Raw genomic sequence first — 72,089 nt, forward strand, 5'->3', positions numbered from 1 at the left:
AGAAAATAAAACAAACAAAGCACATAAGCAAGTATGAATAATTGGAATGTATGTAGAGCTTAATATGCATTGTCCCACCAGGGAATCTATGAAGAAGGACACCAATACTATCCTCATAGTTCTGTACAGTAAAGTGATTTCACAAAAGCTATTATTCTTCTGCTCTTTCAGGTAGAACTATTCAAAACTATATTTTCATGCTCACTCCTTTAACCTATTATATATGTTGAACTATATTTCTAAGTAATAACATATACTATATAAACTGAATATATAATAGTAATATAGTAATATCACAGTAATATAGTAAATATGGCAATAACTTATACTATATATACTGTATTTATTTTATATCTTCTGTTTGGATGCAGGATTTGTTTCTTATCTATGTGACCAGCAGAGGATGCTATGCTACCTGTTTCACTAATATAGTACATATAACAATCATAATATTTGTGGAAGGAACAGTTTTTCAGTCTCATATTTTGCATTTTGTCTTATGGTAACATTTTATGACATTCATGATCAGTTGGCAGATTTTTCCCATTCTCTAATTTGCTCTGACCTCAGAAATAAAAACCCATACAAGTAACATAAGCAGAGAAATTAATTTCAAAAATATAAACCTGTTGGTATTATTGTCCTACAGTATATGACTACACTATACAAGTTATAAAAGTTCTTTCTTTAGGTCATATAATTTATCACCGGCATAACATGCACAAATATTATGCTATATAATAAATTGTAACTTTTAGAGGGCTTTATGGATTACACATTATAAACAAGTAACTTTTAATATCTCAAATTTATGGAGAGATAGAGAGAGAGGTAGAGATGCCAGAATCACTTTGGATAGTGAGATGGGCCATACATACATACATACATACATACATGCTAGAACTAGATATAGAGATATAAGACAATAAGACAAAGGGTGGCTCAATAAAAAATGCTCCAGTACTGACATTAATATAAACAATCAAAGCCATAATCTCCACAATGATGTGCTTGTCACATACCACAAACACAGCACCATTTAGATGAGGTATCTAATCCGGACTGAGTACCTGGAGAGGATTAGGATGAAGAACAATCATTTCCCTCAACAGAAATATACTCCTGCTGACAGATATACTTTTCTTTTTACTAGTGTATCCACCAAGAACTGCCAAATATCTAGTGAAAATCAGAGCTGCTAACAGATGAATTATGCTCTATTCAGATCCCACCCAAAAGGTCAGAGTTAAGAAAAGTCCTGTGAAGTCCTTATATCATCAGAAAAACTATGAGTATCCTAGAGTAAGCTAAATCTAAAACCACTAGAGAATTCCAGAATGAAGCTTGGAATTCAGACAAATCAGCCATCAACAGACTCATAGAAATAAACCATACAGGTAGTCCTGAATTTATGATCACAATGGAGCTGAAATTTTATGTTGCTAAGTGAGACATTTGTTAAGTGAGTTTGCCCCATTTTACGACCTTTCTTACCACAGTTGTTAAGTAAATCAGTGCAATTGTTTAAGTTAGTAACATGATTGTTAATCTTGGGAATCTTTTGCCCATTGATTTTGCTCGTCAGAAGGTTGGAAAAGTTGATCATATAAGCCCAAGACACCGCAACGATCATAAATATGAATCAATTGCCAAACATCTGAATTTTGATCAAGTGACCATGGGGATGCTACAACGGTCATAAGTGTGAAAAACAGTCATGTCACTTTTTTCAGTGCCGTTGTAACATTGTAACTTTGAACAAACTGTTGTAAGTCGAGGACTACCTGTATTTACTCACCACCCACTACTCAAGAAACAACAACAAAAGCTAAGACAAAAACAAAAAGAATAGAACAGAGCACATCCTCTCTAGCAGCCAACTCCCAGATAAGCAGGGATTAACATCAGAAAAACAATCAAGCAGAAAACAATATCCTAATCAAGGAACTACTAAAGAGAAAATAACACTCCCACCAAAACTGGCAGAGCAAACCACTGTTTCTCAACAGGAAGCAATCCCCACATCATTTACACAGATGCTTTTCCTAGTTGGGTAATGAAATGTCAGCAAGCAAACAATCAAGCTCAGAGAGCACTAAGGATTCCACAATTCAACCCTGAGCTACATATTTACATATCTACAGTTAAGACTCTAGAAAGTGCAGAGAAGAGCAACAAAGATTATTAGGGAACTGGAGGCTAAAACATATAAAGAACGATTGCTGGAACTGGGTATGTCTGGTTTAATGAAAAGAAGGACTAGGGATGATATGATAGCAGTGTTCCAATATCTCAGGGGCTGCCACAAAGAAGACAGAGTCAACCTCTTCTCCAATGGACCTGAAGGCAGGACAAGAAGCAGTGGATGGAAAGTAATCAAGGAGAGAACCAACCTAGAATTAAGGAGAAATTTCCTGACAGTTAGAACAATTAATCAGTGGAACAACTTGTTTCCAGAAGTTGTTGATGTTCTGAATTTTTAACAAGAGACTGGACAACCATTTGTCTGAAATGGTATAGGGTTTTCTGCCTGAGCAGGGGGTTGGACTAGAAGACCTCTAAGGTCCCTTCCAACTCTGTTATTCTGTTATAAATTGTTTTTATTAAGCAAAATCCAAAATAATTTTCATTCATCAAATCAAGGCGGGTGTCTCCAAGAAATATTTTCCTAATTCCTTCTTATTTTTGAGCCACTCTGAAATGATTGGAGTTGTAGGAGGATATACATATCAGAAATATGAGCTGGAAGTATATCAGCTGGCAATAGCCACTTTAGCCCCCTAATGCTGTACCCAAATATTCTAAGCATGGACAAGTTAAAAATATGATTAGTAAACAGTACATTTAAAGGATGAGAGATTGCTAAAAACAAAATTAAACTGTGGAAACTTCATCAAGGCTATCAGTATCTGGACCATACCTGTAATATGATATACTGCCAGAATTATTACCTGGACAGTTTTGACTGAAAAACAAGAACATTGATGATTATTCACTATGTATTACATTCCCACAGTCATTTTGACAGATTATTCCTGCCCTGCAGAAATAGAGGCAGAGGTTTAAATCTAAGAAATTGTTAAAGAACAAAAACAGGGATTGGCTGATTATGTAAAAGACAGCCTAGAACAGACATTGATGCAAGTTCAAAATTGTAACTTACTGAGTGTACATAAAGCAAAACATTAATATTGAAACACTGCAATAAAAACATGAACAGAATGCTGGCAAGGAGAAGCATTACATGGTCAATGGCTCATAACTGGAGACTTGATTTTAGATGCTCAAAAGCCAGCTATTCAAATTAATGCAATTGAGGCCAGAACTGAAAAATCATAATATGATTCAAAGTATAGATTGTGCAAAGAAGCAGATGAAATAGATCATATACTCTGCTTGTGCAAGAAGATTACACAAACCGATAATAAACTAAAATATAACACAGTTGCCAAAATAATTCACTGGAACATCTGTAAAAATTATCATGTGATGTAATTTCATTATCGGTAATGAAAAATTGGTAAGAACATGTAGTTGAAAAAGAAATTGAAAATAAACAAGTTAAAATATTGAAAAGTTTCTAAACCAATAAAGTCTTGGCATATAACACACTAGATTTAACTTTGAAAAGGAAGGATGGTTAATTGAGGTAGAAATATCAGGGGATAGTAGAATAGAAGATAAAGAATTGGAGAAGATCACAAAATATCAAGATCTGAAAATCAAACTTGAAAGATTATGGTGTAAACAATCCATGGTAGTCCCCAAAATATTCAGCATACTGGATGGTGTATGAAAGCATCTTGGACAGCACTTAGAAAATCTGCCCATTGACAAAATTTCCACAAATTACTAAAGGCCCCACTGCTTAGATTCACATATATGCTATGTCGATGTATTATGAAATCCTAGCTCTTAGGAAAAATCTGAACACATGGAAACTAATATCAGCTAAAGAACTGGCAGCTGTGATTTCAAATTGTTATGTAAATAATAACAATAATAAAAAATACCCAAAATAAAGCACATTTAAATATTAATAATATCATTCTGAACTATGAGATTCTTGGTTTGTATGACTTGTCCTACTGTTTGTTGTTTGAACACAAGATTCTAACATATACTGAGCCTAATTGTTGACTGTTTTATTGATCTTTAACCTAAGGTCTCTGGCATAAAGTTATCTTATTACTAGGCAGCTCTTGCTCACGCTACCAAATCAGATCATATTCACAGCAGAAAGAAATTAGCAGACATAGTTTCACATATTTAAAAACTATAAAGTGTGGAAATGCCTGCAAGCAAACTGCATAATTTATACCTGAGCTACATATATTCTTTTTCTATTAAAAATACCAAAGGCATTCTTTAAAATGGTTCCAGGACAGATCAAAGTATAGCAGAGATCTTGTTCTTCATTCTGGTTTGTATTCCATACATACTTAAGTATCTAGGTTTGCTGGAATACAACTAAACATGGTCCTAGAGGCCAGTTGTGCCTTTTTCAAAGTAGACCTGAAACATCACAAAAGCTAAAAACTATATCTACAGAGATTATGGTGGACACAGAACCCAAAAAAAATGATTTAATATTGACATGGTGACTCTACAGCAGATCTTGGCCTTTTATGGCCCAGGTAAAATGGACCACATCCTGCCCTTTGGCTGTCCCGGTCTAGCTCACATTGATTGCTTTTATTTTGAAGGCAACTGCTATATATTTTTTTCAATTTATGTATGTGAATGCATGCCTGCCTGCCTGCCTGCACACCTTCACAGCTCTATTGATTCGGGGTTCCACAACAGTCCCAATTTCTCTGTAGCAGCTCAGTGGTTAGAATACAGTACTGCAAGCTAATTCTGCCAACTGCCAGGGGTTCGATCCTGACTGGCTTAAGGTTGACTCAGACTTCTATCTTTCTGAGGTGAAATGAGGACCCAGATTGTTGGGGGTAATATGCTGACTCTGTAAACCACTTAGAGAGGGATGTAAAGCACTGTGAAGTGGTATATAAGTCTAAGTGCTATTGCTATTGCTATTCTCATGTGGACACTTGAGAAAATTAATTGTCCATCCGCTCTACAGTGTCATTTGCCACCCTATCATTCTTGCATTGATATTTCATTTTCTTGCCAATTTACTATGATTTCCTCTACAGAGCTTCGGTGTATCTCCACTCAGCCAACCCTGACTACACTTGTCCATTCCCTGCCTTCCAATCTTCTCAAGACAAATACCCAAGCTCTCTATTCTATTTTCTTTCCTCACCTCCTGTGTTCTCATGCCAACTTGAGACTCATCAGCTCATTGAACTGATGACATCTAGTAAGTGTGCAGATGTTCCTGTTGGGATGATTTGCATGCGAATAGGGCTTCAAATGTCACTTTGGGAAACCATGAAAAGGTTTCACTTAAAAGTCCTCCTGCTATTTCTGAGGCAACATGTGAGCAGTATTTCTTTAGACCATTATACTTTCACTTTTTTATTTATAATCGTTCATTCAATGAATTCTTTAAGTAATAAAGATACTTGTACAAAGCTAAGGATTAGGAAATGTTTATTTGAAAACATTCTTCTGCTTAAAGTTAAAACTTTAATACAGGAAAAGGTCAATCTGTACTATAATAGCAACTCTGATATTCAGATTTCCATACTTATATAGAAAAATATTATTATTCCCATAGAAAAATAAGAGAGGTCCAATACTCACTTCCTGGCATAGCTCAATGATGAGTGAACATAATCAGTTATTGCAGTATGCCAACTGATAGTTGAAGCTGAATACTAAGATTAGAATACTAAGATAAGAAAAGGAAACCTGAGTGTTTATAGAGGTAGTCCTCAATGTATGACCAGTTGCTTACTGACCATTTGAAGTTACAATGGAACCCTGAAAATCTATTTACAATCTGACTCTGAAGTTCCAATGGCCAACCCTGTCTCCCAGTCATGTGATTGCATTTTGGGCATTTGACAATCAGCCCACATTGTGATTTACAAGGTTTTTGCCAGAAATCAGCATTTACTTCCAGTTTCTGGCAAAAAAAAAAAATGACCCTTAGAAACATCAGTCAATGATGTCTCACATTAAAACTGCCACATCTTACAGTTCTAGTTGCCAGGTTCGATTATGGATATACGTTCAGGCTATCTGTAATTCTGAACTGGGGAAAACTCTATATTGTAACACTCTGTTGTACTTCCAATTGCTTTGTTTCCATTCATATTTTCTCATATGAAAACTGGGAACATTTTATGATCTTGGTATTTTGATCTTAAATATGCATGTATCTGCAAGCAGTCAATGAAAAAGATTCTGGATTTTTTTCTGCAGAAAGAGCAATTTATTTTCACATCCAATTAGACAATTTGATAGACAATTCCCTGGAAACTTCTTAATAAACTCTTGCATGGGGTGGAAAGTCAATGAATATTAGTCATTAGATGAGCAGGACACAGAGATCTGTTTTGACAAAAAAAAAAACCAACAACAACAACAACAACAATGTGTGACACTTTCCATTCATTAGAGGGCAGGCAGGATTGTAGCATTTTTCAAATCTGAAGATGACAAGTCTAATATAAAGCATGGCATTCTTCCTTATCTCCTGTCCGTAATCTTGAGTCTGCATGACCCGAATGTAAGAATGAAACAGAGGGCTCTTTCAGGTGGGGTGTGCAAACAAGTGCAAAAGTCTCTCATGGGAGAGTCAACCAAAGGCATGCTTGCATTTTAACCAGGTGTATGATTTACGGTGTATGTTTGCATGTCAGCTTCCCTGAGTGTGCTTGTCATAGAAAGCTGGGACAGAAAAGCTAAATAAAATTAATGAAGCCTCACTGCCATAGGAAAGTGATTCTTCATCATTCATAATATCATGCTGCGCCGGTTGGAAGACCTGGGGATGGGGGGCACCGTTCTGCAGTGGTTCTCTTCCTTTCTCTCTGACCAGTCGCAGTCTGTGTTGGCAGGGGGGCAGAGGTCGACTCCGAGGCACTTTGTGTGTGGGGTGCCACAAGGGTCAGTCCTCTCGCCCCTTCTGTTCAACATTTATCTGAAGCCGCTGAGTGAGATCATCCGTGGTTTCGGGGTGAAGTACCATCAGTACGCTGATGATACTCAGCTGTACATCTCCACCCCAGGCCACCCCAATGATGCCCTTGAAGTGATGTCCCGGTGCCTGGAGGCCGTGCGGATCTGGATGGGGAGAAACAGACTCAGGCTCAACCCATCTAAGACCGAGTGGCTGTGGTTTCCGGCATCCCTATATAGCCAGTTGACGCCATCGCTGGCTATTGGGGGCGAGTCGTTGGCCCCCACGGAGAGGGCTCGCAACTTGGGTGTCCTCCTGGATACACTGCTGTCCTTAGAAGAACATCTGACGGCTGTGGCCAGGGGGACTTTTTATCAGGTTTGCCTGATTCACCAGTTGCGTCCCTTTCTAGATCGGGATTCCTTATGCACAGTCACTCATGCCCTCATCACTTCCCGCCTGGACTACTGTAATGCTCTCTACATGGGGCTCCCCTTGAGGAGTACCTGGAGGCTCCAGATGGTCCAGAATGCAGCCGCGCGGGTGGTTATGGGAGCGACATGGCGCTCCCACGTAACACCTCTCCTGCACGAGCTGCACTGGTTCCCAGTGGTCTTCCGGGTGCACTTCAAGGTATTGGTTACCACCTTTAGAGCGCTCCATGGCTCAGGACCTGGTTATTTACGAGACCGCCTTCTGGCACCAGTAGTCTCTCACCGGCCAGTACGCTCCCACAGAGAGGGGCTTCTCAGGGTGCCCTCAGCCAAACAGTGTCAACTGGTGGCCCCCAGGGGGAGAGCCTTCTTTGTGGGGCACCTGCCCTTTGGAACAAGCTCCCCCCAGAGATACGGAGGATCCCGGATTTGCGCACTTTCCGCCGTGCCCTCAAGACCTTTTTATTCCAGCAAGCGGGGCTGGCCTAACCTTTTTAATTGTTTAATTTTAATTCGAATCTGTTCTTAAAAATAGGGGTGTTTTAATTAGTGGGCCAAATCTATTTAATATGTTTTTTTTAACTGTTTTTAAATTTTATATTATATTTGTTTTATTTATGGCTGTTCACCGTCCTGAGTCCTTTGGGAGTAGGGCAGTATTTAAATCTAATAAAAGATAAAAGATAAAGATCATTTCTGTCCTTGAGCTTTAACCTAAAACATAGAAACTCAACAGTTACTTCCAGCCCACAAAATGTAATGCTGTAGTAAATGGATTCCCTCTTAAAACGCCATCAATTTTCATGTAATTAATTCTGAACTAATACTGCTGCCTCTTTAGGAACTGTATATAAGACAACCCCAAATGTATTCTTGGAGCTTGGAAATTGGCCTCATTGAAGAATTGTATTGCTTTTTGAAAACCCAGAAGCCAAGTAAACGGCTTCTGCAAAAGTAACAAAGAATCTTGTAGCAACTTAAAGATTAACCAACCAATTATGCATAATTTTTCATAGTCTAACATGCAGAACATCAAATAATGTTTTAAAAACAAAGAAACTCTGCTCTCTGGGTCCATTGAATTAAATTAAACTATTCATTTTCATCCCTCAAACTCAAATCAAACAAGAACAATAATACACAAGACCTTAATTCAAATTGTCATCAGACATCCTGAAAGACTTACTACAGACATGTCAAGAAATCTAGGCATTTAAACAGCCAAGCATGCATATTTTTAAAATTCAGTGGACATTACATACACACACACACACACACACACACAGACACACACACACACACACAGAGAGAGAGAGAGAGAGAGAGAGAGAGAGAGAGAGAGAGAGAGAGAGAGAGAGAGAGAGAGATTTGATGACTAAATGTTTGCACAAAGCAAAATTATTTCCTCTAACGTAGTCAGTAAACTGACTGTACATTGATGGGAATTGCATCAGAGTAAACAGCAGAGAATATACCACTTCTTACTTTGCTGTAAAAAGGAAGATAGACTGACAGTTTTAATATCACGGTCAACATTACATTAGACAGCATATCTACACACACACACACACACACACACACACACACACACACACACACACACATAAAATATATTTTCCCTTTGTCAAAACAAACAGAAAGCATAGACATATTGAATAGCAGTAGAATACTTGTGCAGAAGACAGAATTTAACAGGCAGCAAGGCATTCAGTGATATGACCCTACCATAATTGAACAATTACACAGAGTGAGCTTAGGGGAACATCTGCTTTTGCAGGACTCCAATTCACAATTGATCTGCATCCAGATGAACCTTAATTGTGTGTGTTTACTATGTCTGTGAACATATCTCTGTATAAACATATAAAGTATGAGGATGATTTGAAAGCATTGAAAAAAATGCAAAATGGCATTTACAAGCATGGCAGACAATTGTATTGTAGTTTACATCACATATAAGTTTATAAATGTGATAATCTGATAGAACAGCTACCCTAATGAATATCAAGTAGATAGATTTTACATGGTTAACTCCAACCATGCTTCTTTTCTTCCTACTTTGTTCTTCTTAATAGTTGGGTTTCTTTAGCTGGTTTCCAGGTTATTGCTCTTTTGTCTTGTCATAAACTGTGAAATCATCTTGTTCTTCTGTCCGTGTTTCCTCAGATCATTTAACATACTTGACTGTATAAGATTTTTGTGTACATTTTGTGTATGTATGTGCATAGAGGAATTGAACTATGAAAAAATGTAATGGCAAATTACTAGCTAAGCTCACTTACATACCCCATTTTTTTCAAAGATATTGGCGTTATAAATATAATTATTTTAGATTGTACTTCTTTTGGTATTCTAACATGTTATTTAGTTATAATGTGTAAGAAAGACAAATTGCTTAAGGTACTTTGCTGTACCTGTGAACTATTTAAATCAAAAACACAAATGCTGCAAATATTCAAGGAATTGAAATAACAAGCAGTGACCTCTGTGTGAAAAGTTTAAAAAAGCCATGACAGTCATTGTGGCAGGATTACTGAAGCCTGTCCCTTTGTACATGTGCACAATGTCAGTGCACATATAAAGGGGCAGGGCTTTGATTGCCCTAACACAACTTCCATTTTGACACTCATGAAAACACTGGTGATGATAAGACTTTTTCACATGTTGGGAAACAATGGTGTGGTAGTGATTTAGAATAGAACAGAATAGAATAGAATAGAATAGAATAGAATAGAATAGAATAGAATAGAATAGAATAGAATAGAATAGAATAGAATAGAATAGAATAGAATAGAATAGAATTCTTTATTGGCCAAGTGTGATTGGACACACAAGGAATTTGTCTTGGTGCATATGCTCTCAGTGTACATAAAAGAAAAGATACATTCATCAAGAATCATAAGGTACAACATTTAATGATAGTCATAGGGAACAAATAAACAATCAAATCATATTAGGAAACAGTCAATATACATCATAAGGATACCAGCAACAAGGTTACAGTCATACAGTCGTAAGTGGGAGGAGATGGGTGATAGGATGAGAAGATTAATAGTAATGCAGACTTAGTAACTAGTTTGACAGTGTTGAGGGAATTATTTGTTTAGCAGAGTGATGACGTTCGGGAAAAAACTGTTCTTGTGTCTAGTTGTTCTGGTGTGCAGTGCTCTATAGTGTCGTTTTGAGGGTAGGAGTTGAAACAGTTTATGTCCAGAATGCGAGAGGTCTGTAAATATTTTCATAGCCCTTTTTTTGACTCATGCAGTATACAGGTCCTCAATGGAAGGCAGATTGGTAGTAATTGTTTTTTCTGCAGTTCTAATTATCCTCTGAAGTCTGTGTCTGTCTTGTTGGGTTGCAGAACAAACCAGACAGTTATAGAGGTGCAGATGAAGACTCAATAATTGCTCTGTAGAACTGTATCAGCAGTTCCTTGGGCAGTTTGAGCTTTCTGAGTTGGCGCAGAACTAAATTGTCAGACTGCAACCAAGGAGACCAAGACACTACCTAATTCAGATATGGAACTTACTGGGTCAATTGCTTTTTCTCAAGATTGTAGTTGTGATGCTAAAATGAGGAATGTACACTTCCTTGAGCTGCCTGGAAGAAAGGTAGATTATGAATATGAATATAAATATAAATAAATGATATATTAAAATTATCATGTCTTACAACCTCTAACTGGGCAAAATAGTGCATCATAGGACAATAATCTTTGAACCAAAATCCTTAAATGGGCTAATTACAGAATACATCCAAAATCTAGGACCAATGATTTCAGTGGTATTGAAATTTGGGAAATTTATGATCATTTCTATGCTGCTAGGCTGCTGCTGAAGTCCATACATCTTCAAATTGCCAACGCTAAGAAACACTGATATAGATCTTTCCAATTTGATAACCTATAGAGATGTGAGATTATAACTCCCAGGCAATTATTATTAAGAATAGTAATCAAATTACCCTGGAGGGCACCCAATTAGGAAAACCAGAACTAACCAATTCTTTAAAGCATGATCATCAGCTAGGAAAAGGTTGCCAGGCCACAGCTTACTCATAATCTTGTTCCAATATTACAAAATAATATAAGAAAGTGAGTACAGGATTTAATTTAATGTTTCATTTATTATTTTAGATGCCACCAAATCCAGAACAACTCTGAGCAGCTTTCAATATAAGAAACAAAGTAAAATAAAGTTATTAGTTACGAAAGAAGATAGAGAACAAGATAAAAAATAGAGAACAAAATGGCAAATTCAGCCAGCAACCGAGAAAACACATACAGACACACCTTACTCAGTCACACTAGATCAGAGCCCGGAAGAATTAAGGCTTCAACAGCAATGTCTGCATTTATTTACCCCAAAATAGATCTCATCTGCGTTTCCTACAACTTGCTATCTTGTAACTGTAATCAAAATTGCATAATCAATAATTGGAGTTGGGCAATGAGGAGAAATTTAATTAGTGAAGCTGGATATGAATGTTATGTTTGTTTAATTTGGATGCATAGGTGTCTGTGTCTGTTTCACTATAATACAGAATGAAAACAACATCGGATTTAAAAATCTAATTTAATGAAGGCAGTTTCTTATTTTTTATGTGAATTAAAGAGTTCTGGGAGCTCCTGGGAGAAGCCCCAAACTAGGAAAAAAGGAAATAATTTCTATATATATATATTAAGGTAAAAAGTTCAATTTCCTGACAACTTCAGTTAAGCAACTTTATTACCCATTTAGCAGCAGTGCCAGTGCCAGTATGGCGATTTGGTCTAGAAACTAGAAGACTGTGAGCTCTAGTCCTGGGTTAGCCATGAAAGCCGGTTGGGTGACTTTGGGCCAGTCACTTTCCCTCATCTCAACCCACCTCATAGAGTTGTTGTTGTGGGAAAAATAAATAGAGGAAAGAGTAGTAGGTATGTTTGTTGCCTTACGTTGCATATAAAAATAATGAAGGTGGAATAAAAATATAAAAATAAATAAATGCTGGAAAGTCATCATTAATTAGAATAAATATGATGGCTAAGAGTCATGGTGGTGAAGGGGTTAGAATGTAGTATTGCATGCTAATTCTGATGACTGCCAAGATTTCAATCTTCACCCAACTCAAGACTGACTCAGCCTTCCATCCTTCCAAGGTCAATAAAATGAGGACCAAGATTGTTGGGGGCAATATGCTGACTCTGTAAACTGCTTAGAGAGGGCTGTAAAGCACTATGAAGTGGTATATAAGTCTAAATGTTGTTGCTAAATAGATACAAATCTGCTAATGATATAAGCTTCATATTCTGCATATTTATTCATTCCTTAAATATACTATAATCCTGTGCATGTCTTTCCAATAAGCCTTATTTCCAGAAATGCCTATTTATATTTGGGGCCAGATAGGACTTGACCACAATTAAACAACTTCCAATTCCATTACCTCATGCAGAAGAAATACTTTTTTCATGATTGTAGATAGAGTTCACAATCTTCATACTACATCCAAGTCAGGTACGGTTCCACATGTTTAAGTATAGTAAATTGGCAGGATAAGTTTTTGAAAGCTTCCAGACTTTATCTTAAATTTAAAGAAGTCCACTGGCTCATTCACAATAATAATAAAAAATTCACATAAAGAATCCCAGCAATGATGGCCACAGTGATGGCCAGCAATGTACATGGTGCATTTTAGGAAATGTTACTGGCTGTGTCTGAATGAAGAACCTCCAAAACTTCACTTTGTCCAGGGAGAAGATTGAACTTCTCTAGAGACGCCAAAGCCCTGAGAAATATTTTACAAAATCTTTATTCACCCTTAAAATATATTCCCACATGACCCTCACAACACTGAGCAGCCTGAGAGACCTTCATGCAACTTTTTAAAGAGTTAAAGCAAAAAGCTGCTCTGAGTTCCCCTTGCACTCTACCTGGACATAAATTTATGAGTGGGAAAAGCACAGTATCCAAACTGTGAGCATGCTCTTTATTCTGTTTTCACTCCCACGCATATCTTTTATTTATTTATTTTTTATTTGTCTGTGTTGAACACGTATCTGGGGTCTTCAGAAGCCAGGCATTCATTTCATGTTTTTTCTATTAGCTTAATAAAATTTCCCCCAGGTACCACTAGAAGATGACAACCAGGGAATATTTGATTGATTTTTAATTTAAAAAAAGGGTTTATCCTCTGTTGATCTGGGAAATCATTGCTCCATTTGAGATTCTAAAGAAAAATCTTATTACATCTATGAGCTAAGGAACATTATTGGCTGCATGTGATCAGTTACTATTTATCATGCTTGGGTGAATTTATCTTGCTCTGTGCACTTGATGCCATTGTACATGTAGTTCTGAATGGAAAAGGATTTATTATATTTATTTATCCGTGAACCAAAGAACTCTCTACTATTTACTGAAGAATTTGACAAAGCAACTTTAAGGTCTATGGTACTGTTTTCAGACTGCAGTGCTTTCTCTTTCTTCTCTTTCTTGAGTTTATTTTAAGATTTTAAATTTTTATTTTTTAAAGGATTTAAAAGTTTTTAATGTTTTGATCCTAGATGTGCCTGGTTTTTTCCCTGTTTAGTATAGAGTACCATTTAAAGGCTAACTTCATGGTGCCCAAGAGCAGGATTAACTTGAAAGTCCATAACCAAATGTGCTCAATACATTGCTATTGATAAGATGGTCATCGAAGAACAAGATTTTTTTCCCAAACTATTTAAGATATTGAAGGTTACAATTAGCATTTTAAATTGGACACACAAAACTACAGCCACTGTTTCAGGTACATACAGGAACAATATTCTTCCCTTATCAATTATTTATCTGAATTCTGCTCTAGTTGAAATTTCCAAAGGATATTTATTGGAAACAACATGTAGGATATATTACATTCCAATATCAACAGAGCATCTGTAGCACTACAAAAAATGCAAGGACAAATAAGCATTATTTTAAGAAATCCTGTATCTTCTATATATTTAATATTAAAAGTTTTGGAATATCATAAGATAGCAATAGCACTTAAACTTACATAGCACTTCATAGTGTTTTACAGCCCTCTCTAAGCAGTTTACAGAGTCAGCATATTGCCCCAATAATCTGGGTCCTCATTTTACCAACCTCAGAAGGATGGAAGGCTGAGTTAATCTTGGGCTGGTGAGAATCAAACTGCCAAACTTCTGGCAGTTGGCAGTCATCAGAATTAGCCTGCAAGACTGCATTCTAACTACTGCACACCACAGCTCTTAGATAGCACAAATATCTTGGGATGCATTCAAGATATCATCTAAATTAAATGTCCATTTACAAAATCTGCACCAACATAGTGCTTAGAACCCCACTAATAGAAACTTGCTAAACCCATTCTTACTGTCATATCAGCATGTGTATATTCATGGAAGCTTGCAACTTCCCTTGACATATGGCATTTGTAACAATCACACCTGGAAAAATGGGGTGCCAACCAGGAACTTTTATTCCTGAACTCACATTATTTATTTTTATTTTGTATTTTTCGTCAAGCATGTATTTTATGATAGATACAAGTATAAACATAATTATAAATACATGAAAAGGCTACAAATAAAAGAAACATTAGACAGGGACAGTAGGCATACTGATGCGCTTATGCACGCCCCTTAAAGACCTCTTAGGAATGGGATAAGGTCTACAGTAGACAATCTAAGGTTAAAAATTTTGGGGTTTGAGGAAGAAACCACAGAGTCAGGTAGTGCATTCCAGGTGTTGACAACTCTGTTACCGAAGTCGTATTTTCTGCAGTCTAGTTTGGATCGGTTTACCATGAGTTTGTATCTATTGTGTGCTTTTGTATTGTTTTAGTTGAAGCTGAAGTATTCATTGGCTGGTAGGACATTGCAGCAGATTATTTTATGTACTATGCTTAGGTCAGACCGAAGACAGTGAAGTTCTAAGATGTCTAAGCCCAAAATTTCAAGTCTGGTGGCATAAAGTATTTTGTTACGAGCAGAGGAGTGGAGGATTCTTCTTGTGAAATATCTCTGGACTCATTCAATTGTATTAATGTCCGATATGCAGTGTGGGTTCTAGAAAGATGAGCTGTATTCAAGAATTGGTCTGGTAAAAGTTTTGTATGCCCTAGTTTGCAGTTCAATATTACCGGAGAAGAAGCTACGCAAGATTAGGTTAACAACTCTTAATGCTATTTTAGCAATGCTGTTATAGTGAGCTCTGGCACTTAGATCATTTGAGATGAGTACTCCAAGGTCTTTGACAGAGTGAGAGTCGTCTGTTAGGTCGTATCTGTCCAGTTTGTATTTTGTGTTCTGATTTATTTATTTTTTTTGCCAGTGTGTAAGACAGAACATTTGTTGATTGAGATTTGGAGTTGCCAATTGTTTGGCCATTCTGACACATAGTCAAGGTCTTTTTGTAGAGTAGCAGCATTGTCAGTGGTGTTGAATAGTTTTACATCATCAGCGAAGAGAACTCAGTTAATTAAGAATAAAAATTACCAAGGAATTAATGGGAAGATAATAAGGCCAATCAATGACAGTCTATATTAACCTTCCCTATCTCATAGCCCTACAGCTGTTATTGCAATTCACAGTCAGCACAGGCAACTGTCATTAAAGTTAACAAAAGTAGAACAATAGAATTGTTGGAACCGATTCCAGTCAGGAATACTATATAAGAAAAGCCACATCTAAATAATTTAGTCCCTTGTGGCTATCTCTTCAACTATTCTCAACAAGCCGCTTTATATACCATGTTGTAGCATACAATTCCTAGGCATAACAATACTTTAACAAAAGTATTTGGTCTTGTCCATGTTTTATGAATTATATTTTTACAAATTCTTCTGAAAAATGTGTCCTTAGCTGTGTGTTTGACTAAAGGATGCATTCTTTTTTATTAAAAAAAAGGGGTCACAGTTGACTAGAATTTACTGTCTGTGTATTTGTATTAGTCACATTTTTAATGCATTGAATAGGCTGATTCCAATTAAGTTAATTGCACTTAGGTCCCTCTGAAAGCAACATGTAAAGTTGGTAATGACTTGAGGTTTCTTTATTTCAGTAGGAATAAAGTGCAACTTAATGAGCAGAGTAATTGTAATTGTCATCAGGGGGGTGATGAGGCAGTTCTTCCAGCCAGGGCAAAAGGTACAGGAAAATCCTTCCTTTTTTTTTTCTTAATGGAATGAGGATATCAGTGCAGATGATTTGGGGCTTTGATCTACCAATGCGAATAACCAGTATAATGTCCCTACCTGTAAAATTGGAGTCCTGTTTTTGAAAGAAAAATATTGCATCAAACTTAATCCACAGAGTAAACATATCTATAACACACAATACCAATAATTTAATATACTATTATCATTGATAATTGCAATAGTAAAGAGGGAAAGATGTGAAAAATTGTATTTTAAAGAGAACTATGTTGCTCAAACCTTTTCCTTGCCCCTTTGTCAAAACCAGGAAAACCCTATTCAAATATTGACAAACAGTACATATTAATAATCTATTTCAGAAAATTAGGATCTATTTTTAGTGCTGAATATTTCTTTTCAAACGAAGAAAATATATGTATCTCAGAATTGAACTATGGAGTCCTTGGTGCTCTTTGAGCTTGGTTGTTTTCTTACAGATGTTCCATTATTCAAAATAACATCAATTTGATTCAGCATGGGTTTTGTTCCCTGTTTTTGTATAGTTGCTTGCCCTCCCAGTTTTGGTTTTCTCCTTGGTAGTTCCTTCATTAGGGTACTGTTTTCCTCTTGTTTGATTGGAATCAATCCCTGCTTATCTGACTAGTGGCTGCTGGAGAAGATATGGTGTAGTCTTTTTGTTTTCTTCTTAGCTTTTTATTGTCTCTTTTAAACAATGTGTAAGTATGGTTTATTTCTATGTGTTTATTAATGACTGATTTGTCTAAATGCCAACCTTCCAAGAATTCCCTAGTATTTTTGGATTTTGCTTAGTTTAGGATTCTCACAGTTTCTCAGCTGAAAACTATGGTTGAGTCTGTCCATGTTTTGCAAAATTAATTTTCAATCTGTCTTCTGATTGCTTGTTGGTGTTCATGGATGTGCTCTACTAGGCTTCTCCCTGTCTATCCTACTCACTGGCTGTTACACTGTTGTGGAGGACTCCTGTTTTTTTCTTCCTGGTTCTTTCACTTAAGTCATGTTTTGAAGGGCTTTAGTTCATTTGTGTGCTACAGTAATGTCATATAATTGAAAGTGTTGGTTGTTTCTGAGATGCTTTTGAAGTATGGTACCTGTTATCCTTTCATAGCTTTGCATACTTTTGATGTAGTAGGTTGAATAGTCGGTACTTTTTGCATGGGTATCTAGTGTTTTGGGAGATGTTGTACAGTATTGGAAGACTGTTTCCTTGTGTCTTTGCAGTTTCCTTGGCAAAATTTCAGAATTGGTTTACCATTGCCTAATTCTTCCTTGGGCTGAGAGAGAGAGAGAGAGAGAGAGAGAGAGAGAGAGAATGGTTCAAAGGCACTCAACTGGCTCTGTGCCTAAGGCAAGATTAGAACTCACAGTCTCCCAGTTTCTAGCATGATGCCTTAATCACAATACCAAACTGTCTTTCTGACTCTCTTCTCCTACCTAAAATAATGGCTAGTTTGGAGGTCACTGTTTATTCCTGCAAAAACCTTTCACCACCAATCCTATCAGGAACAAAGAACAAATGTCTGAGTTAAATACATTGCCAAGAAATCATCTGGGATCAATAGAATCTAATTCTTAATTTTGCAAGTTAAAAAATTATGTGCCTCAGAATTGAATTGATCCAAACTAATAATAGCATGAGAGATCCTGCTTTTCCAGAAATGGAGTCTTCATATTTGTAGCTGCTAGCAGGAGAACTCTGCAGAGACATTTCCATTTGATTGCTGGAGATGTAATTTCAGCAGGAGCCCTTGTTAGAGGATGTGCTCTAGAACACAAGCAGGGTGCTATAAGATACTGAGCAATTAGGTAGCAGAATGTCCTGTTCAAAGCTAAATGGTTTAATATAGTTGTTTTGGATTTTTGAGTATGTGTTTAGCCTGCTACAGTATCAAAGAATCTTAGTAGAAATTCATTGTATTCTAAACAAAAACTTCAAATATATTGTAGGAGGGGAGTTATATTAATTAGGAATATAATACCGGTAGTACATTTTCTAACTAACAAATTTTATTAGGGGTCCTTGGTGCTCTCTGAGCTTGCTTGTTTTCCTGCAGACATTTCATTACCCTAACTAGGTAACATCATCAGTGCTAGTAAGGAGGGCTGTTTGCTGTCAGTTTATATTTTGGTGATTTGCTTCTCTGTGTGGTGATCTTAGATATTCTTTGGTTGGGATGTTTACTGGTGGCTCTTTGGTAATTTCTTGATTGGGGTGTTGTTTACTTGATTGTTAGTCTGAAGTTAACCTTGGAGTTAAACTATGCTGATCTGGTTGCTGATTACTGGTGGAGAGGTGCTGGAGTCTTTTCTCTTTGGGGCTGGTTGATTGTCTCTTTTGCATAGTCTATAGATGTTGTTAACATCTATGTGTCTATTGATGGCTGATTTGTCAGAGTGCAAATTTTATTAAAAGGCTTAAGCTTTCATTTTTCTAAAGCTGATGTATTATAAAATCTGTTACTATGGTCCTTATTTAACAAAGAGGAGACAATCTCCAAGACACTCTTCAATCAGTCATCATGACTGACATATAATCTGTAATTCCCAGTCCCTGTAAACCAGGGATATCAAACTCACATCGTCACGGCGGTGTCATGTCACTATCTGAATCTTTTTCCCTTCACTAAACAGGGTGTGGGTGTGGCCAGCACATGACGTATCTGGCCCGTGGGTCGCGAGTTTGACAGCCCTGTTGTATGTAGTCCAGTAAGACTGCTAAGGCAACCCAAAGGTCCAAATCATTTAAGGTGGAGTAAATTACTCCTATCTACGTCCCAACAAAGGTCATCAAACAAATAGATCAATCCTGTTTCTGAGTGCAATACTAATCCACTCTTACTGTCTCAACAATTTTCCCTAAAAAAGGAAAGTTGGAGTCAAGAAAGTACTTGTCCAAAATCCTATATTCCAACAGAACTGCACCACAGCTTCCATCAAGGCTGCCAGAAACTGCCCTTCCTACAAAGAGGCATTGACGATCCTCCAGATGCAGGTGGTTATGGACATACCTATTAACAATTACAGATGGAAAGAACCTGTGTAATATTATAAGATGGTACCTAAATCACCATTAAGGATTCTTCCTATTTGGTGCCAAGGCTCAAGGAATCTGAATAACTTTATCAGTGAAATGCTGTGCAAATCAGTCAGAGATGCCAGATAGAACGTTTTCATGTTGCTCTTCCAAGAAGGGAGTTGGCTATTTAAATAAAATCAATGAAAAAAAAAATTTACCGATACAGTAAGTGTAAAATAATTTTGCCTACCATCTCACCATGTGGAAGGTTAAATGAAGTCTTGGTACTTCATTGGTACTTCATTGGTACCAAGCCTTGGTACTACAGTGGTTTAAAGCACCCTGTTATTAACACAGCTGCCTGCAATTTACTGCTGGTTCGAATCTCTCCAAGGCTCAAGGTTGACTCAGCCTTCCATCCTTTCTAAGGTAGGTTAAATGAGGACCCAGTTTGTGGGGGCAATAAGCTGACTTTGTATAAATATACAAAAGTATGAAGGCTATTGCTTAACGCACTGTAAGCCGCCCTGAGTCTCCGGAGAAGGGCGGCATATAAATCAAATTTAAAAAAAAAAAAAAGTGTAATAGTACTAGTGAGACCAAGTTGAAGCAACTTCTCCTGGGAAGCTCAACATTTTGTTCAACTTGTCATGTTAGATATTGGATTATTTTTAATGATATGATGAAGAAGATGATGATGGACATGATATGCTAAATGACTATTCTGGTCCTACGTTGCCCATAATATGCTTGAGTTGGGTGTCTTATAAACAAAAAAATAAATAAAATAAAATAAAATCCCACAAATTAGAGCTGTCTTGCTAGACTTTGGTTGAGGCTATTAAAAAACAGAAGAAAAGCTATGCTGGTTTAAATGAAAGTTTACCAGTTCAATTATTCATTTCCTCAATAGTCAACCAGATGTTGGCAGCAAACAATAGGATTTTCCTACTATGTTCCCAAAAATGCATGTATCTCTTTTCCTGAAGGTAATACATACTTATCATAACATGATCGTTCTTTGTGATATGATCTAACCTCCTTTAAAAGCATCCAAGATTATATTCATCACTTCGTCCTTTGATAGTGAATTCCTGAATTTAATTATACTTGCATGAAAGTATTTCCTTCTTTTAGTTTAAATCCTCAATCATTCAGCTTCATTACATGTTCAGTTCTAAAGATGTAGAGTGCGATTGTTTTCTTGATGCTATATATGATTTGGACTATTTTATTTCATCTTTTCATATATATTTTTTATTCTGAACTAAAAAAAGAAGGCAAATTTTATTGTAGCATTTTCTTACACAGAATTTTTCCCAACTCTAGAACATTCTAAATAAAAAGATATCACCATATCATATGAAAATATTCTCAATAAATAGAATAAAGAAGTTATGTAAATGGAATACAGTAATAAATCTTAATAGATTTTTACTTTGGTGAGTTTTCTTAGTTTTAATTGAAGGCATATCAGTTCTTGTAGGTATTTTATTCCAGTTGTAAAAGGTATTTGGTACTTTTTTTTATTAACTATAACAGCTATGATGATTGCTAGCTTGCTGAGCTCAGGTGTATACTTTATTATTTCTGAACCATTTTTAAAAAGGTTTTTTTGTGAAAAGTTTACATGGAGAAGAAAGACAGATTTTAATCTAATTTGTTTTATGATGTTTGAAAACAAAACTTTAAACCACAGATTCATAGCTACAGAATTTAATATTAGATCTAGCAGCTGTAGAATTAATTCTTCACTTTTTTTAGGCATGTCTATCTATAAAGAGATGGTGCACAAGACTACTTCTGTATACATCCTAAAGTCTGTATGAATAAGGACAAAAATTCTACATGGAGTATGAGTGATGGATGTTTCAGTTACCAAGGGAGAGAAAGCTGAATTACAGCACAGATTCTCATACTCATTCATCATATAAACCTATTTTGAACATACAGGTTTGTCTATGGAGATTTTCAGTCATCCAGGTCATAGTTGCCCCAAAGGTGATTTTTCAAAAGGCAACTGGACTTTGTTTTTCCTTGAAGATGTTTCACTTCTCATTCAAGAAGCTTCTTCAGTTCTGACTCAATGGTGGAGGATGGAAGGATTTATATTCCTTGCATCTTCTGCTCATTAGCATTCTTTCTGAGAGTCATTGAGGCCATCTGTGCCCTCAAGGACACCTGAATAGTGCAAATGGGTGTGGAACTTTCTTTCATGATCCTTCCTAAATCCTTCCATCAGAGGGATTTGAAGCTTAAAATTGACTCACTTATACCAATGTGGGATGCAGTATTTGTTGTTGAATCTTAACTTTTTCACACATGATTACAAAAAAATATTTCCTGTAGAATAAATAAACAAATATAAAAGTAGCCAATCGTCTTAGTTTATCTAGTCAAGTCTTTAAAAAAGACTTTATCATCTAACCAAATTTAAATTCTGCTACAAATATTTTCTTCTTTGGGTACTTTTTTAATGTTATAATTACATTTTCAGGATAAAAAGAAAATGGTCATTGCAGACTAGAATTGCAATTCCTAGGATATTTACTATAATTGGAATCACCACAGACTTTATTCAATCATTGCTTACAAAATCTCTGCCTATCTAGAATTGGGAACAGGGGAATGCAGATATGCAAATATATCATAAGCAAATCAGCAATTGCGAATTACTCTTAAGAAAAAAAAGTGTTGCTACAGTTGCACTCCTCCAGGTCCCAGAACATCTATTTATCACACTGATGATGTTTTTGGCCATAAACTCAAAAAGAGCAGATGAGAGCTGCTTTGTTTTTATCATTTAGATAATGACTTTATATTTCATATGAAATCACACTATAGCACTTCATTTAAACAGAAATTTAAATAAGCAATTAAAACACCTGGACAAAATTTTTGCCATCTGCCATTTTATAACATACACCATATGCGATGTTGCATCAGTATTTAAAAAATAGCAATATGGGTATAATAATGTTGACCTACATCTCCTGAATGGTGTACAGACAGCCAACAACCTGAGCTATGAAGAATGAAGATTATTATTATGATGATAGATAGATAGATAGATAGATAGATAGATAGATAGATAGATAGACAGACAGACAGACAGACAGACAGACAGACCAAAGACTTATATTATGCCACATATGCCAAATATTTAACTTGCAACAGTTCATTTAAAATCACGAGGATGTTAAAGATAAGGAACAAATGACATTTATTCAAGCATTGCAAGATTTATTTATGAAGCCATCCAAGTTTTCCAAGCTAGAATACAGTAAATGTTTCTGTTTTGGATAAAATGCAAAAGTAAAAGAGCCCCAAAATATAAATAGCAACTGTAATTATCATGTGAGTATTTTTGCGATAGCCTTTAACATGCTTATCACTTCAGATCTGTAAAGCCAGTCCTATGCCTATTTAAATTAACCTGTGCAAAAGCTCTAAGGTGTGCCACTGGGCTGCAGTGGCTAAAAGCTTAATGCAATTCTTATGATTAAGATTATTTAACCAGTTATGATTAAATTCTCTGGATAAAACATAATTGTGATTGCAGACTAGAATTGGGATCTTCATAATAAATAGAATTTCCACAAAAATTATTTAGTTGTTACTTATTAAATAAAATTGTTATCTGCAGGTCATATAGCAAGTAAAACCACACACCTCTGTTCTGTTTGGAGTACCATATCCCATATCAGGCACTAAAGATTTGGAAAAACGTTGAGGGAAGTCAACAAAGATTATGAGAAAAATAGCAATAAAGATTGAAAGATTTGAATATATTATATTACTTGCTCAAGCTAATTTTTAGAGCAAACAAGCCTTTTCACTGCCTCTTTTATCATAAAATATTCAGATCTAATTTATCCAGAGCAATGTGTCTGACTTCCTTTTTAGAAGACCAAGGGCAAAATTTCATTCAACTGTCTCCATATGTCTATTTACAAGCCACCATCCAATGAATACTACCATGCAATTAAATCCTATCCATCTTTTCCCCAACCATTATTCTAAAGATCTGTTTATCAGTATATCAGAGTTAATAGAAAAGAAATAGCTTGGTGAGTAAACATGGTATGTCTCAAATAAGTTATCTTGGTAGAAGAATTTGACATAAGGAGAATGGCAGAAAAGCAGTTCGGCATGAATTTGTTGAGAAATCAAGAGGACTCAGTTATCCAGACAATTTAGAATATTCTATAAGCAAATTCTACAAAACCATTATGAGTTACAGTTAATTAATCTTGAATGTTAAAGCACAATATTCCAAATGGAACTAATGCTGCATTTCGCTTAGAATCTTGATCTCCATTACTAACTGACAAGAAGCTGCTCAGTGTTTTGTCTCTACATTTAATTCTCCCTGTCACTTCTTTGCTTCTCCCCCACCCCCAATCTTTCCCCCATAATTGATGACCATCTGTTGAGTCATCTTTACCCCCACAGACCTTTCTTTCCCCTGTGACGTACTTCTCCCACTTCTGACGGGCATAGTCATCTCATCCAATACTTTTATAATGGAATCTCCTGTTTGAAACCAGTAATGACCGAAGGCCCCAATATGAGAATCAGCACAATGACAGGAGAAGGGAAGAAGAAGGCAGAGGAGGAGGAAGTTTTTTCCACAGTGGACTAGAGGAAAATAAGGCATTCAAACCAAAGTACTTCTGATTTACAGATTACCTCCCCAAGGCAATTCTTCTTCCTGAAAAAAGGAGCCCAAGATCACTTTCCCAGTGGTGATGTCTGGATGGATGGCTTGTTAGCTGGCTGGCTGCCTCCCTGGATAGTGATAGTCGAAGTCTCAAAGAGCAGCTGAGAATCTGGTAAAATGACAAGGAAGGCAACAGTTCTTAAGACCCCAGAGAAAAGCCAGCGATCCGGCTTCCTTTCACTGCTGTACCAGACCCTATGTGAGCCTAAACTAACCTGCACAGGGGTCTTTTAAGTCAAAAGTGCTTTGTAAATGCGCCTGTCCCTTTAAAGAAAGGGAACGCTGTTTCTCACACTCTGCCTCTGTGGGTGAACACAAGGTGCTGAGATTGAGCCGCTTGAGAGAGAGAGTAAAGACGATCCAGTGGAAGGAAGAAGAAGGGAAAACCTGCTGGAAAAAGGAAAGAGGTGAATTGGGGCAGAAATGAAGATAAGTGAAATAAAGGCAACAGGGCCTGGGGGGAGGTGAGAGCTTTTGTTTAATAGTCATAGGAAGAATAATTATGTTTTCATGGAGGATGAGGGATAATAAAATTAATCTAACTTGTTATTGAAGCTACTCTGGGAGTTAAGAATTGACTGTGTAAACTCAAATAGCATTCTCAGTCACCTTTTATGCCTGAACTTCAAAAAACTGAATTTCTAAGAGAATTGTCAGTAAAGATTGACTGGGAAGAGAAATTCCTGTTCTACAGCTGAATCCCAGTCCTGTAGTAGTTGTTTGGGGTTTCTTTTCATTATTATGGAAATATAAATATTTATGATACATAGAAGCCTCATACACACTGTTGTTTTGATTGAAAAATACATTTTTCCTGCTCTGATAAAACAGTATGGCTTAAACTAATTGAAAATTTAAATGAATAGCAAAAAATGAATTAAAAAGTACATCATATATTCACAGTAGTTCTACACTTCTATCGTTTATTTTTTGGGGTTCTTGATTGCGCTGGATTGTATTTATTTTTTAAGTGTTCTTGTGCTGAAGCTGACTTTATTATGATAATAGCAAACTTGAAACAGTTGTGTGGGGATAGAAATATCATTTTTGTCAACAAAGATTACTGGTTTAAAAATAGAAAATATTACTTTTCACATTTTGTTCTTTACTTTTTATAGTTTTTCAATTGGCATAATGTGTTTAATAAAAAAATAATTTTACCAAAAGGACAGTAAAGAAAGGTTTCTCATTGTAAAAGATTAAAGTTGGTTTTACACACTTTTTAAAGATTTCTAATCAGTTTCTTTTGCTTAAATCAGAACAAAATCATCATTTTAATCTTTAAAACTTGGAAATAATATATTAATAGTTAATAATATATTAGTATGACACTGATTGTTTGGAACATTGATAAGATTATGTTTAAAATAAAAAATAATACCATAAAGAATTGTCGATTGAATTCAGATATTATAAGGTGTGATTTACTATGTATGTACAATTAAGGTTCGGCAAGTACGTAATATGTGATTATTTTTTTATAGTTCCCATATTATGAAATAGCAATCCAGAAACCTGTTGTGACTTCAAAATGACTTTTCACGTGGAAGGGTTGATAGCTATCATTTTGTTCTATTTGGTCATCCTGTTTGTTGGAATATGGGCTGCTTGGAAGACAAAAAACAGTGGGAGTGATGGAGATCGTAGTGAAGCTATTATAGTTGGTGGAAGAGATATTGGCTTGCTAGTTGGTGGATTTACCATGACTGGTATGTTTCACACTTTTTACCTATTATTCAAGTGTGTCATTTATAAGGTGACAGAAATGTATCCTTTCCAAATATGAAACTTTGTAATCAGAGAAAATGTTTATTAGTTTTCATTTAAACTAGAAGGTCTGAATAGTTCTGAAAGGCTTCAACAAGTTGCTTCCAAGTATTTGTACCAAAAATGGTGATTTGTATATCTGTCTTTGAAAATTACAACCCACTGAGTTTTGCTTAATAATGCAACATGAACGTATAAACATAGAGCTATTTCTTCTGTACATCCTCTTATTATTTATTACAAAAGCTATCTAGTGAATGAATTACATTTCCTGTTTTTGTATCATTTTTGGTAAAATCAAAAGAAAGTAATGTAAACAAAAAAGTCATAGCTTTTTGCATAATGAGCACAATGAGAAAGAATTAAAATATAATGCATCAATACCACTTTAGTCCCAGCCAGACATCTCTATTCATTTCAACACAATTACATGAGAAATGTACTGAAACTTCTTCGTAATGATTTAGCCTGATCATTTTGAACAGGGTGATTCCCAAATTAAATATTTGTAGTTAAGCCACCAAAAGTAGAAGAATCCTGAAAATGTTTCATCAGAAATTATTATTCTATGTAATTGATTTTTCATAAGTAGAATTGGCCTGATTGTCTACATAAGAGTTCCCCTTAATGTTATTTTCACAGATATCAGAAATGATGGATCATGAAGTCTCTATTTTTTTCAAAATATTTGGACTCCATAACATCAAATGATGAGTCACAGTGCACTAAATACACTAAAATATATAAAAAGACTATGGCAGTGTTACAAACTGTCACGTAAGAATTGTATAAAATTCAATGAGATAAGAAATGACTGCAATCAAGCAAAAGGATTTGTCTTTATGTGCTTAATGTTTTCTGAAGAAAAGTTATCCCAGTCCCCAATTTTATATTCTTTTTTATTCATCTTTGAGTTTTTAATGCTTTGCCTTCAGTTTTCAAAATCACATTATTTGGGTTTTATTTTTAATTGAAGGATTAATTTCAATATTATATCAGTATTCGTAATTTTGATGACATTCTGGTACAGGCAAGAGTACAAATTTATAATAAGGAAAATATTTAATTTTAATTTAATTCAATCATTAAGTAAAATCCTGTGCTTTTTACAACATCAAATTTTGTCGCAAGAATCTATAGTTCTGTTAAGCTAAATAAATAAATATGCACTATAAGTACGGTAGTTGCTTTCATCCACTGGATTGCTATTTTCCAGTCGTTCAGAGACACAACTGCCAACACTTTACAGTGCTGGGTTCTGAAGCCATATGGACTAAGGAAAATTATTTAGTAGATTATCAGTCCCATAAGTATTTATTGCCATCAACTGTAATTCCACAATGATTCTTGACTTGCAAATATTAAAATATGTAAAATAACCATTTAAATGATAACATTGCATTTAACTTTCTCAATAAACTGAATACTAGTCCTGAGAACAATCAGAACTTTGCAGTCTGTTTTGCTCAGAAGACTGCAACTGTCTAAGATTATCTACATTAATATTTATAAAAGAAAAATAAATTCTTCAACCAATTAGTGGTAAAAATAAGATTTTTTTAAATGAATGTATTAGTTCACAAAAGACACAGTTAACAAGAAATTAGAGACCAATTTAGAAACATTGAGCAATAAAATGAAAATAAAATAAGCGACACCGTATTTCTATTTCCCTATTTTATAGCTGTGTATGTGTGAATGTATGTATGTTAATATTTGATTTCATTCTAATATTATGGAATTATATTTATACAAAAATTACACATCTGGTTTTACTCTGTGCCTTCAGCTTTGCTTTAAGTAGCTGTTCTCTAATTGTCCTGAAATTAGGACAATTAAATCTGTAATCTATATTAAGCAATACACTTAATATAACTGATAAATTTAATTTTTCCCTTAATTTTTCCTTGTTTTCCTTGTTTTCCCCTTTAGTTCTACTGTTACATATGTTATTCATGTTATTTCAAAACAACATTCAATTTTTTTATAAAAAAAAGAACTGGTAATAATTTACTGAAACTAAAATCAAAACTCTCTGCTCATCACAACTAAAACTAGTTCCAAAAGGGTGGAAAAAGACATTTTGCTACCTTTTCTACCATATGTTTATGAAAAATATTCCATCCATCAAGGTCCAAATGATGGGCGCTAATATGACATACACTGTTTGTTAATGTATGTACGTATGACTGAAATAATTATATGAGATATAACAATGTGTGAATGAAACAATTATAATAGCACTGAATAGAAAACAGACTCTCCCTAATATAAATATCCTGTAGTGTATTGAGTTGTAAAGGAATGGAGCATAAGATTTGGGTGACAAATGTAAAACAAGGACATGAATGAATAAAATAACTTTTTATTGCTACATGAGGTGCTATTTAATTGTTATTTATTTTTATTTTAAATGAGGTCTTCTTTTTATGGTGTTGATATCTTGGATTTCACTATTTCTTCTTTGCCTAGAAAATGTTGGTAATGGAGAATTTGAAAACATAATAAATAAGTCATCTGCAATTTATTGAAAGAGAATAGATTCCACAAAAATATTTGAATAATAATATTTAGAAAAAGAAAATAAAACTTAAAAAAATATTTAGAAAAAGAAGTAGTTCTATTAGTTTAGGTGAACAGTGATGTGAAAATGCTCTGTTTGATGTTCTTTTTTAAAGGAATCTATACCAATAGGAACTAAACACGGGTTGGAGTATAGAATTTTTTTCTTCAGTGATGTCAATTATGTTCTTTTGCAGGATTTTTCTATTTCATTTTCCTACATAATATTTTCCTATCCTACCCATGAAGTTCCAACTGAGTGTGCTAAATTATAATCGCACTACAGGTAATCAATGTGATCAGAAACCCACATTTGACCATATCCCTTAGCAATGGAAATCCAGCAGTGCACATTGCTATCATTAACTAAATATGACCAATCATTAGACAAGGGCCTTCCCCAATCCAAAACACTTCTGGATTGGTCCTTCCCAGCCTTGAGCCTTGATAAGACAAGGGACTGCCTCTTCTTCAATTGTCCTCATCCACCTATCTGGAGTGTGGTGGTTCCTGAGGTTAGAGTGCCGGGCTGACGATCAGCAGCTTGCATTCAAGATCCACTGCTGCCACAGGGCAGGGTGAGCTCCCATCACATGCTCCAGCACATGACCCAGCAATTCTAAAGCAGTGACCACAAGCAGATTAATGGGTACTAGTTCGGTGGACAACTTCACTGGGACACAAAAGGAGCCCCCAACTGGGCGTCCTCCAGGCAACAACGATGCTTTCATCACGGAAGTTTAAAAAATCCAACTATCTTCCCCTCCCCAATAACTCTGTCCTTTCTGTTACCTCACATTCTGTCACCTTTGCTGGCCTTGCTGGCCTATGCTTACTGGCCCTAACAGCCCCACAGGACTTCAAGCAGCATTCTATGGTAATGGCGCTAAGACTGCTGATGGGGTGCTACTGTGCCGGGCAGCAAAGGACCAGAGATTGGGGAGGAATAGAGAGGTGGAGAGAGCTGAAGCAACCCTTTGATTGTAAGTGTGGGTAAGCTTCCAAACACCTGTATTTTGATCACAAGATTTCATGGGCACTGCAATGGCCATAACTTAGGAGACTGGGTGTAAATAGCATTTGTACAGCACTGTCATAACTTTGAATGGTCGCTGAATAAATGGTCATAATCTGAGGACAATCTCTATAGGTTTTTTGTTTCCTATATTATTCTTAGTTTGTGTGTTGAAAGTGCTACTTTGGCTAGAGCAGGACCGCAGTATGGATAATGTTAAGGTTTGCTACAAAAGCCAGCAATGCTACCTGAATGTGCCAGACCTTATATCCATGGTTATATCCAATTGTTATATCAATTGTCTGCATAGCCATATCCAATTGTAATATCTGCATAGCTATCATGCAGTTAAAATTCTGTTAGCTTTCATTGGCTTTTCAGAGCCATTCAGTTACATGTTCTTTCCACTATATTATGTGGAATCAACACAAGCAGAATAAACAATAGGACTTTGTCCTCATTCAATAGTCATAGCTTCCTAACATGCTTTGCTTCCACTATCTGGCTGGAAAGCTTCCAGAAAAAAAGGAGGGATATAAATTATTATTATTGTTAGTATTTATATCCTCATCTTTGACTAGAAGTAAAGTATTAATGATTTGCAGACTGATTATATGTCATTGATTTTACAATATCCTATTCCTTTGGTAAGAAGTAATATCAGAATAATATCTATATAATTTTTTTTCACTTCTGTTACAGTGCATTATAATATCCCCTTTTATCTGTATAGGGGGGTATTATCGTTAGGCATAGGCATTAGGCAATGTTTTATATTTGGACAATAGATTAACCTCCACTATGATCCTAGGAAGCCATTCCAGTAAATAGTACATTTTGTACTATTTTCACTTATTTTATTGAGATTTTATTGAAATTTATTGCTTGCTATCCGAATGGGGAGGGTTTTTTCTTCTTTTTAAACCTATATTAGACTGTTAAAAATCCCCCAATCTAGTACCATTCTTATTTGGCTTATTGGGGTATATTTATTAAACATTAAAGCAGCCTGTTCTGAAAAATATGTCACTTGTATCAGCTAGCAAATTTGGACATAGAAAGTATGACCTGGACCAGATTAAGGGAATTTAATCAGACTTTAATTTGAGTTTCTGTGTGGAATAACCTTTGGTACAATTTGAGGTCAGCTCTTCCAGGGATCATCAAGAAAAGGCTAATGCAGCCTTATGAATTACACTGAGTCAGTTTGCTCAAAACCGTACTTCCAACTGAAGGGAGTTATTAAGTGGAATACCATATATAGAGACAGAAATGAAGAAGGAAGACAGTCAGAGAATGCCAAACTGTTGCCCATAGAAATAAAGGTAGTCCACAATTGAGCCCAAAATTGAAACATTTGTTAAGTGAGTTTGTCCCATTTTACAACTTTTCTTGCCCATTTGTTAAGTAATTGCAGTTGTTAAATTAGTAACACCATTGTTAAGTGAATCTGGTTTCCCCATTGACTTTGTTTGTCAAAAGGTCACAAAAAGGGATCACATGACCCTGGGACACTGCAACCATCATAAATATGAACGAGTTGCCAAGCATCCGAATGTAAATCATGTGATAATGGGGATGCTGCAACGGTCATACGTGTGAAAATTGGTCATAAGTCACTTTTTTCAGTGCCGTTGTAACTTTGAACAGTCACTAAGTGAACTGTTGCAAGTTGAGGACTACCTGTACAGAGGTTTCACCTGGAATATCTATACAGTAGTCCTCGACTTACAGTACAACAGTTAATTTAGTGACTTTCAAAGTTAAAGTAGCATTGAAAAAAAGTGACTTATGACTGTTTTAAGTCAATGGGGAAGCCAGATTCACTTAACAACCATGTTACTAACTTAACCAATGTAGTGATTCACTTAACAACTATAGCAGGAAAAATCATAAAGTGAGGCAAAACTCACTTAACAAATTTTTCACTTAGCAGCAAAAAGTTTGGGCTTAATTTTGGTCGTAAATTTAGGATTACCTGTACTCCTTTTGGAAACCAGAGATGGCTCATTACTATATGATGATACCAGTCTGCATTCTTCTTGTGTCCAACCAACAATTTCAGTCCAAGAATAGGAGACCCTATTATTCAACAACTTTATACTATTGATAATCTTGAATGGCTCTTCAGAAGATCACAGGGCCAATGATGGCCATTATTTATGAATTAGTGTGGATCCATGATGTATTTCTTAGTTCTTTTGCTTATTTGTTCCCTATGACGATCATTAAGTGTTGTACCTTATGATTCTTGATGAATGTATCTTTTCTTTTATGTACACTGAGAGCATATGCACCAAGACAAATTCCTTGTGTGTCCAATCACACTTGGCCAATAAAGAATTCTATTCTATTCTTAAAATATTTTTAAAAAGCAACCTGTAGGAGACATAATCATTGCCATTATAAAGCAGAATTTCACTTAATATCTGAACATTCTCCCAGCCTGACTAATAATACATATCTTTGTGAGCTGCGCTAAAGTGCTCAGTATGATAGTGATGCTACTGAGAATCAGTTAACTAGGTACTCAGAAAAGAGCTACTTAACAGTACTTCACTGCCATTTCTTCTATGAATGAAGATGAGACTTTTGTAGAAATACAGAGCCTAAGAAATTAAAAAAGAGTCTAACCAAAGACAAAGTAACAAGAACATTTAGGCTAATATTTAGAGGTATGTACTGTATATATGCCCGTTAAATTTTACTTTTATTTCTTTCTCTTTCCCATTACTTATTTAAATAGACTAAACCTACTAATGTTTAGTCTATAATGTAAATTTGCAAATTATGTGGATGCAAATAGATCTTTAGATGAGATGTGATTTTGTGCAATATTCTTCATTATATTACTTTTGCTGTCAATTATTTAGTTTTGCTTTCTCCATCCATTGTGTAATGGATGTTGTTCACTTCTTCCACAGCCACCTGGGTTGGAGGCGGTTATATAAATGGAACAGCTGAAGCAGTGTATCTTCCAGACTATGGACTTGCCTGGGCTCAGGCACCCATTGGGTATTCGCTTAGCCTAATTGTAGGTAAGCTAAAGATGGAAACAAAGCAGAAGAAACATATCTTGTTAAAATGACAAAGATAAAGTTGAAGTCAATGTACTATGAATATCTGTTCCTGTGTTTCTCTTTCATTGTAAATCAATTTCGGGAGGATGGGTGGAGCCAGCAATAGAGATGGTATCTTCAGAACTATGTTCACCTACCTTGTAACAAGGTATTAAGTACAAAATTCTTGTCAAAGCCTGGTGTTTAGTGGTTTTGTTGTGGCCAGTTTTTAAAAAATGTATGGGAAACTTAGAGGAAGATCCTTCCCTTATTTTCCTCTCCATATTGAGTGGCATCAAGAATTCGTCAGTTTTAGATTAAACTAAACAAGTGAAAAGTGAAGGAAATTAAGTCCTGTTGATTTTTCTGAATCATAGAATCAAAAGCTTGGGATAGTTTAGGCCATTCTCCAACTTCCTGTTCAGGGCAGGAGTACAAATTAAAGCATTTAAGCAAATGGGAATAAAACCTTTGCTTTAATATACCCAACCCAGTTTTGTAACAAATTACTTTTCACTACAGTTGGGATAACTGCTCTACATAAAACTAACTAAAGTAGTTGACCACATTAAGTCTGTGTCCAAGTGATAATTTCTATTCTTTTACTGAAAGACCTAATGCTGATTATAATATTCCACTAGTCATTGCACTATCAATCAGTAATAGTAACAAGTATAAGAACCTCAATTCCATTACTATATAGTCACTTCAACAATAATTGAGAAGACTTATTGGATTGTTATATTAGATTGTTATGTTATATTATGGAAAATTATTTACATATCAGTTATGTCTCTCATAAGTAAATTGATATTACATATATTAAACCAAACATCCTCCATTTTTATGACTGGCTACTTGATCCAGAAAAATAATTAGAATCCTATTTTTTTTTAATGAAACTTTCAGGTGGCATGTTTTTTGCAAAGCCCATGCGTTCCAAAGGGTATGTAACAATGTTGGATCCATTTCAGCAAATTTATGGAAAACGGATGGGAGGGCTTATCTTCATACCTGCCTTGATGGGAGAAATGTTCTGGGCAGCAGCCATCTTTTCTGCACTAGGTAAGGAATTCTGTAAACAAATCAATTGTATAAAATACAGTAGGTCTGAATAAGGATGAAATATGCAAATTGATATACATGTTCTTTTAAACAAATGTTTAAAAATTGAACAAGCCTTCCCAAATTTAAAAGATAACTACAGTTTGGGAGTACTAATCAGAACACTGATAGTAAAATACTGTGTAGAAAAGCCAGGTGTTCTCTTTTTTATAGTAATATTTGAGGAGAGTAATCATAAGGATTTAGCTGTACAATTGGATTTAGAGAGATTTTGAATGGGGATAGCACAATTCAAAATGTATTTTTAAACATTTAAAACATTTGGCCTATGTAGCTAATACCTTAATATCTGGAAGTCTATATATTCTACTTGTGCATATATCATACACACAGTATATATGCTATTTAGTTGCAACATACGGGATTGTGCATGCTGAAATTTTATTACTGCAAACTTGTATATCCATTTAAATGTGTACCTAGTGAATAACTAGCCTGAGCCCCACTGAAGACATAAAATTGAATAATTTTACTTATTTATCTATTTAAATTGTATAAAATCATTCCACTCACAATTTATGACTCTGGGTGAATTATACCAGTAAAAATAAAACACAATAAAAGTCAAAAAAATAAATACAGTACAAAATACAATCAATTTAGAGATAAATATGGGTATTACAAAACTCTTTCATAGCAGAATGGTTCATCTACTACCCTGATATAATAATAGTGACAATATCACTTTATTTTTTCACTCAAGTTGGCAACTAATAATAATATATGCCTTTGAATATTTATTAAAACCAATATAAATTTTAATTTATGACCTACAGCCTGGTAAGGTGCATGTCATGTCTTTAAAGTGTTCTTCTGAAACCAAAGGGAGCTGGAATGAACAAAACTTCAAGGGAAGACATTCCACCATCCAAAAGTCATATAGAGAAGTACTTTATTCATATGCTAGATAAATAAGTTCCTGATTGCAATATCATTTTCAGAAAAACCTATTTAAAGATGTTGATGAAGATTTTCAGTTATCCAGGTAGAGTTGTCTGTCGAGTCATGGCAACTGGACTTAAGTCCATTAGCCATGACTCAACTTCCAGACCTATCTAAAAATATTAATGCCCATCAATTAAGTTCTTCATAAGACAGGAAGTCTCTAAAATGGCTATGTATGGCTTTAAAGGCAAGCCCCAATATGAAACTCTAAGTCTAAAGAAAGCCACTTCCTACCTAGAGTGAGCAATTTGAAATCCCCAGCTGACAGATTCTTTTGCTTGATATTTATTTACTTACTTATTTAACATGTTATACTGCTGACTACCAATGCCAATTTTTCAATTTAAAATAAATGTAAAATTGAGAAGCTAAAAGTGCTTAAAATGCCACTTGAGCAAGCAAGTGACATTAATGACTGATATTACTGAGTATTTATATTATTAAAAGCTTACAAGGAAAAAAATGCTTTAAAGGATTTTTAAATAGCTAATAAAGATGTAAGGCCCCTCCATTCTACAGGAAATACAATCCAAAAATATGCAAAGGCTCAATCCCGAGTTGCTTCCTAAAGAATTTTTAAAGGAACTGTATAAACCTCTTTCTGAAAAGCTGCCCCATGTAATAAAAAGACCACATTTTTAAGGCCATTATCTTTCAGAAATGGACTCAGCTGGCATATCAACAAAAGCTGATAAAAGGCACTCCAGGCTATTTCCTCAATCTGTGAAGATCAAGAAAGGTTTGCTCCAGAAGCTTGCCTTTAAACTATGATGTGCTCTTTTTAGGAGAGTATAATCCAAAGATGAAATCCAGCAGGTTCTGACAGATTCTGGAGAACCAGTAGCGGAAATTTTGAGCAGTTCGGAGAACCGGCAAATACCACCTCTGGCTGGCCCCAGAATGGGGTGGGAATGGAGATTTTGCAATATCCTTTCCCTGGAGTGGGGTGGGAATGGAGATTTTGAAGTATCGTTCCCCTGCCACACCCACCAAGCCACTCCCACCAAGCCATACCATGCCCAAGCCACGCCCACAGAACCAGTAGTAAAAAAAATTCGATTTCACCACTGGTATAATCCCATTCTGAATATACACATTTACCATGACTTTGGAAGTCTGGCCACTCACAATGAGCACCTCCAATCTGTCTGTATTTTATTGCAGTGTATTATCCCTCTTCCAGTTCATTACTGACTTCAGGCAGACATTGAAGGAAAGTATACAATTTTCTAAAATGTCACAGAGAAATTCATTTGGGTTTTCAATACATCAGCATACTGATGCTACCCAGCAAAAAAAATCAGATAATCTTCCCCAACGTTTTCAAGTAGGCATTGAAAAAACACAGAAGACACAGTGGAGTCCTGAGCAAATTTATATAATAGTTCTTGTTTCAAGGATCAAATATCTACAAATGATATAATCTGAAATATAACTGAAAGATAGAAATGGAAAACCTGTACAACCATGCCTTCTGTCCCCAAATTTCTCTAGTGATCTAGAAGAATTCCTTCAAATTCCTCTCCTAATAATCTAGGCTGAAATCAGTTAATTCATAGCACAAGAATCTAAGAACTCTGATTAACTATATTTATTAGGCAGTAGATTAAGGTCATAGCACAAGAATTCTAGTGATGACTTTCAAACAAAACAGATATATATCAACAGCCTATGGAAGTGAAACTCTTGCCCTTTTTCTTCAAGAATTTTTTATACAGCTTTTATAAAAGGGATAAGACTTGCCTTTTCTGTAAAAAGTGAGGCAATCTGTACCTGTTCTTTATTTTAGTAGCTATTATTCCTTTTTATTGGGATCAGCATGAGAAATCCGTCCCATAGTTACCATGTACATTAGTACTGAAAGCCACTAAGGAAGTCCAGGAGTATCGAGAAAATCATGCATCCTCTGTCAGTCTCCAAACAAACATCATTCTTCAAGCCAACTTAAGCCCATCTCAACCCCATAGGTCAACCTGAAATGGGTCAAGAAAATCTTTCCTCCAGTATTGCCTGCAGGTAAGAAGCTGCCACCATTGTCTCAATCATCTTAAATAATCATCTTAAATAAGAAGAGTTAAATATGGCCTATAATTCCTTATCTCCAGGGTATCTGGAATGGGCTTCTCAAAAGAGGATTAAGAATTGCATCCTTTAAACACAGAAACAAACTTCCCTCCTTCAGGGAGCCATTTATCATAATTAAGGCATCTGTAATATCCTTCCGGTTACAACTGACAATACAAAATATCACAAACTGAAGCTGATATATTCTAACAATGCAAGAGAAGTTATTAAATATCATCAAGGTTAATGGTTTGCAAGGTGATATCCAGATTGCCAAAAGTCTGAGGTACACACACTTAATATTCGTCACCTTTCTGAAACATCTGGGTAAGGAAGGTAAGTTTTTATGATGACAATTGCTTCATGTCCCTTCCCTCTTCCCCTCTAGTGGGATGCTGCAGGAAGAAACTAAACCCTTAACAGCTTACCTGCCTTCTTAAGCCACCTCATCCATGATGGATAATTTGTTTTATTTTGAACTGTATTTCATAGAAGGAAAATCTGGTTCTTTGGAGGGCTGGAAACTTTCTAAAAGCTGACACGGCTATCAGAAGACAAAATAGCCCTTAAAGTTCTAATATCTCTTTCCTAATAATAACTTAATAATTTCCAATACCAATCTACTATTCCCACCACTACTGGGATTACTACCACAGGTTCCTGTGCCCTCATTGCAAACTCACTTTATCAACTCAATTAAATATAATAATTGGTCTTTATTTTCCTGTTGTACAGCTTGAATTGGGGCAATATACAAAATTTATATAATAAATCATGTAAGTGGGGAGGGAATCCTTCTGATAAATCTCTGAACTGTCCTTTGCAACTTTTGTCACCTAACAACCAATAACTATGTATATAGAGTAGGTTGCCAGTGACATGTTTTAAAATAAATAAAATAATCAGCTTTACTTCCAGCTGTGTTTTGATTATCTGGAAAGCAACAGGAAGGTTTTAAACTATAATTTTGTTGCAAGTGCTCAAGAAACCAAGAATAAACTGCATGCTGAGGTGATGGAAACTGAGTGGCTTAAACAATTTTCAGAGAATTTAATATGCAAGTTCTCTTTTAATACAAGTTACTGTGCATGAAAGCTTTCTGTTGTATTTCACATTGTGGAAGCAAATATTGTAAAAGCTTGTTATACTCACAAAAAAAAACAAACTTATAATTAAGAACTAGGATTTTACTGCTTTAAATGCTGAGGAATGGTTGCCACTTATAAACACATTGAGTCAGGACCAAGGACAGCAACACATTCAAGCATAAGCACTATGCTTTTTGTCCATGAAACTTTGAATATTAACAGGATCATTTGAATGGTTAAGTAACATTATCAGGAGTGTATCCTGGATACCACATGTTCACTTCCAATGTGCTGAGCAAACCCTACAATTCTCATATGTAACTTTTGGTTTAGAAACAATGGCTAGAGTAATATATTTCAGTGTAAACAGAATCTACCAGCATAACAATTATATTCTTCCAGTTTGTTGCTACAGAATTTCATTCAACACTTCCTATTTTTTTTTCCTATTTCTTTTTTTAGAGTCACTGCATGTTTTCTTTCTTATGCTGGTATCTCTTCACATATCTTACTATGCTGAGCACTTCTCTCTCTCTCTCTCCCTCCCCCCCAATTTGGAGATCTTTTCACTGACATTTAATTTAGAAAGTTATGAGCTTCATTAGATCCTTGAGAAGATAGTATACACATCAGACTACATGTGTCTTCTGCAAGTATTGTCAATCCTTTTCTTTTTTTTCCTCATGAAACTAAAATCTTGTTTTAGAAGCAGAGACAAAAAGGTACAAAAATGACTTTCTCAGTCACATTGAAATGCTTTGAAAAGTACACAAATTGTTAGCAGACATTTAATCTATTTCTCTGCCTTGTTACAGGTGCCACCATAAGTGTGATAATTGACATCAACAACACCATTTCAGTTATTATTTCTGCCTCCATTGCAACCCTGTATACCTTAGTGGGAGGACTTTATTCAGTAGCTTACACTGATGTGGTCCAGCTGTTCTGCATTTTCTTAGGACTTGTGAGTTTTGTATTTACTTTTCCATATGTAACACCAAGGTGATTGTATTTTACATCAAGCACAGGAAGTAGATGCTTCATGTCAGTATAGATTACAAGATCATGCTGATTAATGTGTGGAAGAAATGGAATATTAAGAGTCTATATTACTCTTGTCTTAACTATTGTTTTAGAATAAATCAGCACCAACCATAACTGTGATTTATATTAAATAAGAATCAAATATGAACATAGATTGAAATCAATTTAAAAGTTGCTGATGAATTGCAAGATTGTAGATAATGAGAGAAGTTGATTTGTACCCAAGAGAATAAGATGTGATAAATGGCCAGGAAAGATGATGATATAAGAATGGTTCTTGATTTGCCAGTGCCTCTGAATATTTATCCAGGATACAAGAACAGAATCTGATTGGGCTATCAGTTGAGTTAAATCCTTCACTTCTGGCCACATAATCTTTTCTGAGGGCACCATCTTTACTTAGAGGGTGCATAACAGGCATGTGATATCTACAGTTCTGCTTTCCAAACCTTGCTATTGCTTTTCCCTCTGTTCTTACCTCCATTGTGCACACATCTGATATAGGAAGAGAATGCTTTCATTTAGCTCAAGAGCAGAATTATCTCCCTTCCACTCCATTGTATCCAGATTATGTCAGTAGGAAAAACTGAAAGCAAAATCCTAGCCCCCAGTTAAACTCTGCTTACTCCAGTAAAACATACCCTCAGTACTGCCTCTCTTTGTGCACACAGAGGCAACAGATGGTATCTTCTTTCCACACAAGACAGCACTGTGATGGAGGAAATCTTTGTTTGCCTTTGTTTATAGAAAATATATGCAAAGAAATATTGTTCTCTACCTACTTTTGCACAAAAAAGGCAGAGATCCCTATCAGAGAATAAACCTCTCCCAGAAAATAAACTTTTATAGAGTATGGGTTTTATTTATTATTTATTTATTAAGAAGTTTTGTATGGCCACCCAACTCAGTCGCAATGACTCCAGGTGACTTACAGAAGCAAAACCCCAAATATAAACCCCAATAAACCCCCCACCCCACCCCAGGCAGCAACAATCATTTTCCCAATGTTGGGGGAATTGACACATTCTATTTCTTTATATCTTCCATTTTCTTTTGTTTATCCCTTTCCTCTCTCAATTTCTCTTCCCTATGCTAGAAAAGACTTGCCTTTGACTTTAAATACAGTATCTGATCTTAACTTTATGGTTATCTGTTGCCTTATGGATCAGATTTAAGCGTGACTGATCACATGTTTAAGAAAGCCTTTCAATAATAAAATCAGATAGTCAACATCCAGTTAGCATCTATGTGCAACAGCACTAATGTTGCATGTTGCCATTATATACTGACAAGGATTCTTGGATCCAGTAGAAAAGAATATATTTAGTTCAGGAATGAACTGTGGAGAACTTGATGTTCTCTGAGCTTCGTTGCTTGCTTTCAGTTGTTTCATTACTATAAAATATGTTCCAACAAAATAGATACCTATGCAACAACTTTATTAAAAAGTGCCTGAACACTCCTACACTATAGCACACAACACAAGCTATGAAAAGGATACTTTAAAAACCGTACTTCAAAAAACATCTCAGAAACAACAAACTATTCCAACCAGGTGGCATTATGGTAGTACACAAACTAACTAAAAAACCCCAAAACATCTTAAGTAAACCAAAGGTCCAGTAGTCCAAGAACAAAAGAAACAGGATTCATCTACAACATAAAGTGTAAGGACTGTAACAGCCATTATGTAGGACAGACAGACAGAAGACTGGCAGAGCACATCCATGAACACCAAATAGCAAGCAGAAGACACAATGAAAATTCATTAATTTCACAATACATGGATAGGCTCAACCATAGTTTCAAGCATAGTTTCAACTGGGAAACTATGAGCATCCTAAACCAATCTAAATTCAAAAACACTAGGGAATTTGTGGGAGTTTGTCATTCAGACAAATCAGTCATCAAGAGACACACAGAGATAAATCAGTACACACACAAAGATAAATCACATTTACACTCTATTAAAAAAGACAATTAAAAAAAGAAGGATCCTCTATAGCAGTCTGTACCCAATAAGCAGGGATTAACACCAGGCAAACAATCAAGAAAAAACCCCAAACAACTCTAATCAAGAAACTGCCAAGGAAAAAACCACACCCCACCAACAATGGTAGTGCAAGCTGTATATAAATAGGGAACAAACCCCACTAGCACTGATGATGTTATCTAGTTGGGTGATAAACCACCTTCAAGCAAACAACCAAGCTCAGAGAGCACCAAAGACTTGACAAAGATGTATAGTTGCAAACATTTACTTATTGTATTCTTAAAAAGACTTGCCCAGTCACATCAATAAGTGCAATGCAATGGAGACTTTGTATCAGGAGTATGTGCAAGAGAGCAAATGTGTACAGATGCCTCTGTTCTCCTCACATACTGCTTCCTTTTCATTCTACAGTTCCAACATACCTACATACACACACACACATACAGAATTGAATACTGTTATAAAACTGGAGCTCAGTCCTCTGCTTAAGTAGGTTGAGCTGTGTTCACTGATGCTTATTACCAAATAAACACAGCCAGGAATTCCCAGTCCCAAGAACCAAGATGGGGCCATTGACTTTGTTCTGTATTCCTAGTATTGTGTGTTCCCTTGTTAAGTAAGAGGCTAAAGTTTCATATCTTTTGTTCCTAAAACAAAAGAACATCCTAGAACATTTTCATTCTCTGATCCAATTCATTCTAGAAGTAGAATGTGAATTCAAAATAGGAAATAGAATGGACGTTGGTCTTACCTGATACGTCCTTTCTCAATCAGGAGGAAATTATCCTTTCTTTCACAAGAAAATAATATGAGCAATATGTTTTCAGGAAAATAATTTCAGATGCCTACAATTTCTCTCAAGTAATTAAAGGAAAGCCAGTTAAACAGAAAAGGATTGTTTTGGTTTTAGGTTCTGTTCTCTCACTGTCAAAGACACACATAGTAGAATCAGAGAGAGGACCTTCTGCTACCAATTTTGAAACTTCCTGCCAAAGAAGATCACTTTAGTTCCATGCTTGTTGTCTTTCAATCTCAAAGACCTTTAAAAAAAAAAAAAAGGATAAGATATGATCTCATTTGTGTGAAGAAGAAAGTTACAGCCAGTGGGTACAAAGTGTTTATTTTCGCTAGATATGTTTCTTTCCATGCATTTTTAATTGGCATATATTAATCTTTGAATGATCATATAACAGTCTTCTCTGTTAAGTTTGGTAAAAAGATAAGAAGAAATGTAAATAAAACCATTTCAATATTTCCTTGCCTGCAAAAATGTTTTGCAACTAAAAAATGACGAATGAAGAAGATAAAAGCAGAAATGTTTATGCCATTCTTTTACTGTCTGCTTCAATTTTTTTCACAGTGGATCAGCATCCCATTTGCCATTTCCCATCCTGCAGTGACAAGCATTGGGTACACAGCTGTGCATGAAGTATATCAAAAACCTTGGCTTGGAACCATTAAATCCCCTGACATATACAAATGGATTGACGATTTCTTCTTACTGGTGAGATTTTTGTGAAAGACCACAAACCACTTAAGGTTTATTTTCCAAACTCTTAAACTACAAATTGTCTAATGCTGGGAGAGGCAACCTAGATCCCTCCAGATGTTTTGGAGATCTGTTCCTATCAGCTCTAACTAACAAGGAATTGTGTTGGTTGTAATCCAAAATGATTGAATTATACTATTATGTGCCCTAGCAAAATAACTTTGAACAACTGCACAAATAACCTTTTAAATTTAACTGTATGCTGAAGATATGTAATTATAGTTATATGACATTGTGAAAAAGCAGAAGACCTCTCTCTAATAGTGAGGTTCTAATACTCTTCTAATAGTGAATATGATGGGATTCAGTAGATCTGCAACAGAAGAGTGGTTAGATAGATACATATTTGAAAGATTGGATAAATTTATTTAGAAAAAAACACTTAAAATCTTGAAGTAGGAAGTTATATTTCTGGGTTACAGAGCAGAATAGAAATGTGTGAGGGAACCGTATGAAATTGGTTTAATATATAAAATTCCCAATACAAATTCTGTAACATGTCTGAATGCCTTGTGCAAAATTAACAGAAAAATGATGCATCAGCAATTGGTTTTTAAACCAGTAAATATCTAAAGCCAAACCAGCTTCTATGTGGATAAACAGCTTAACACAACAGCTTCTACACAGTTATTTTTTGAGATTTGCCAGTCCTGTCACTGGAGATCTCTTTCTGGAACTATTTTCTGTCCAGAAGAAAAGGAACTAGAGAGTGTTTTCAACCTTGACAACTTTAAGATGTCTCAACTTCAATTCCCAGAATTCTGGGACTAGAAGTCCACACATCTTAAAGTTGCTGAAGTTTAGAAGCACTGAATTAGAGACAAGCCAAGAATGAAGGAATCATGAAAAATTCTTCTCTCTTGCTGCTTTCTTGAAATGTAACCCAAAAAATAATGAGGTTTGGAGGGAAAATCTAGCTTAAAGGGACAACCTTCTTTCTGGGTCAGCTCAAGTGTCTTTCCATACTTTGGTTAGGAAGAAAATTTCTGCAACGTTTAAAGCATTATTTTACTGCTGAAGGTGTAGGATTGGCTGCTAGGCAAATAGGTTTGATAAAGGAGCATGTTGTTTGGATTCATGTGAGTGTCTATTTGCCAGGAATAAATGCTGCAATGATGTTTATGATTATTTGTAGATGTTAGGAGGAATCCCATGGCAAGCCTATTTCCAGCGAGTCCTTTCTTCTTCATCAGCTACGTATGCACAAATGCTCTCTTTTCTGGCAGCATTTGGATGTCTTGTAATGGCAATACCCTCAGTGCTTATTGGTGCCATTGGTGCATCAACAGGTACATCAACCATTTATTTTAGTAACAAATTAATGGTTCTGAGGACTCAAGAAATGAGCCTCTACACATTTTGAAAGTGAATATCTAGCAATAAATGAATATCCAGAGTAGACATGTGTTATCTCAAAGCTGTAGCAACCTTACAATGTTTGTAATATATCAGTACTATTTTTACAATTATGGTGTCGTTCCCAATAGCATTAAAACAAATATACTATCCTAACATTTCATAGAAGAATAGAATTCAGTTTGGAAAGGCCATTTGGGCAACTGTTCTATTTAAATTTTAATTGTACCCATGATGTATAGTTGATCTTTATGAACCATGAATTAAATGCTTAGCCTGAAGCCTTTTAAAGTCTACTAGATTTCACAACTGCAAATTTGGCATAATACTAGCCAAATTTGGCATCTAAACCAGGGGTCACCAACCTTTCGGACCTCAGGGACCACTAAATTCATAATTTTAAATCCCATGGACCACTAATATGATCTGCCTAATGACTGGCTGGGTGTGCATGGCAAGGTGGTCATGTGACTTGGTGGGCATGGCCAACTCAATGTCACTCACATCGAGGGGCACCTTGCCAGCCTCTACTCGCTACTCCTTGCCTGCCCGCCCAGGCTCTTTAGAGCCCCAACAGGAAGCAGTTGCTGGAACTAAGCAGCTACCATGAGAAAGAGTTGGCAAAACAGCTGGCTCAGTTCAAATTGGATCTGACCGAGAAGGCTTAGCAGAAGCACCTCACTGAGGACTACGAGCATAGGTTTTCCAAATAGAGGGAAGACCTTTGGGAGTGCAAGACCAGGTACTGGCACTTGGCGGCTCAGAGGGCTGAGATAGTCAGCCAGGTCCAGGCCATGATGCAGTTCCCCTGGAAAAAGGTCCTCCGGCTCTTCACCAGAAGTGGTGCTTCCCTCCAGCCTCCAGCCTTCACCCAAAGCCCTGCACCAGGAGGCTGAAGCAGACCCCAAGTTGGAATTTCTGCCCCCTCTGACCCACACAAAAAGACTCCGAAGGGGGAAACTCTCTGCAGCAACACAAACATTCATTGCACGTATCTGGCCTAGGGGCCATAGTTTGAGGACCCCTGATTTAGTGCAATATAAAAAATGCAAATAATTTTTCTGGGGACCACCAAAATTTTCTCATGGCCACCAGTGGTCCACAGACCACCAGTTGGTGACCGCTGATCTAAACCATAAATTTAAAACTAGTGAAGGCATATTTTGTAACACAAATTTAAAACTAGTAAAGGCATATTTTGTAACACATGATTGTGAATATTGGCATAGACCACAGAATCCAGCAATTAAATCCAGCTTTTTTTAAAAAACCTTTTTTTTAGAATTGGATCCCAGAACAGATACCAGAATTGTAAAGGGAAGGGCATTATCATGATCCAGTACATTAAATAAACGTTCCTGTTAGATACACCTTATATGTTTAAGGTTCTTTAATTGCTGGTCATGTTATAGATGTCAGATTGTTTATGAGCATAAATATTCTAATTATTGATTTCAGGTACAGGTCTATCCACTAGTACTGTAATTAGTATATGTTTATGTTACAGCTTGGAATCAGACTGAATATACTGGTCAGGACCCTAAATCTGAAGATAAAAGCGACATGATATTACCAATTGTCCTTCAATATCTTTGTCCAGTGTACATTTCATTCTTCGGCCTTGGAGCAGTGTCTGCTGCTGTAATGTCCTCTGCTGACTCTTCCATTTTATCAGCAAGTTCTATGTTTGCACGGAATATATACCAGCTTTCATTTCGGCAAACTGTAAGACTATATTATAAACACAGTATCATTTTGTAATGTTATAAGAGCTGTAGTTGGCAGTTGATACTTTCATGTATATAGGAAGGAAAGAGTACCTTGAACCATTTGTGTTCAATCTATGACAATCATTGAGAAGTGAAGGAATTATGCTCACTTGCTTCTGATGTTCTCAAACTTTTGGATGTTCTAGAAGCAAAAGTCTTCCATAGTTTTTAATCTTCAAAGTTTAAAAGAGGAAAATCAATCCTATACCTTATACTGAAGATGAGCTGCAATCTTATCTCTTAAAATTGAGTTAATGATTTATACAGGCAAATCTTTTCAATGAACTCTCATTGTACATTTCACATTGAAAATTGTGAGATAGGTAATATATGCTCCAAATAAGCGGCCTTTGCCTAGAAACCTACTTTATTTAATTTTGAGTAAATGCGGAGACAACTATGAATAAAGTGAAACAAGCCAGGTGAATAATTCCTTAAATAGAAGGAATAATATTGGAATTACAATTTACAGGATTTTGGCTTTATGACCAAGGAAAGAATTGCAAAGTGAAAACTTTTCCACAGCTGGATAACTTGCAGTAAATGCAACGTTACCATTTATGAAGATACAGCATTTAAAACAAAATTTTTAAAGTGCCTTTTTGACCTGAATGCAGCTGAAAACAATTCTCCTACATGTATTCAAAGGAGTTTCCAGTAATTTGGATTTTCTTCTGCTGGCCACATTCACAATCAGAAATAGCATAGATAATTTTCCCAACAGTTTACAGGATGAAAAATTTACATATAATATTCTCCTTCCAGGTTGTACAAACAGAGAATAGTTTGCTATCTTGAGTTTTATATATATATAATTCCAGGATATATTACTGTTACTACTTACTACTACTAATAATAATTCACACAATATCTACCTATCCTAGGTCCTTGGGAAGGACTTTCTAGACAGATAAAAAATGTCAAATCCATTCTAATCACAGTCCAGATGACTTTGTAACCAACCATAATACTGTAATGATATTTTCCTATCTTTCAGGAAAAATTCCTTTTATACCAGAATTGGTTGCCAGAACAGAACAGAATTGTGAAGGGAAGGATATTATCATGATCCAGTATATTAAATCCTTGTTCATGTTAGATATATCTTATATGCCTAAGATTCTTTAATTGCTGGTCATGTTATAGATGTCAAATAGTTTATGAGCCATAAGTATTCTAATTAACAGCATTTTTTATCATTTTGAATTCATATAATTCTGTTGATACCTATGTAGTATATAAAAACTTGTAGTAGAAAGCAAAATCAAACTGTTCCTATATTTTACAGGCTTCAGACAACGAAATAGTTTGGGTCATGCGAATTACCATTTTTATGTTTGGAGCTGCAGCAACAGCGATGGCTCTGCTAGCTCAATCCATATATGGTCTCTGGTACCTCAGCTCTGATCTGGTTTACATCATCATCTTCCCCCAACTTTTATGTGTTCTTTTTATCAAAGGAACAAATACTTACGGTGCCATTGTAGGATACTTATTTGGGCTCCTACTTCGAATTACTGGAGGAGAAGCTTATCTATCCTTACCGCCTTTGATTTTGTATCCTGGTTGGTATCTTGATGATGATGGCATATACATTCAGAGATTTCCTTTTAAGACATTAGCTATGCTTACTTCTTTCTTTACAAATATTGCAGTATCCTATCTAGCAAAATACTTATTTGAAAGTGGCACTTTACCACCCAAACTAGACTTCCTTGATGCTGTTGTTGCAAAGTACAGTAAAGAGAACATGGACAAGGCTACTCTTGTGAAAAGTGACAATATTGTTTTAAATGAACTGGCACCAGTGAACCCTCGACACAGTTTGAATCTGAGCTCTACTTTTACAAATAAAGAGGCCTTCAGCGATATGGATTCAAGTCCAGAGGTATCCACTGCAGAGGAGAAATGACAACAGCCCAGATGAAGAGAAATACTGCTTTTGCCTCACCCATAGTGCAACAGGATATGCTGCCATGGGAAATTAAAAGTAGCTTGGGAAGAAATGGATGGAGACAAAAAAAAAAAAACCCACTACCTACTCTTTTAGTTTGTGTCTTGAAAGAGGAACAATTTGGATTAAACTCTTACACAGTATTATCAAAAACATGTTGGGTAGAATTATAGTATATCTCATTCCACTACAGTATTTGAATGTCAATAAGAGAGAAAATTCAACATCCAGAGAAAAAAAACATTGGTTTCTTTAAAATTTATATCACTAATTTGCACAGGTAGAAATAATTTGCAAATTCAGAATCCCCATTTTCCCAGTTCTCCCCCATCTGCTAACTTGACAGCTTTTATTTTGCACATCTTGGAGCAAGATTGAGCTGCTCAATCAGCTCAATGTCAGCAGCATTCCCAAAACTGCACCACTGAACATTAACTTCAAGTGTAAACATTTAGTAGTGAATTTTTCTTGAATTTTTTTAGAAATAAGAAACCAAATGTTGTGTTAAGATCCTAACACTTTAAATAAAATGTAATTACACAAAGGGCAATATATAGCACTGCTATTTTAGTGATGTCATTGGAAAAAATGAGACCATCAGCTGCTGTCCAAGTTTATAGTTAGGATGGAATTTTCTCAAATAGAGAAACTCTTGAAATATATAATTAATTTGTGTCACAAGTTTAATAGGAAACATTATGTTGATTTTTTTTTTATCAACATAAAAAATTTGTCAAGATTGGAAAAAACAGGGATTGCTCCCTTGCCTTCAGAAGTAGAAGGGAAAACAAATATTCAATATCAGCTAGCGTGTCCTGTATGGTAGCAAGGTATTCAGTAAAGAAGAGGAACTTAACAGATTCTATGATCTCCAGCAATAAATCGTGCTCCTAAAATTAATAGATTTAATAACCATGTATATTTTATATCTCTTAAACTATAGATTCAGCCCCTTACAATTAGTAAATTGAAATATACTACTAATAATATTCTTTTCTTTCATGAAAATTAAGGTTTTTCTCTCAGCAGTTACTCTTTTATAAAGCTTGTAAAAAATAACAACCATGATGTAGCCACCCTGGTTTTCAAGTAGTTATATCTAGAGCGCCCTTGAGGGTTTTTTAAATATTCAGAATTCCTAAACGGTGCTCAAAATGATCTGGGAAGAGAATAAAAGTTTTAGCATCTCTCTTTCTTCAGCATTTTCTATCTTTAAAACAGTCATTAAAAAAAAGCAGCTAGCTGGTTAATGCCTTCCAAGCATGGTAGCTTTAAATGTGCAGAGTTTATTTTATGTATAATACTATTCCAACTGTTGATATCCCTTTTGTCATCTGAAATGATATTCCTTGGCAGGCAGTTTAATTATCTGGATTTTCTGCTTCTTTTTTTTCTTTGTGGAACATTGCTAGATAGCTAACTGCTTGATTAGACTACGTTGACCTTGCATTCAAATCATAGCTTTGTATAACATCTAACAGTGTGGATTCAGTGTATGTATATGTGTGCTTCTCATATCACCTTTTGTAGTCAGTGTCAATATAAGCCTTGGTAAATTGCTATCATGCGTGCATTCACCTCATTATATCCATGTTTCTCCAGAGCAGTTTTAATTTGGATAAATGTGATATATGGTCCTCTGAGCAAGGCTTTTGTATGTATGCAAGAGGATTTATGCTCCCTTTTGAAATTTATTACAGGAAAATAGCAGGAAAATGTGTTTCAACATTTGATGCATTCCCTTAAATATATGATGGAACAATTAGCCTTTTGGGAAGCAAGATTACATCCTCTTTCCATCAGTATCTAGAACAGGGATGGGAAACTATGGCCCTTTTATGACTATGGCCCTATAAAAGGGCCATAGTTCCACACCTCTGATCTAGAATGACCAATCAGTGCAAAAAAAATTAAAAATAAAAACCTGCATGGTTGCTGACACTGTTTGTTTTTTATCTCAGAAACAATAGAAAAAAGAATGAATTGTTACTTTTAAATTGTGTTCCACACTAAACTCTCATCCATAAAGCTACATGCTACACATGTGCTCAGACATTAGGGAATATTTTCCTGAATAACATTTCCTTTCTTCTCAAGAGGAGAGGGAAACAGAGAAATGCTGTCACAATACTGAGATCCAGTGCACCCCAAAGATTTTCTTCATTGGCTGATTATATTTATTCCCTCTGCTGCTTTCCCACAACTAGTGACTTCTTTCCATTCACTGGATGTCTCAAATCATTCTCTCTGCATTATTTTTGCCTCTCTTATAGATCGCTACCAGTGTGGTAACAATTCTTTGATTTGTGGTAAAAAATTAGTTTTGGTCAGAATATAATTTTTATTGAACTGTGAATTATACATTAGATACTCCATCAAAAGTTAATTAAATATTTTAATGTGTAATATTCTCCTCTCAGCAGTAAAAAAAAAAATTACAGCAAAAATTTGAATTGAGAATTCAATCTGAGAGGAAAAGCTGGAAAGATGGCTTGTATTCTTGAAAGTGAGAACTACTAAGGATTACACACCCAGTTTATGGTATTCACAAATGACTAAATAATCAAAAGAATTATAATTTTCAGGGAGTCATAAAATTGGAGGAGATTCATGAACTCCATTATTTCCCTAAGCTGCTGCCATTTCCCCATTACTTTTTCACTCTTCATGAGTTCAGTGAAGTATTTTCCAGGTGGAGTCTAGATAGAAAATGGCTGCTACCATTACATGAGCATTGCTGAATCACAGCATTAGAGAAAGAGACAGCCTATCAGCTCCAGTAGAATTAACATCATAATGAAATAGGCAGTGCATGTGTTTTTAAAAAAACATTAAAGGAAACCAAATCCATTTTCCCTGTCACACACCTCAAATTTCAATGCTTGTAAGAAGACAATTTAATCCTAAAATTGTATATGTAGAAATACCCTATTGTCTATTAAAAGGCATTTTAAACTTGAGGGAGGAAAGAGATAGTAAATTAACCAATTACATATTTTGATTAAAATTTATAAAATTGTGGATTACAATTTAAATTGCTGCTAAAAGAAAAAAAATCAATAGGATTTTGAATATTTACATTTTTCACCAGTTTTTAAAAGGTTAATTTGCAGTCTATGTGCAAATTTTCTTTAATACTAACCTAATACATATATAAGATAACAAATTTAATTGGCTCTATTTATATTTAATTTTTTAAAAAACCTGTAATTTCATTTCGGTTTATGAACTGAATCATTATTGGCAAACTGCCTCCAACAAATATCCTCACCATATGTTCTGTTGGTTTAGAAAAATATAGCCTTATTTCCAAGCCTACCAAATTAAACAAATTATAAACCAGAGATTGATACAAGCCATGGATTGCTGCAAGCCATAGATTGGCATGTCAACATCTTGGTTATGTATTTAACTAGTGAAGCTAGTTAATTGTATTACTTCCACTCCTGTACTGCTAGACATGGGAAAATGGTAGGACAAGAAATGAAATTTACCAAATACAATAGGAGCATGACCTGATTTTACAAAGGAAAAGATGCATGAATCTCTTATTGTATTTCTCTCCTCACTTAAATCAGTTCAAGTAATCTGTCATTGATTACAGAGGGAGAAATGTAAAATTTCTCTATTTCTATTTTCCTTTGCCAAAGCTAATTATATGATTGGTATACAGCATATTGTCATGCCTTTTTAAAATAAATTTTATTTTAGATTTTTTAAAAATCCAGTGTTTTCAGTGTAACGTGGGTTATTCCTGACTGTATCTAGTTAATGAAATATGTTTCTAGAAATTTCCTGAAGGGTATTCTTCAAGCTATATTGTTACAACTTCTAATATTAATTTCTACAAATACATATTTCTAGGAAATAGTGATACTGTATATACATGTTGCTTTTAAATATTTATATTTTGCATCTTGCGGAACCCAGGTAGGACTTCATAGTCAACAGCAGATCTATATTTCATATTTAAGTTTTATGACTCAGCTAACATTGATCACATTCTAAATATTTTCAGATTTCAAGATAAGAAAGAAGAACATATTATGAATTCATAACACAATTCTGCATTGTAGAATAGGATAAACCAAATTTGTGTATAGGAAGTGTATATTCAATGTTGTAAATGTCCTTATTGATCTTCTAAAGGAGATGGTTCAGCATATTATTCACACTTCTCACTTAATATATTTTATCAGCATCTATTATTGCACTACATATTTTTAGGAGAAAGATCTTGTCAAAATGTCCAAGCAGAATTTTCCATTAAAAAAGAAATCTGCAATCTTTATGATCCTTATACCATATCTATGATCATTGAAACAATACAAAGAGTCAGGGTCACAGAAACAAAGTAATGTTAAACACTGGGTTATTTTTTCATATGATGGAAAAGTCTGTAACTTGTACTGGTAGCTGACCATCATTCTATATCAAGTATGTACATGCTCTCAATTCACCCAAGCATGAAAACTCAGAGGTTTAATAGAAAAATGGAGGGAGCAAACAAAATTCTATTAAAGCTATGAACTTATTCTGTGTTAGACTTGTACTCGTAATAAGATTGGATCATGTCCTTAAACTTATTCATTAGCATTATTTCTATATTTATTAAAGGAAACTTGTCATGATTCTGATGTGGCTGTTAAAATATAATTCTAGCAAAAATGAAAAGCTATTTTTGATCCAGGACTGCAGCACGAAGCAGGTAAAATACTCCATTAGAAGATTTCTTCAGATCAAAATAGCATCAGAGACTAAATTAAGCTGCCATTTGCTCATTTTACTTACCATGAAACTCCAGAATGAGTTCATTGTACCTGCTCGCAGCAATACAATTTTGCACAAACTTGAAGTTCCAAGGCTTCGCTTGCTTAACAATAGTAACAGAAGTAGATAAAATCATCCTGTTGTAACTCCTGTTACATAACTCCCATGCTTAGGGAAGTAATTCTAAGTAAGCTTTTAAAAAATTACTTTGTTTCATTAGCGACAAAACTGGTCATTCCCATGTTATGAATGTTATGAGAGACTGAGGTGAATGTAAACTTGAAATATATTAATACTTCTAACAGTTGGATTTTAGTTATTTAATTTCATAGAGTGATCATTAACATTTAAAATATTTTAAGTCATAGGAAGAAACATGATCAATTACCTGTCTACACTTGTGCTGATTTGATCCAGTAAAATGTGTCAGTATATAATTCTAAGTCTTCTATTTAAACAGGGTAATAGTTATAGCTATTATTTATTAATGTATATTATATATAAATATATATTGTCTGTCATAAATATATTTTAAAGATGTTTGACTCAAATAAGGATTCCACTGTCAATATCTCAGTTTCTCTCTGCATGTACAGCAATATATTAATACCCACAAATTCAGAAAAAAATATCAAATGTTGTCTACTTTGGCTTCATTTTTGTCCAGCTATTTAAAAATATATATATTTATTTTAACATTAAGCAGTGTGCACTGTGTATGATTTCTACAATGCAATATTGAACTGAATTGCTCTGTTGGTAAAAAATTTGCAAAGTTATTAGGATGTAATTATTAGTAATTTGCCAGGATGTATCCCAAATAGGTCTCACAACTCACAACTCATATTTCATGTCAAAAAGAGAATCTCCTAAAATTACCATCTTCATCAAGATTATTCTGTAGTCTTACAGAATCCAGTAAAATGTGTTAGGTTGCAAAAATAATAGTAATAATTATTTGCTCAACGATATTTAATGCAATGTTCATGCCTAAGCCAGGAACCTGAACAAACCAGATACAACATTTTAACTGCACTTCTCTTTAGACATACAACGAATAACCAGGATTCTTTGCCATGTAAATGGAAGCAGCAGCCTCCTGAAGATATTTTGGAGAAGTTCAACTATTAACTGCATTAACAAATTTATATGTTACTGAGAGAATTTTGCACACGTGTATTTTGTATCTGTATGTAAATAAACTGCATTTCTAATCAGTCATGAGGAAACAACTCAGGCTGAGGAATATCTTAGCAAATACACAAGGTTGGTACCAGAAATCTGAACAAATACCTAATGGTGTTATTCAGAAGGACAAAACCTTGCAGATGGCTCTGGACCTTCAGAATGAGATTGGAAGATAGGGATTTAAGAAATGTTTCAGCAACATTGTAGTGACAACCATTGTTGTGAAGCAGCTCCTTGGCACAGAAAAGCATAAATAGGCATATAATAGATAAAGTGTTCAAACTTGTTTAAGCTAAAGAATTGTTTACTTCAGTGACAGTTTGGTGGTGCAATCAATGACCCAAAAACAAGATACTTTCCTTTAGGATTGATGAAGTTAATATCGGATAACATTAAATTTACCCCTTCCAATTTTTGCCTCAGCTGATTAAGAGATTGTTCTTCCTTTGCTTATTAATACAAATATCCACTTCCCTAGCACCCACCCTCACCCCAGAAACTATGTTAGTAACAAAGCCTAAAAGCCTAGTTGTAAAAAAGGTTTACATATTATATATTACCAAATAGGATATTTACATATCCTACATTTGCATATTACATATTACCAAATACAATTGAAATGGTAGAGAAAGAAGCAAAGTCTGTGCTAATGTGTTACAGGTCTTATTTGCCATGCACAGTGAACAGGAAAATCTAGTCAGTAAGACTGATATGCAATGACCTGTTATAAATAAGTAATATGAAGAAAATTGTTTATCCAACCAATTATTCTTTCACTGGCCTTGGCTAAACATTCTCATACATTTTTAGCCAATACCCTATAAGTATATATCTCCATTATATAACAACCAAGAGAACTGAATCATGGCTAGATTTTAATGGTGGTTCTATGACAAAGCTTGGCAGTTCTTAGGACAATGATGAATATGCCCTAAACAATACTAGATAATTTGGTCTAGTCATTCTTTTCATTTAATGTCCCAAATATTAAGCTGAGGACATTGTGGGAAATAAAAAGCTTCATTTTCCTGGAGACCCAAATTAAAATTCAGAGGTCAAAATTACAATATTCAAAGATCAATAATGGAAGTTAAAATATATCTTCTTTTTTCATACCTTTTTCTTACTACATGTTCTATAATGCAAACTAAATTTAAATATGTCTCCCTGTCCCACTAACTCATACACACACCACAAGGTTTTGAAGTCTTTATTGAGGTTTCACCAGCCCCAAATAATATTGTCCAGGATTCCCCACTAAGGAACCAGAGCAAGATCCAATGAGTCCAGTTTCCCAGGTCAGGAAAAATACAAAGCAAGTCCAAGAAAGACATATTCAGAATCCAAAGCACAAATCCCACAAACCAAAATGAATTCCAAGGTCCACAAGGCAACATCCAAAGTCCAGAAACAGAATCAAAGGCAAAGTTCCAAGGCAAGGTATACGGTGGTTGAACAAACACACAATTCGAAATGGAAGAGTTTTTTTCAGAATCATTCTGCTCCACTTGCAGGGATAAATAGCTGCCAACCAGTGCAACTCATTAGGAGGGAAAAGGCGCCTCCTCATGAGTAACTTCACTGACCTCCATTACACCTCTCTCCGCTTGGCCCTGTGTGATCTAAGACTTGGTGGAAGTGGCCTCCTCATCCCTGCTCATCAGTTGTAGCTATGTCCCTTTTCCACCCTCTTCTTCTGGCTGGCCTTCCAAGCCTCTTGGCTGCTGCTGCATTTCTGAATTTCCATTGTCAGCCAGCAGCTCATCCAATCACTCCTCTGGCCCTTTTGAAGTTCCTGATATCTTCACCTCTATGTGCTCAACCACTCCTGATCCAGAATTCCCCTCACCTTCTAGATGCTCTGCCACACTCTGCTCCCAAGTTCCTGAAGCAGGCTCTTCCTTGTTGACTGAGTCCACTTCAGGACCATCCATGACACTATTCCCCCCAGCATGACCAATCTCACCAGGTCCCCCCACAGACCAGGTTTCTATCTGAGGTGGAATTTGGATGTGGAATTGATGGTCCAGACATAATGTAAATCCTCTTAAAGACTGGTATAAGGCTTGCAGCTCTGAAAGAAGTCCTCAGCGGCTGGCACAGCCAGCACCAACAGATCCACTCAATCATCTTGCTGGAAGTTGGTAAAGCATTGTAAGTACTGCTCCAGCAGAACTCACTCATTCTGTGCCTCCATCAGTCTCCAGAAGATGAGTCAAGGTTAGGCATGCCTGCATCTGCAGGCTGGCTAGGAGGACCCAGCAGATTTCACCCAAAAAATGGACTCCCCCAATCTGTCACATTCTCTAGATTCCAAATAGAATAGAATAGAATAGAATAGAATAGAATAGAATAGAATAGAATAGAATAGAATAGAATAGAATAGAATAGAATAGAATAGAATAGAATAGAATAGAATAGAATAGAATAGAATAGAATTCTTCATTGCCCAAGTGTAATTGGACACATAAGGAAGTTATCTTGGTGCATACTCTCAGTATACATAAAAGAAAAGATACATTCATCAAGAATCATAATGTACAACACTTAATGACAGTCATAGGGAACAAATAAACAATCAAATCATATTAGGAAACAGTCAATATAAATCGTAAGGATACCAGCAACAAGGTTACAGTCATACAGTCATAAGTGGGAGGACATGGGTGATAGGAATGATGAGAAGATTAATAGTAATGCAGACTTAATAACTAGTTTGACAGTGTTGAGGGAATTATTTGTTTAGTAAAGTGATGATGTTCAGGAAAAAAACTGTTCTTGTGTGTAGTTGTTCTGGTGTGCAGTGTTCTATAGCATCATTTTGAGGGTAGGAGTTGAAACAGTTTATGTCCAGGTTGCGAGGGGTCTGTGAATATTTTTACAGCCCTCTTTTTGACTCGTGAAGTATACAGGTCCACAATGGAAGGCAGGTTGGTAGTAATTGTTTTTTCTGCAGTTCTAATTATCCTCTGAAGTCTGTGTCTGTCTTGTTGGGTTGCAGAACCAAACCAGACAGTTATAGAGGTGCAGGTGACAGACTCAATAATTCCTTTGTAGGAATGATTAGCTCATTTTTGCAGTCAACCAAATTTTCCAAAGTTCAGCAGCAACTCTCAACTAACACTTCTCTTTTTAAAAAGTTGTATACAGTATATAGGATCACAATATTGTTTCTTTTATGAATAATTTATGGGTCTTGGACTACTTTAGGAAGATCAAATCCATGATGAAGTTCACATTCAGCCAAGAAAGCTCACTTAACTTCATTCCATTCACAATATTACAACCTGACCAATATCATAGGGTTGTGGTGGGGATAAAACTAGAAGAGGAAATGCTTTCAATTCAGACAGGAAAGTAGGCATTTAACTTTAAACTAAATATAACAGGCAACAATATTGATTGGTTTTCACAGTCAGCTTAGATATCACAGAATGGACAAAACCTTACTCCTCAGCATTTTCTTGTCTGCTTACAAATAATCCTTTATGATGTGCAAGATGCTGATGGCCAGGATTTTTATTTTTATTTTATTTTGCAGTTGCAAACTGTAAGTGCCCCTAAACAAATGTTTCTCCATGGGGCTGTTGAGAAGCAGAAGCCTTAATAAGGTAATCACTTATAAAAGCAAACAAATGGAAAGACATCCTACAATTGCATTTCTTTTCAAGTGTACTTTCCATAGTTCAGTTATACTTGTTTGTTATTTCAGCCAGACAATGAAACATGCACCAAAGACTGGATGAGAGAAAAGTTCCATCGGCAGGGATGCTGACTTGTAGACATGAGTGTCTTGTTGCTGCTAAGATGCTTTTTAGTTACTTACTCAATAGCAACAAAAGCCAAAATATGATCATATGTATTCTATTGACTATTTATTATACATTCGTTTTTCCTCTCTCAGCCTGAAGTGCAGTGACGTTCAGCTTCAGTAAGACTGTCAAAATATTGATGTTCCTTCATGATCTTTTCACACTGAATAAATAGAATTGCTATTCTTTGAGGGTTTTATTAAATTAATCTTGTTATGTTTGCTAAAAGACATATATCTCATGGGGTAGTTTTGATATTATTTCTTGGAATATTTAATTTGATGCATGAAATGAAAAGAAGATTACATATAGAAATAAGGCTCACACCCCCACCCTTCTTCTCTAGTCTGGTTCAGTGATGTGATTCAAAGATTCTTTCTGAGCAAATCTACATTCTCAAACTGTTTATGCCAACTTTTTCTTTTGGGGAAACACTGCCTTAGCAAATTATACTAATCTATACTAATTAAAGGCCATCTGCCCTTTCTTGATGTTTCTTGATGTTTTAGACTCTATGACCCCCAAAAGCTTCACCATTTTAAACACAGAAAGCATATATGCTGAACATCAAGTGCTGTCAACATAAATGCTGTCCAATATATTTTTGTGTGGTAGTTAGTGTGCCAATAACTCACTGGCACCACCAAGATTGATTTATACCATAATTTCTAAACTTTGATTTTGAGATCCTGACACTTTGTAATCTTGTTCTGTAATCTTCTACTCTATTATCTCCTGGTATTGTCACATCAATTGAACTAAAGCTGCTGTTATAAAGACTTTATCAGTTTGCATTAGGAAATCCCACAATATTTTAATCTACTCATTTTGACTACTTTTTAAACTCTATATTCTCACCAATTTTTTATTACTGGCACACAATTTTTAAAGATGTTTCATTGAATCGCTGAACACTGGTAACTGTGTTATATTGTTGTGTATGATCAGTTTGTGCAATCTTGTTACATGTGCTGAGTATATGATATACAATTTCTTTTGCTTCAATGCACAATCTTCATTTTGAATCATTTGAGAATTTTTCAATTCCAGCCATGATTGCATTAGTTCCAATAGCTTGTTCTTGAGCAATAAAAAATCAAGGCTTCAGTTTCTTTTTTTTTAATATTCTAGTTTATGTCATTGCTAGGTTTTATTTTTATCCACTTTCCTTTCAATCTTTTGTAAAAATTGACCATGTAGTGCTTTTCCTTCCCAGTATTTTGTTCAAATTTTTATTTCAATATTCCTACATTATTCAATATTTGTTTTCTGAACATTCAGTAAATTTTTAATTTACAATGGTGTTTATTTAGGGCTGTCTTTTACGTGATCATCCTATGCATTTTTTTCTTCAACTGTTTATTTGATTTGAACTAAACCTCTGCCTCCATTTCCACAAGGGATCTATAATGCCATAGTATATAATATACCATGGGGATATAATTCATAATGAATAGGCATCAATTTTTGGTTCAAACTGTCTGGTTCTGCTTGTATCCAGTTAATTTTGGCAGTGTATTTTATCACAGGTATGGGTGGACCCGTCATTTATGCATTTGGTGTTTTCACTGTTCACTTTGCTTCAGCAATTTTCTCAATTTTCTTACTCTTTGATTATACACAGTAAGCAAGTAGTACTTACAATCTGATATCTTACTTGGATGCTATATTCTTTTTGAAACAGAGATTCTGCTGAAATAACATTTTTAGATATATGTTTCAATGTTCTTTATTTTGGCAGCTTGAAATATTTCCCCAAAAAGTTACATCTTCAGACACAGAATATTTAAATCTGTGTTCTTCTGAAAAGAAGAAGAATGCAATCTTCTTCTTTTGATACCTGCAATCAGGTAAACTCATGTTTGTAGTATATATTCTGTTATACTCCCACTTCCACTGTCAGACCAAGGTTTTTTCTCATGTTATTTGGCATTGTAGTTTAGCATGAGTTTTCCCTCAAAGACTGACTCTTTTCTCATCACTCTATTTTCAGACATGTAGGAAAACTCCACATTAAAACAAGATTTCATGTAGTAAGGACTACTCTGCTTTCATGACCCAAACTCTGATATTACCTTCAGAGCAGGGGTGAAATCTAAAAATTTTTGCTACTGGTTCTGTGGGCGTGGCTTAATTAGTGGGCGGGGCTTGGTGGTAAGGTGACTGGGAGGGTGTGGCTTGTTGGTCAGGTGGGCGTGGCCAAGTCAATGTCACTTCTTTGCCCTTTTTTAACCTACAAAACACAACACAACACAACTGGCTCACCCACAATGTAAAAGCAGCTGTGCTAGACCCAAAATGGCCCCTGCAACAAGCAGGAACCTCACACAGCCACAAAAAGCCCAAAAACCCAACTTTCACACTTTACACACACAAAATTCCACATACAGCTTTGTGAGATTTTGTGTGTTTGTGTAGTTAGAGTGAAACACTACAGAAACACACTAAATCTCAGAAAGCTGCACAAATATTATTTTAATTTATTTTTATTTTTATATAAAAGCAGCTAAATTTAAAACTTCCTAAACTTTAAATGGCTAGGTCTAAAAAAAGAACAACTAAAAAAAAAATTAACTTTTTTTTAAAGCTCCCAAAGGGGGAAAAAACTAACCCAATAGAACAGGGGTCTCCAACCTTGACAACTTTAAGACTTGTAGACTTCAACTCCCAGAATTCCTCAGCCAGCTTTGCTTTGCTGGCTGAGGAATTCTGGGAATTGAAGTCCACAACTCCCTGCCTGCTTGATTGCAGGCAGGGAGATTCAGTTGCTTGCTGATGCAATGGATTGCAGGGAATATAGCAAGGCATTGTGACCAGCAGCTAAGGTAAGCAAGCTGAGGGGGGAGGGGGAGGAATTTTTGCTACCTATTAGCAGATCGTCAGAGCCATTAAAAGGAAAAAAGTTTTTTTCTTTTACATAGCTCTGGCGATCCAAGCTGAGTTGCCTGATTAGCAGGCAACTCAGCTGGGATCGTCAGAGCTTGGTTCCTCAGAGCCGTTTTAAAGAAAAAGGCTCTGATGATCACGCAGCTCAGCTGGGCATGGGGAGCGGGGGCAGGGATTTTTGCTACGGGTTCTCCGAATTGCCCGCTGCCATCGCTACCTACTCGCCCGAGCCAGTCTGAACCAGGAGCATTTCACCACTGCTTCAGAGCCCTATTCTCCAAAGCATCTGAAGGTAGAACAAGAAGCAATTGGTGGAAACTAATCAAGGAGAGAAGCAACTTAGAACTAAGGAGAAATTTCCTGACAGTTAGAACAATTTATCAGTAGAACAACTTACCTCCAGAAGTTGTAAATACTCCAACACTGGAAGTTTTTAAGAAGAGATTAAATAACCAGTTTTCTGAAGCGGTGTACGGTTTCCTGCCTAAGCAGGGGGTTGGACTAGAAGACCTCCAAGGTCCCTTCCAACTTTGTTAAATTATAATTTAAAAAGTACACGAGGGTACTCTGAGTAGTCAGAGTACATGAGTGTAGCACTATGTATGTAGTGAAAATGTTGCAATATAATGGGATCCAAATATCTGTTTGATATTATGCTTTTGAAATCTAATAAACCTCTACAAAACTGTAAACTAGACTCTTTCTATAAAGGTGATTACAACTTAAAATATTTTAAAACATTATAATGCTGTACTTATTAAATGAACACATGCTTTGCAGTATCTGCAAGTGGCAAATTGCCTTGACTTTGACATTGGGTCTTTCATGTCAAATTCTGCAGTATTCTATTAGAACATCTTCACTTTATACTAAGTTCTAAATCAAGGCTTGAAAGCAATTCTAGGGAGTTGAGCATTCTCATTAAATGACTAAAATGACCCTGCTGGCTGATTAACAATTTAAATCACCAAACACTGCACAGTGTCTGATCTGCCAAGTGACAGCCTTTTAGGCTCCAGTAACAAATGTGCATCTTTATTAGCAGTAATGACTCTGAGAAACAAGGAAGTCCTTCCACTATGAATGTATTCCATAGTGTCCTATTTTCTCTTGCCTTTCATAATAATACCATATTGTCCATGTTTCAGAATATCATCTTCTGGGATAAATCATCTATTTGGTTTTTATGGTTAGAGCTAAATCCCACCCTTCATTCAGGAACTCAGAACAGTGTATGCATGGCTCTCTCCTCACATTTTTACCAAGGTACATTTTTGATATCAGATCTGAAATGCTGCACATCCTGTTGAGGTGTGGTTGTAAATGAGAGTTGTAGGTAACTTTATGTTACTATTGAAGACATGTTCTGGGAAGGTTGAGCAATGAACATTAAGAATATATGCCAAAAATATATACTTTTGGCAAGGTCACCCAAGGCAGGAACGTCATCTCAACTTCCCAGTTAAAGTAAGTAGGCACTTATATCAGGCAGAAATGATGTAGGGAAATATTGATATCAGTGACAACCAATGAAGATATCATTTAATGCTGCACAGGAAAAGGCAATGGATGATTACTCTATATTTTTATCTAGAACAGCATATCGATAGAAAATATAAAATAATTGACAATACAGTACCACATAATGGGTCCTTCGGGTCAGATCGCACAACATGCTTCTGAGGAAGAGTTTAGGATTTTTCAAAGTACTAATGGTGTTTATGGTGTGGCTAGAGTAAAGCCTTTGTCTAATAGCCAATGTTGCGATACAGGAAAAGAAAAATCTGAAACTGCAAAGACAGGATTACAGTGAGAACATGGAACATAAAAAACAAGAATATGGGAAAGTTCAACTTAGTGAAAGTTAAAGAGGACAATCAGCAGCAAGGTGGATGGACTTAATTGCAGCAACAATAGGTGTATCATTGGAAGGTTCTGTGAGTCAGGTTTGGGACATATAGTTCTAGAAAAATAATATGTATGTTATGTCACTAACAGCCAACTCTGGCCTGATTACACATAATCATCCATCAATATATTTTATCTAATACTTTTGTCACATTCTTACATAGAAGAAGGAGAAGGAAAACTCAAGGCAATCAAATCTCACTATGTAAACCTTTCTAATCACCTTGGATTTACTGGCAGCAAAAGAATATCAGTCTGAGGTATTTATAGCATGAGTACCCAATTTTACCTCAGAGACCAAAGGTGAATGGCTCCATAGGTCATTCTATAGAATGCCAGTGTCCATGTTGCATGATTATTTTCAAAACTGCTTCTTGTGACAATAATGGCAATCAACATTTCTGATGCAACACAAATAAAATTCATTTGCGTTCAGCTTTATGCAGAAATGATTTATTGACTTCATCAAGCCACTGCTGCTGCATTCCATGATTTATTTCAAGTTCTACTATTGTTTTCTCCTTAGAAAGTAGACAGTTGAGACTATGAAATGAATGTTATATACAAATTACTCCCTATGAGTAATCTTTTCTTTTGGTACCAAATGTCATGACAGACAGTGAATCTTATGCATGTTATTTTGGCAAGGAAATAGAAAGTTTCAGTTTATAGTAACAAAAAATGAAAATATTTGAGCTTCAGTGCAAAGCATTCCATACTTGAGTTAGATGGTACTGTTGATAATTTATTTCATAAATTCATAGAATGTAAGGCTAAATAATAAAATAGAATAATAAAATGATTGTCCCTATTATAAAGAAACCACAAATAGTTACTTAAAATCTGACACAGAAATTCAAAGGAACTTGATTTTTTTATACAGTAGGTTATCTTTCTAAGTTGGCCCACAAAATTTATATCAAAGTTTCATAATTTCATCAATCTATCATATAGTATCTGTGGTTCTTCTGTCTTTTTACATTGACATAAAATCTATTGAAAAACTACCCTTTTAGAGAAATGCTGACATGATAAATAGGGCTGTTGCTGTCATTGCCAAACTCATTGGGAGTGTTCAGGATTTTTGGAGTATAAGATTGAGTAACTTTTTCTGGTTCAAGAGTTACATTAAGCAATGGATGTCTTCTGAAAGATGGGATAGATTCAGAACAAAGAAGGGGATGAGGACTGAACCAAAATGAAATACAAGATAATCCAAACTAAATATAAATTTAAATATTATAATTAATACAATTATCCTGTTTTATTTAATTATTGCACCTAATACTTAATTCAAAAGCACAATTAAATTGCAACTGTTAGAAACACTCGGAAGATCACATTCAAATTTGAGAATCAAATGTGACCAAAGTCCACAGATCATGCATTTAGTGCAAAGTGTTAAAAACATTCTGTGTATTCAGTAAAAAGCCCAATCAAATAAAATCAGCACAGAATGCCTGGCCTGAAAATTCTGGAAGCATCAATCCACACAAATCTATAGTGTGCCTACTATAGTGTGGAGAAACTAAAACTCAGTTGGAGATATATAAAACTCAAGAAAGTATGGAAGCATTTTTTCATTTCATTTTCATTTTCATTTTATTAAATTTGTATACCGCCCTACTCCCGAAGGACTCAGGGCGGTGAACAGGCACAAAATAAAACACATAAATAAGAAAGTTAAAACATGATTAAAACCTAATTAAATAATTTTTGCCCGAGACAATTTAAAACTCCCAATAATTTAAAACAAATTAAAATTTGAGTTTAAAAATTTAAAAGAAGGGGAAAAAATTAGGCAAGGCCGGCCTGCTGGAATAGGAGTGTCTTCAAAGCACGGCGGAAAGTGCGCAGATCCGGGATCCTCCATATCTCCGGGGGGAGCTCGTTCCAGATAGTAGGTGCCCCCACAGAGAAGGCCCTCCCCCTAGGGGTCACCAGTCGACATTGTTTGGCTGACGGCACCTGGAGGAGCCCCTCTCTATGAGAGCGTACCAGCTGGTGGGAGGCTGTTTGTGGTAGTAGGCGGTCCCGTAAGTAGCCAGGTCCTAAGCCATGGAGCGCTCTAAAGGCTTGATTCTGTTCCACACTTGGTCAGTACAGAAAGGCTGCTGAATCTGGGTCTGGTACCACTTCTTCATCTGAGTCAATTAATGTTTGGACTCCAAATTAAGGGATTAGAGGATTCTAAAAAGGGAGTGTGATGACCCGGGGTAAGGCACAGAGCAGGGATGTCAAACTCAAGTCCCGCAGGCTGGATCTGGCCCACGGGGTGCTTAGATCTGGTCCATGGAGCCAGCCTGGAAATAGCAAAGGACCAGTCTGCTGTAACTCTGCTAGCAAAAACAGGGTGCAGCAGGTGCGGGTGCACCCCCACACCCTGTTTTCAGCCTGGATGGCCTCCTGCAGCACTCTGCCAGCCAAATAGGAGTGTGGGGCCTCCAGAGGCCGCCCCCGGCCCATTACTGGCTAAAATGGAGCCTCCGTGGGCCGGATGCATCCTGGATTCCACTTCTCCTCCCCACCCCATTTCCCATGGCTTTACTGTACTTACTTTTCAAAGAGCTCAGAAGAGATTGACTCATGTGGCAGAAAAGCCAAAGTCTTTTATTCAGAAGCTGTAAGAACATGAGATGTAAGGAAAACAGCTTCTCTGCTATGAGGGCCTGCAGGTTTGGTTTGGGCCCAGTCTGGCCAGTCATGAGCAGCCTCCTGCTTGCTGTTGACTAGCTAGTTCGAATTGGCAGCTTCAGGGATTAGGGCGTGGCAGCCAATCAACAAAGGACTTGCAGTTCAGCCTGATGAGACAAAGGAAACAAGCTCCTTATTGATTGGCTACTGCTGCTGCCTTGATCCCTGAAGCTTTCCTGAGGCTGCTGTAGCCCCGCCCAGGCCTTTTCTACTACCAGAGGCCTGCTGGCCACATGGCCCCAAGCTGAAGTCTTTTATCAGAAGCTGGTGAAAATGGTTTCTTTAGATTTCACATTCTTACAGTTTTGCCATCATCTGACCCACTTTGGCTTCTCTGCCAGTAAGTCAGCCTCTTCTGAAGCTTTGGAGAGCTTCAAAAAGTAAGTAATCCATGGGAAATGGGGTGGGGAGGTGACAGTGGAATACTGGACACTAGCAAAACAGACACAGTCTGTGAAGACCCGGCAGGGCAGGACAGGGGGGAAGCAATTGTAGGGACCCCAGGGGAGCATGAGGTACCTCAGTAAATTGGGGAAGACCTTGGGTGGCTTGCTCCAGCACTAGACTCCGCATGCTCTTCCCCATTCTGAGATAGCTCATGTGCATTTAATGAGCTGCGCATTCAATTAACAAATGCATTGGGGAAAACAGGGAGTGATCACGTTCATGTAATGTGATTCAAACAAATGAATCCTCTGGTTACGAATGTAATTGGCAGGCTCTATTACATTCATAACACAAGGATTAGCTGTATAATGAGAGTGAGGGAGGTTCTCAGGGAAGTCCTGCCTCAGCACTTGACCACCACAGATGTCCCCCCGACACAAGTCCTGTATCATGCCCACTGTGACCACACCCACCCCAGCCATGCCCACCATGAACATGCCTCCCTAGCCACGTCGCCATTCCCAGCCCTCTGAGGTCAAACACAACCCTGATACAGCTCTCAATGAAATCAAGTTTGACACCCCTGCTCTAGAGGAATCCCTGCAAATAAGTTCTATAGGTTTTCTCTAAAGTTATGTGAGGCAAACAGTTTCTCACAAATTGGGAGCTCTATCATCATTGGCTCCTGGATTGTCCCTCTTTTCTCCCAAAGCAAGTCACATGGCACCTGGCCACCCCTTCAGTTTTTATCCTCAGGACAATTGGAGGGGCAGCTTTATAATTCCTTCTGCACAGTGCCTCTTTTTCTCCATTGTTTCTAAAGCAATACAACAAAGAATGGTGGAAGGCAAAGAGTGGAACAATGTCTAGATCCTGAGTTTTCAAAAAAAAAAAATCATATTGGGGCGGGGGGGGGAAATCCCCAAACCCCTGATCAAAAAGTAAAGCTCTAAGAATTTAAAATTCTCACTTGACATATAGTATACCAAATCCTGAAACATGGGCTCAGCAGGACCAAGAGGGAGTATGTATCAATCCCCTGATCAGCCATTCAGCTAGAAAGTTGTAATCACTTTGATGAGTTATACATTGCGTAAGCATTGTGCGAGTCTTGCAGCTTCAGCTATTTTTGGTTCCATTGCTTTCTGAGCCTAATTTGCTAATAGAAATATATTTTTAGAAACCAAATCAGTTGACTTTATAAAGAAAATGGATTATATTATTAATGCTGTTGGGCAACAGTCTTAAACAACAGTTTAATCAACAACAAAAGTCCTAATATGCAATATAAACCATTTATATTTTTAAAAGAAACCTGTAGAAAAATCTGCATAATTTTTTGTGATTCATTTTGTTTGTTCAGTAATTGCACTTAGATTGATGCTGGCACTATCCATTGTGTTTCAATGAATTATTGACATTCATGAAAACTATTTTTCATTAATTTCTTGCTATTAATTATAAGACAATGGGTCCTATTAGGAGGAAAAGTAATTCTTGCACATTATTAAATCCATGTTCAGTCTTATTGTAAAGCATTAGTTTAGATATAATAGTTATAAGATTGTCCCATTTCCCAAAGCATGAATAATCAGCTTTATTTGCTGTAGGAAAAGTGAAAAGATATACTCTGGTTTCTGCATTTGTAATAGCAATTAGCAAAAGAAGCACATTTTAAAAATTAAACCTGGACAAAAAAAATTATTACAAATAATCATCTTCCACCATAGTGCGACAGAGTTTGACTTTCTATCCCTTCCTATTAAATATGTGCATGAAGCCATTGAATAAGGTCAGCCACTGTTTTGGGTTTGGTACCATTCATCCACCTAAGTGAGTGTCACGTTTCTGCCCCAGTACCTGGAGACTGTGTGGACCTGGATGAGGAGAAAGAATCTTCAACTCAGTCCTACCAAATTTGAATGCTATGGCTGTTGGGATCACCTATATTTGTGGATATTCCATCTTTATTCTTAAATGGATTGATTGCCATTAAAGAGTGATGCACAATCTGGGGGTCTTCCTGGCTCACAGCTTTTCCTTAATGGCCTATGACAGCTGAGGTGATATTCAGCAGATTCTGACCAGTTCTGGGAAACCAGTAGTGGAAATTTTGAGTAGTTCGTAGAACCGGTAAATACCACCTCTGAGACTGGCCCCACCCTCATCTATTCTCTGCCTTCCGAGTCCCAGCTGATCAGGAGGGAATGGAGATTTTATAGTATCCTTCCCCTGCCATGCCCACCAAGCCACACCTACCATGCCACGCCCACAGAACCGATAGTAAAAAAAATTGAATTCCATCACTGTATGGCAGCTGTGGTCAGGAAAGCCTTTGCATAGTTTCCTTTGGCCCACTAGTTGTGCTCTTTCCTAGACAAGACATTCACTCATGCCCTAATCACTTCACGTCTTGACTAATGGAATGTGCTGTATGTGAAGCTGCCCTTGAAGACCACTCATAAGCTTCAATTGATCCAGAATAAAGCAGCACCGGTAGCAATGAGTATGTTTCATATGATCACCTGACAATCTTACTACTTTGTGAGCTGTACCATATGCTTGTGATTGTACTTCAAGGTGCTGGTGGTGACCTATAAAAGCCCTTACATAGTGTAGGCCCTAGCTATTTGAAAAATTACTCCCAAGCAGGGGTGGGTTCTACCTACCTTTACTACTGGTTCGCAATGGGGCCGCACGCGCAGAAGCATTTTGATGACATTGGGGTCAGTGGGCGGAGCCTTCCGCCAGTTTTACTACCGGTTCTATAGAACCGGTGCAACCGAGGGCAATCCACCACTGCTCCCAAGGTGTCTGAGCCAAAAGGATTGGTATGTTCCAAATCACTTCATTGCTTTAAATCACCATTAGGAAGTGGCCAAAGCACTTATTATTCTCAATGGCTAGCTAAGGTTTCAGACCTGTTAAAATTCCTTGTTTCTCTAATATAGCAGAGATAAACTAAAATAATTGATGATTGCTTTGGAAATCTAGAGACAAATAGAGTATTAGAGCTCCAAGTAGGTCAGTTTCTGCTTGATAGATATGTGCTCCAAAGCAGTGGCTAGCTTCAAAAGCACCATGGACTTGAAAATGGCAGACATCTGCTATTTCAATCAGCTAATCGACACAACACCAACTTAATATAAGAAAGCATTATGTTGGTCAAGAAGTTAAGAGAACAGGGAGGAGGAAGTGGCTTTGCCCATCTCTTGTGAGTTAGATATGTGGATGGAAATAAAGAAAAGACAGGGAAGGGATTAAAAAAAAAACCAGTTACTACTCATTTATAAAAGGCTTATCCAGAAAACATGATAAATTGCATGTGTATTTCTATAAAGTCTTTGATAAGGCTTTTGGGCTTTTTTGGATCTTTTCTTTCAGTAATAACAAAACCAAAGAAGTTATAAAAGAGCTGATGGAACCAGTAAGACAGATTGCAATCACTGGAGATACACCTGAACCTATAGAAATATTTTACAGACTTCCGGTTTGGCATCGCGGGGATGCAGTCGGGGAAATGGCGGAGCTCCAATGAGCCCCTCCAAAACCCCGGCTGGTTAACCGCCGCTGACAGGTCTGCGGACCTACCCTGTCCTGAATGGACAGGGGAAAGAGAGGGACCCCTTGGGCGGCTGAGAGGAATGGGCAAGTTCCCCTGAGGCTGGAGGCAATCCTCTAAGTCAGCGGCAGGGGACGACAGCCATGGCGGCTGCCTCGAAACTGCGACAGATTGGGATAAGCAAAGTGCAGGAGGAAGGAAGAAAGGACGAAGTGCTTTGGAGCCAGGTGAGTGACACCAGCCCAGGCGAGAACAACGCGTTAATGAGGACATGTTAAAATAAGACCCCCAGCCTTACTAGCGGCTGAAGATCTGAGGGCTTGAAGATTTCGGGAAAAAAAGGGGGGGAAAGAAGTTTTAAACCCTTTAAGAACTTATTTCACCACTGATAGATTGGAGGGAATTGTTTATTAACTAAATAGAGGTAGATACTTAAACTTTACTGCTAAAACTGAAATGAACTTGAAAAGAGAAAAGCGAAATTAAGGATTTGCCACCTTTAAAAGCCAGACAAAGAGATCAAACGGATTGCTACATAAATGCTTCAAAATGGCGATTGAAGTTGTGACTAAGTGACTAAGTGAAAGTGTTGATTGTGGAAACTTGTTTTTTTTTTCTTCTTTTTCTCTGAAAAGAATTTACTTGACTTGTTACATATTGTGGACTACCTTGAAAAGAACTATGGCTTTTTGAACTTTGGAGATTCCTATTCTGTCATTTGATGGTTTTACAAAGAAAGAAGAAATACAATGTTTAATAAACTTTTAACTAACTAGTGCAGCAACAGAAACCTTGGCACAGGACCAAAAGTTGAGAAGCTGATGTTTTACTGGAAACAGACTTTATAATGGAATCAAAAGGATATGCAGAGTTTTAAGCGTGGAAGTATTGACTTTGAATTGAATTGTATATGGACAGATAAGGAAAAGAAAAAGCAAAATAGATAAATTGAACAGCAATGTTTGATTGTTTAAGTGTTTAAATGCTTCAAAATTTAAATGAGCTTTAAATAAAAACAAGAAGTGCTTATGGTAAACAAAGATTGAAATATTATGAAAAATAGAAATGGGAAGCTAAGGTGACTAAAAGTGATATGTTCATAAAAGCATAACTTGCAGTAACATGCTTAGTTTTAATTTGATAATGAAGTGGTGGATGATAATTATGATTAAATGTTAATGATTTTTAATGATCTATTAAGGTACACAGATGGAAGTTATAATTGTGATTATATTTAATGTATGTTGGGAATGATTAATATTAAGAAATAAATGGGGAAACACCCTGGAAGAGTATAGTTGGAAATAGTGGATTAATAGATAACATATGGAAAAAGAAATTTTTAATAAATTAGTAGAATAGAAGTTGGAGTTAATGGAGGATAATATGCTGAGAAATCAGCCAAATAATGAAATGCTGGAAATCAGCCAAATAGTAGGTGGAGTTGAGGAGGATAATATGCTGAAAACTCAGCCAAAATATGCTATGCTGGAAATCAGCCAAATAATAGGTGGAGTAATGGAGGAGAATGAGGAGAATATATTGAAGAATAATTATTAAGGGGTGAAAAAGAAAATGTTGGGTGGTAATTAAAATGAAATGGTAAATTTTGAGATTTCTGTGTAAAAGTTTAAGAACATGATTGGGTTTAGAAACCGAGAAAAATAGAAAGAAATTTTGATTAAAATTGAAATAAGAATTGAGTTGTATACACTTGGAAATTAAGATTTGTGGTGATGAAATTGTAAGGTAAATATATAGATTGATAGAATTGATTGTCTTTGTGTTCAATGTTGATGCTAAAAGGAGCAAGGGATAAAAAATTTAGATAAAGCGGTATTGAATTTTGATTTATAATTGAATTTATAATTGAATATAAAAAGGAGTTTTGCCTTAGTAGGAGATTAGAATGTATGATGAGATAATAGAAAAATTTATTAAGATGCTGGAATTCATGTTAAAATTGTTTGTTTTTCATTTGTTAAATTAGTGTACCCATTTGTGACCAGACCAATACTTCGTTCTTGAAAAAATTTCATTTTTTATGTTTATGTTGGGGAAAAAAAATAAAAAATTCTTTACAAAAAAAAAAGAAAAAATGTTTTACAGAATTAAACAGTAACATAAACCTTATGAAATATATCTGACAGAAATACTATTACTACTGGAAGACCATTGTCTGCCTGATTATTACAATTGCCATTCTTTCACTACATAATCAAGATAAGATAATGGGATGAGAACAATCCCCGAGGAACATTGTTAGTGCCACTGTCTTCCTGGTGAGGATTCCAAAAAAACTGAAACACTCAAGTGTTGTTTACTTTGCCAGCTTTTTTTGTACACTGTGAGAGCAGAAAATGTGACATGTGCCTTTATGCTTTCAGTCACAGCAGTAGTTCACATAATCAATATCTAAGCAGCTTGATTCATCAACACAAGTGTTTTATTTTTTGACAACATAACAAAAAAAAACAATGAAAAATATGTCTGACTAATTGTAATCCCAACTCAGGAATGGTAAACACTTAGTGTTTGTGGCTTTTATAAAATGTTGAGAAATATTTGAGCTTAAATATTAAATAGAAGATACACTAGTAAATACCAGCGCCAATATACTTCATGATATACAGTAGGCTATGCCATCTAAAATATATTCTTTCTTTCTTTCTTTCTTTCTTTCTTTCTTTCTTTCTTTATTTATTTATTTATTTATTTATTTATTTATTTATTTATTTTTCTCTCTCTTTCTTTTTATACATACAAAAATTTTACACATATAAACATTATTGCTCTTAATCTTTTACCTTCAACAGTTTGTATTGCATCTAACAACCAGTTTGGTGTACTGAGTAAGTGTTCCTGGACTAGAGACTGTGAGTTCTCCCTTAGATATGAAAGCCAGATGGATGTCTTTCAGCCAGTCACTCTGTCTCTTCCAAACCACTTCACAGTGGTGCTAGGCCAAAAATGGGAGGTAAAAGCATTAGGTACACTGCTTGGAGTTACACAAAATAAATATGAGATATAAACCTAATAATAAAATGAAAGATCTAAGTTATAAAGCCTAAATCAGTGGAAAGTTAGATCCTCTGTTATCAGTGGAAATGGACTCTCAAATAAACACAGTTACCATCACAGCTTTTATAACAGTAGACTGATTGTAATTCAATTTTAAACAATGTTCCTAGGAACTACTATATTAATATAGCAGGAATTTAGTT

At 35.8% G+C, this 72,089-nt stretch overlaps 1 protein-coding gene across 2 annotated transcripts; it reads left to right on the forward strand.

The window, feature by feature from the left end:
- The first annotated feature begins 23,935 nt into the window (after positions 1–23,935).
- Positions 23,936–50,105, forward strand: SLC5A7 (solute carrier family 5 member 7). Of its 2 annotated transcripts, none has more exons than XM_034419475.3 (9): positions 23,936–24,775; positions 25,853–26,077; positions 32,637–32,750; positions 33,681–33,836; positions 38,809–38,957; positions 42,391–42,534; positions 43,715–43,868; positions 45,443–45,660; positions 46,993–50,105. In XM_034419475.3, exons 2-9 carry the CDS (start codon positions 25,900–25,902, stop codon positions 47,614–47,616), a joined length of 1,737 nt encoding a protein of 578 aa, XP_034275366.1. In that variant the 5' UTR covers positions 23,936–24,775; positions 25,853–25,899; the 3' UTR covers positions 47,617–50,105. The 2 variants fall into 2 exon arrangements, with proteins under 2 accessions (XP_034275366.1, XP_034275357.1); XM_034419466.3 differs by having other exon boundaries at positions 23,951–24,832.
- Positions 50,106–72,089: the final 21,984 nt, after the last annotated feature.

The sequence above is a fragment of the Pantherophis guttatus genome, chromosome 5, assembly GCF_059756535.1.
Source record: "Pantherophis guttatus breed Tessera chromosome 5, ASM5975653v1, whole genome shotgun sequence".
Lineage (NCBI taxonomy): Eukaryota > Metazoa > Chordata > Lepidosauria > Squamata > Colubridae > Pantherophis > Pantherophis guttatus.

Excerpts from the sequence above, each read along its gene's own strand:
- SLC5A7 (XM_034419475.3), top strand. The coding sequence starts at position 25,900 with ATGACTTTTCACGTGGAAGGGTTGATAGCTATCATTTTGTTCTATTTG. Across the intron at positions 38,958-42,390 it reads TCTGCATTTTCTTAGGACTT|TGGATCAGCATCCCATTTGC; the intron begins GTGAGTTTTGTA and ends TTTTTTTCACAG. Across the intron at positions 42,535-43,714 it reads TTGACGATTTCTTCTTACTG|ATGTTAGGAGGAATCCCATG; the intron begins GTGAGATTTTTG and ends GATTATTTGTAG.